General features: G+C 32.7%; 5 protein-coding genes and 1 pseudogene across 7 annotated transcripts; 3 read left to right on the forward strand and 3 right to left on the reverse strand.

Annotated features, from left to right (window-relative positions):
* Window positions 1–3,667: 3,667 nt before the first annotated feature.
* Window positions 3,668–8,785, reverse strand: LOC110422528 (E3 ubiquitin-protein ligase ORTHRUS 2). The gene is made up of 9 exons (XM_021436482.2): window positions 8,186–8,785; window positions 7,066–7,598; window positions 6,356–6,481; window positions 6,006–6,105; window positions 5,855–5,916; window positions 5,669–5,771; window positions 5,216–5,360; window positions 4,561–4,775; window positions 3,668–4,303 (listed from the first exon to the last, which is right to left on the reverse strand). The coding sequence occupies exons 1-9, from the start codon at window positions 8,642–8,644 to the stop codon at window positions 3,989–3,991; spliced, it is 2,058 nt and encodes a 685-aa protein (XP_021292157.1). The 5' UTR covers window positions 8,645–8,785; the 3' UTR covers window positions 3,668–3,988.
* An 11,902-nt stretch (window positions 8,786–20,687) lies between these two features.
* On the forward strand, window positions 20,688–22,827 carry LOC110422495 (small ribosomal subunit protein RACK1). Its single transcript, XM_021436440.2, has 2 exons — window positions 20,688–21,651; window positions 22,503–22,827. The coding sequence occupies exons 1-2, from the start codon at window positions 20,770–20,772 to the stop codon at window positions 22,602–22,604; spliced, it is 984 nt and encodes a 327-aa protein (XP_021292115.1). The 5' UTR covers window positions 20,688–20,769; the 3' UTR covers window positions 22,605–22,827.
* Window positions 22,828–29,611: 6,784 nt separating this feature from the next.
* LOC110422812 (uncharacterized) lies at window positions 29,612–30,203 on the forward strand (annotated as a pseudogene).
* A 2,009-nt stretch (window positions 30,204–32,212) lies between these two features.
* Window positions 32,213–44,094, reverse strand: MYB4R1 (myb domain protein 4r1). Of its 3 annotated transcripts, none has more exons than XM_021436674.2 (10): window positions 43,131–44,091; window positions 41,488–41,978; window positions 39,859–40,055; window positions 39,141–39,311; window positions 37,610–37,924; window positions 35,214–35,372; window positions 34,987–35,136; window positions 34,179–34,388; window positions 34,044–34,082; window positions 32,213–33,863 (listed from the first exon to the last, which is right to left on the reverse strand). In XM_021436674.2, the coding sequence occupies exons 1-10, from the start codon at window positions 43,573–43,575 to the stop codon at window positions 32,513–32,515; spliced, it is 3,528 nt and encodes a 1,175-aa protein (XP_021292349.1). In that variant the 5' UTR covers window positions 43,576–44,091; the 3' UTR covers window positions 32,213–32,512. The 3 variants fall into 3 exon arrangements, with proteins under 3 accessions (XP_021292349.1, XP_021292351.1, XP_089640747.1); XM_021436676.2 differs by having other exon boundaries at window positions 34,044–34,079; window positions 43,131–44,089; XM_089784621.1 differs by having other exon boundaries at window positions 34,044–34,388; window positions 43,131–44,094.
* Window positions 44,095–51,741: 7,647 nt separating this feature from the next.
* On the forward strand, window positions 51,742–57,142 carry LOC110422608 (5'-3' exonuclease family protein). The gene is made up of 12 exons (XM_021436598.2): window positions 51,742–51,872; window positions 51,963–51,999; window positions 52,082–52,256; window positions 52,405–52,483; window positions 53,192–53,236; window positions 53,361–53,510; window positions 53,639–53,753; window positions 54,118–54,218; window positions 55,129–55,226; window positions 55,313–55,405; window positions 56,099–56,319; window positions 56,607–57,142. Exons 1-12 carry the CDS (start codon window positions 51,795–51,797, stop codon window positions 57,140–57,142), a joined length of 1,728 nt encoding a protein of 575 aa, XP_021292273.1. The 5' UTR covers window positions 51,742–51,794.
* Window positions 57,143–57,213: 71 nt separating this feature from the next.
* Window positions 57,214–60,518, reverse strand: LOC110422609 (beta-glucosidase 44-like). The gene is made up of 11 exons (XM_021436599.2): window positions 60,190–60,518; window positions 60,045–60,103; window positions 59,838–59,913; window positions 59,670–59,741; window positions 59,482–59,569; window positions 59,083–59,335; window positions 58,866–58,981; window positions 58,258–58,475; window positions 58,136–58,167; window positions 57,924–58,026; window positions 57,214–57,791 (listed from the first exon to the last, which is right to left on the reverse strand). The coding sequence occupies exons 1-11, from the start codon at window positions 60,434–60,436 to the stop codon at window positions 57,514–57,516; spliced, it is 1,542 nt and encodes a 513-aa protein (XP_021292274.1). The 5' UTR covers window positions 60,437–60,518; the 3' UTR covers window positions 57,214–57,513.
* Between the last annotated feature and the right edge of the window lie 6,308 nt (window positions 60,519–66,826).

The raw sequence follows: 66,826 nt of genomic DNA on the forward strand, positions 1-66,826 counted from the left end.
GAAAATATTGACAAATTGTTTAAAAGAAAATATGCAACACCCAAATAATTTTCCTACACTTGAGCCATCAAGCCTTCATGCTTTAAATCGTGAACAAGAATAATATGAATCAAAACATCCTAAGCTCAATCTTGAAGAAATGAATGCTTTTAAGGAAAAACTGAATCTTATAAAACTATTGTAAGTCTATCTTTTTTTATTTCTTTTGATTTACATATTATATAAAATTATTATCTATTATAAATCTTTTGATTAGTCCTTAAGTTCAAGGTCTTAATTTTAAAAATTTTTAACCCTTATGCCTTTTTCATCTTTACCCTCTCCTAACAAAAGTTAGTTAACTTCACCCTTAATGGACAAAGTTAGAAAAAGATAATTTAACATAACCTAACTTAATGCGTAAGTAACCTAAATTACATACTTTTTTATCATTCCCCTAGATTAGAGAAAAAAAACACCTGCACAAGTTCTTTTGTTTGGATCAACCCTCTTTCACATCTAAAATTTCTTCAATAACTCCAACCTTAGCAATTAAAAGATACTGAACTTGAGTATCTATAATAGACGTAGTCCGATCAAACCTATCAAATGGTTACAAGTCCGCATTGAAAATAGGATTGATTTGTAACTCAAGTGGCAGCTCAATTAAGTAGGCATTTGAATTGGTTTTCTTTAACACCTTACAAGGTCCAAACTTTCTAAACTTGAGCTTGTGATAAGTATCCTTAAGAAATCTTTCTTGCCTTAAATGCACAAGTACTTAATTACTTTCCTTAAATTCCTACTTATGACGATGTTAATTGGTAGCAAAAAAGTATGTTTCATTGCTGGCTTTCAAGGTAGCTTTTACCATCTCCATTTCTCATTCTAATTTGACAATATTCACTCTTCAAATCGACATTTGAAAATACCCTAGAACTAACTTGTTGATCAAGCATCTCATCCAATCGAGAAATAGGAAAACGATAATTAACTGTAATCTTATTTATGGTATGGCTATCCACACACTTCCACCACGAACCATCTTTCTATAACAAAGTTAGGTAAGCACAAAAACTCTTACTTTCATGTACCAGACCTTTCCCCAACAACTCTTCAACTTGTCTTTGTACCACCAAAGACTCACCTTGTGCATGAACATCAATTTCCTTTATCTCATTATATTCATCATAAACTGGTCTTAATTCTTCCCAATCCAACTAATCCTCTACATGTAACTTCCCATGAAAATCAACTACTTCAATCTTGACTTCTCCATCATTTAAATCAAAGGCATGTAATAACTAGTTCTCCAATCCAACTCTTACCGCTTGATTTGCAAGTTCATCTTCATCACTAGAACTATTATTGTTGATTTGAACAATATCACGTCTCGCGAGTTATTTTTGCAATTTTTCTACTTAATGACATAATTCCTCAACCTCAATCTCATGAACATCCTTTTCACAATTTTGGCATTTTGGTAGCATTTTATTGTATGGTGGTGATGATGTGGTGATACAAATAAAAATAATGACAAAACTATAAAATAATAAAAGAAACAAAATTACCTGAACAAAAAAAGTTGAAACCTTGACAACAAACCTAAACTATGCAACGAATAATGATCTTCCCATTTTGATACCAAATTGACGTTGGGGCATTGTAAAGACACTAATCGTGACAATGTTAGAAACTCCACTAAGCTAAACACTAATATCGACAAGGTTAAAAAATTCCGCTAAGGTAAACAATGATCAAAATCTCACTTTAGTTGGCCAAACCAAAAATATTAAAATCTCTTATTCTTTTGAAAAAAGCATAGAGAAAATAAACACTCTTACTTACTAAAAAAAATATTCTTTATTAATTCTCAACTTCAATGTGGTTAACAATTAATCCCAAAAGGCTTTATATAACAGTTCCTAAAAAAGACAACCTTTTTACTTTTTCTACATGAAATTATTATAATTCTTAAATAAAAAAAATAGCCTAAAACTTTTTTAGAATACAAATAAAAGATAAATTAACTTAACCTAACATAATGCGCAAATAACCTAAATAATATATCCTTGTATCGAAAACCCTAAAAAGACCCAAAGCTCATCTTTTCTTTCTAACCTTCATTTTAGTCTTCCTTCAAGCTCAAAAAATTTGAATATTTACTTCATTCAAGTTGATATTTCTTCTCTTATTACACACAAGCATAAAGTCTTAACACCCAACTTTTGTAAATGCATTTTCTTATTAAAATTTGTACTTCATTGTAAAGGTATGAGCCAAAACTTGAAAAACTATTTGTTAAAAATCTTTTGTTACACACTTGTTTTTCATTCTTTTTTTTGTAAAAATGTTTGAACTTAATTATATTCATCTTAGATCAGGAAAAATGATCATATGTACTTTTCTTTTCTTCTTTGTTCTTAGTTAATTAAAGTGTGAGAAGCATTCTAATATTTATTATAAGGGATTTAAACTTGAGTTAAAAAATTACTTTATAAAAATTTAATGGAAGTTGTTAATTTTACTAGTTTAATAAAATTAATTTATAAATTCTTGATTAGAAGATCGATGTAGTAAATATAAATTAAGAAGACTGAACCACTCTAATTATATATATATATATATATTTATCCATTTCTCTTTACTACTTCCTTATTTGGTGTGTTTTTAGTTTTAATATGTTTTGAACCTTACAAATCGTTTCTCAAACACAAAACAATCTTCAAAGTAATTTTTAAAATACTATTCACCCCTCTGGCACTCAATTATATATAACATTACAAAAATTTTAAATTGTGAGATTTAAAACTTGCCCTTTTCACCTTAACACAAATTTTACCACCTCAACCAACTTACATTTTTATAAACAAATAAATGTAATATTAATTTATAGTTTTTGTAAAAGTGCAATATTAATTTATATTAATTAAACTACAGCGCAAACTATGTAAAATTTTATCATTAGTAGAGATTAAACTCATAAAAAGATAAGCAATCTAAAACTGTCAATTTTACCAACTTGAACAAGTATCTAACAAATTAAAAGAATTTACAAATAATTCTTTTACTATTAAAATTCGATTTTAAATTGTATTTATAATTTCATGCTTGTTTTAATAGAATTTAAATATCTTAATTATTTAGCAATTTCAAATTGAATATCAAAAAAGTAACAAGTATCCTACACATTTACATCTCTAAATCTTATCTTATACTTATCACTTATAATATTTATTTATATTTTAATATTTTGATCTATGGTATATCTCATATATATATATATATATATATATATATATGTATGTATGTATTCCTTCCAACAACCTATCTTTTCATTGTCAGATTCTTTCAGGCAATGAGCATTCCTCAAAATCAAGCATTCCTTAAATTTGATTTCCTAAGTCAGGGCAATATGGGATAGCAGCGCGGCTGTGGTGGCCCATTCAAGTGGGCACCGCCCAGCTTAAAGCAGCAAACTATAACTCCAAAGCCCTCCTATGGACCATTTTGAACTATGAATGCATTCTTCTCCTTTGTAACAAAAGTTGACATTCAGTGTTAATGGGGATAACTGATAAGGAAACATGGAATAAAATCTGACCCACATCATTCATGCCCCACAAAATGCATATGATTGATTCTTTTATATCCAGGAAACAGGCTGTTATAACTTGTAAAGAGTTGATAACATGAAGCATTCTGCAATGATTCATTAGGCTCAATTCAAGCACGTTAAAAAGGGGAAAATAAACCCATAGAAATAGAATGCTTCAATGATCTATACATTGAATTGTTCTACATCCGAAAGAAACTGTTTGTACACATCCTTGCTACACAAATTAATCCTAACCCCAGTCCCTCTCTTTGGAAAGAATAGAGCTGTGGAATTGAACCACTAGAATTAACAAGTGCCAAATCCCCTAAGATTCTGATAAAAGTTTTCAGCACAAAAAGAAGTCATATAGGATATAGTAGATGGTCCAACCAGGAGAAAAAAAAAAATCTGTCATTCAAAATCATCATCAGATGAATGTACCTGGAGAGTGCTTGATGGAGAGTCATTTTCAACACTAGCCGCTACTTGAGCAGCATCCACTTTCCTCCTCTTGCCTTTCGGTTCACAATCAGGCGGAAGAATCTCTGAGTCATCTTTTGGATCAGTTTCTTCAGCTTCCTTCCTTGTTTCACTGTCACCAGAACCTAGGTCTGCATTTTCCTCCAAACCATCTGTCTGTTCTTCACTAGACTCTTCAATAGGGTCCTGATTCTCCTCACTCTTTTGTTTCAGTGACTCAATCACATCCATCAATTCTCGGTTGACCTAACAAATTAATTGCATAAACTTATTTAAACTATGTTTCTATCAGAAAGGACAATCATGCTGAAATGAAGGAAATGCATGTGTCTGTGTGCCACTTTACTACCAGAAGATGCTACAAATGTCCAGCAAGTAAAACTTTATAATCAATTTTTTCAAGCCTTCTAGAGTCCGAAGTTTTTTTGCTCCCTCAAAAGTAAAGCACAACACATTCTGCTTTCTGAAAATAAGGCAAAAGAGAATGCAAATACAGGCCACACCTGAAGATTTTGAAGAAAATCAGAGACATCAGTTGGGCAACAAGGACAGTGCAGGATGTTCTTCTGTGATCTAAGTGTCCGCCCACCTTTGTTCCTCTCTCGTACGGCAGTCTTACCAGCAAATGCACCTTCAAAACAAGACTTGCAGAAGTTGTGGGCACAAGGAGTTGTAACTGGGAGATTCATAACTTGCCGACAGATTAGACAACTGAACTCTGCACATAAAGCATATGAAGTCAATACAGAAAGGTTCTTGGGGGTGAATGATGCTGAATTGCAGCATGAATCAATAAAATTGGATTTTTGTCTCTCTCTGATTTTCTTTTCACCCTGCTATTCTCTGTTTCTCTCTTTTCTGCCTATTGCTCTCTCTATTCCTCTCATCACTTCCTGCCTCCTATTCATGCCACATCAAAAGATAAATCAGAACAAAAACTGCCCTTTGTTTTGGCAAATCACACAAAAGATCTTATGCATTAAAATCTAAAGTCATGACTAGTAAATTGAGTGAACTCAATTGCCTTCAGTTACCCTACCAACTTATCCAAGGCATAAATACACATCAATTCATCATCTTAATTACAAGCAAACTTAAGACATGCAGACTTGGGCCAGAATATCAAAGGCAAATAATTCATGACAGGAGAACAACCACCTTTCAGGAGCCTCTCTCTTACAGTTGTGTTACGTGCTTGCCTAATAGCTTTCCTTGCCCTTTTCCTTTCTTCAAGATCAGCTGCATTAACTGGCTTTTTGCTAGGAGGTGGAGGTTTTTTCCACTTCCAGCAACCGTCTTCTTCCTAATTGAATTAAGAACTACATAAGCATAGCAGAAACATATAAAGCTTATGGGAAGAGAAACCAGCTCGTAGGTAATAACAAAGATAAACCTTGAAAAAAATGAGAAAGGAAGGGTTTTAACTTTTTAACTTCACTAATAACTTTGGCTTATGAATATATTTTTCTAGTCGTAAATGACATAATGAATTCTCCAACTCAAGGTACATTCCTAACAATGTTTGTTATCAGATTGACTTCTATCTAGCGGATAAAACCTTATTAAAAACAGAAGAATGAAAATAAATGAAGTAGAAAAAGCATCTCTTACATTAAAGTCCCATGATGGACTTTCCTTTCTCTCTGATATGTCAATTGCCTTCTTCAGCTCAGGGATAGCTGGTAGGGGCCTAGGTCGATCCCCATGCTCATCACTGCATTACAGTTCAAGAAATCTTAGTATAGCTAAATAAGAGAGAAGTGCAGGAGGCCATTTAAGTGTATGGAAGGCTCAAACCTTGTCCATGGGGCAGGCTCATTGTCACATCTCACAAACAAATATCGGCAAACTTTAAAACCCTGACAGAGATAAATTCTATCAGCAAATTAATTTACAAAAACTCAACGTAGCAGGCAACTTTGATTTGTCAGATAGAAATATGTTTTACCTGTATTCCAACCTTTCGCCAACATTTTTCAATTCTATAGACCCCATCATATCTCACGCCTTTCTCTGGGGCATATGAAGACCGCTTTTCCTTGTGCGACCTACACATTAAGAGAAACAAAAGCTTTTACCACGTAAAATTTGCATCATCAGAGTAGGCCCCTATGACAAGGCTTGACTCAACACACAAACAGCTAACATGAAGGAACTTCCTGCAATCAGAAACAAATCATAGCTTCCTGAACCAAAAAAACTAAAATGCCCACTGATTAATGAAGCTCTAGTTGCCCTTGCACATGCATGGACAAGCACTTATAGAAACAGAGTTAAGCTTCAAGCAATGAGATTTACCTTACAACTCGAACGGGATAACCCTTTTTGCAACTTACTCGCAAAGCTTCATTCATCTTCTCAAATTTTTGATCAAATGACTGTTCCTTGTTTGTTCGCTTATTTCCACTAAGATCTCTACCCCCACTGCCATCCACACCATAAGAACAAACAATTGTCAAACAAGTACATAAATTAATGTCCATAGAAACATCTTCAGCTTTCCAAGAAAAAGATCATAATAATTATTGACAAAAATTCTTGCAATCTCAGCATGCTATATTTACAGCACAAGCAGGTCCTCAAGTTCTTCTTAGCCCCAAAAAACTAGCAACTACAAATATATAGCAAATTCACTGAAGCTACATGAACCATGCTTACTGCTACACTTTCTATCCTTCTACTCATTAATTGTACTATGAATTGCAACATTAATTATGACCATCAAACTTGGAAGGTTGGGAATGGAAAATGAAATTTACATGCAAGCCTCCTAGCAACAGCCCCAATAATAGTTAAAATTTGAAAATTCATCTTCCATTTCAAAGAACTGAGTTGCCGTTTAAAGTTGAGACAACAATGTTAGAATTATATTGACACCCTATATCTAACCATTCATGAATAAAGTATTAAATGGTAACAGAGCATCAACATCAACTAGACCAAATGGTCATCAAATCCACCCTCATTTTATACATATTACTAATTCATTCAGCCTTCTAAAAACAAACCTTCCTGTGTAGAGAAACCATTCTCCATGATCCTCATCATCCTCATAGCCTCCTGATAGTGCCACAGATTGAGCACCATAGTTTGACTGGCCAGCAATGCCTGCAACATGTGGAAGGTGAGCACCCCATTGCCGGCATTCCAATCTGTCTTCCCAACATTCACCAACAAGCACACCCTGGTTTCTAGCTGGGTCATTTTCAGCTGTGATTGGTCCAAAATGATCAGGTGGTACAGTCACAAATATCTTCCCACTAGCAGCATTTGCTTTCCCAGCTCTTTGTGCCCTCTCTGTAGTGAAAGCCTTGTCAGGTCGATCTTGGTTGTGCATAAAATGAAAAACTTTCTGCGACTCAGCAGTAACATTTGATTTTGATAGCTTTGCCATTCTGATAACAGATACAAGAGTTGAATTAATACGAGGCTGGCTTGCCATTTTGGGAGGAATGGTTGACCGGCATTTGGCACAAGTACGCTTTCCTTGGCCAATCCATTTCTGGAAGCATTTAAGGCAGAAATTGTGGCCACATGGTGTCTGAAAAACATGAATAAGACATATATCAATATTCAACATGCAGAAACAGGCAACCATTTCACCTTTAAGAGAATGATTTAATTGCCTAGCCCCATCAAAACTAAATTAAACCCCTCGCCATTTAGATTATTTCACCCCTTAAAAGGATGTAATAATCTCTACCCAAATTGCATAGCCACCATCTTCAATTGTACACACCAACAGACTAGTTAAAGCTAAATAATTAAAACATAATACCACTATGAAATATAACTTGAAACAGTAGCATTACTTATTATTCAAACTAGATTGCCTTTTAGCGATGAAAGATAAGATTAAGTCCAGAAATAATTCAGTTCCGTCAAGTGAACATTTCAACAGAACAATAAATTTAATGTACCTAAAATCTAAGACTCCATTTAGTTGTTAGTCTTGCTATTTACGTTTTGTTATTTACTAGCTCCTTTCCCTTCCTCAAAAAAGTTACTTAAATGTAACATTAGACTAATTTGATCAAATATAAACAAATAGCTGTAAAGTCGAAAAATCATTTCATTCAATTAGCAAAACACTAACATTTAAACTAGAAACGAACAGAAAAAACGAACCGTAACAGGCCTGTCAGGTAACTGCATGCAAAAGGAGCAGTTTAAGCTGCTATCAAGAACATCCAAAACAGAGCTGTCCTCCTCTTTTCCTTTCCCTTTCCCTTTCTTCTCCGTATCTCCATCTTCTTCAACTCTCCCACTCACCAACTCCTGCCTCTTCCTCGCCTTCTCCTTCTCCGTCAACGACTCATCCGCCTCTATTGCCTTTATCGACGCCAAGAGCTCGCTAGAGCTACCATCTACGGCAGCCGCGGCTGAGGGAAGAGGTTCGCCGGAGCAGTCAGGACAGTGCCATTGCAATGTAGAAACTACCGTTTCAGGAGGAGAAGCCAAGCAGGCGACGTGCCAAGGAGTCGCGCACATGCTGCAAGTGAGGGTTTCCTCCGTCGGAGGGGTCGCCTTGCAGCGCATGCACGCGCCGTCGGCATCGCAGGGGAGCTGGATGCTATCGTGCGCCATTGACAACAATCCGCAATTGATGCGCAGGATAGGAGACGTCGGATTTAGTAATAATGGGATGATTTTGGGAGGAATATATAGAGACGGCGATTGTGAGGGCGGACAGTGCGAGTGAGAGGGAATTCGAAGGCGGGGTTCTGAAAAGAGTTCGAGAGGCTTTTGAAATTTAAAAGAGGAGGGGAACAGTGACTACGTCATTGACGTTATTGTCCTACTCGACTCACTTTTTCTACGTTTCTGCCATTGTTCTTACTCGTTTACTTTTGCACGGGATTAGAGGCGGGGGTTGCTTTGTAAATTAAGACCGTCCGATTTGACTTCCTGTTCTGTCTATTCAATTGATTGACCATTTTTCAACTTCCCTAAGACGGCTCAATGACTAAATCTATATATTGTTTGGATTGCTTTCACATGTTTGTAAAAATCAAAAATAAAAGAAGAATTCTGCTTATTTATTAATATAAAATGAAGTATTTTTTATCTTAAAAGTTGACGAAAAAATAAATTTTAAAATAACTAAAAAAACACAGCATGCATTAGTTCGTAATGTCAAAAGCATTTTAAAGATTACAAAATGAAATATATCAAATTGTATTTTTAATATTTAATTTTATTTTACCTTATAAAAAGAAATGTCGAAATTATACTACATTATATTATAATAACTAAAAAATAAATGACATAAAAAGATGAATGATTATTAAATTTTTCATTACGCTAATACGCAATGTTGAATTTTATTTTAAGCAAAAATTAATGGTTAAAAATATTCTTGTATTTTTTCATTTCTATTTTTAAATGGTTCTCTTTCATTCATTACTATTTTAATTTGATTTTCTTTATTTTATTTTTTATTTTTATATTTTACAATTTTGATTTTTCCAATGTGGGCTCGTCAGCCCAAGGTGCAAATGGCCCATTAAACCCAATTAGGATTAGAAGTTCTTAAACCTAATTAATAAGTTGGACTTTCAGCTCAATTAACAAGTTGAACTCTAAACCCATTGAACAAATTAAGTTTGAGCTCCAAAATAAAAACTAGCTCAAATAAAACAAGGTTAGAAGATTTAAAAAACATTAAATTTATTATTTCGAAATTTTCATTAAGAAGTAGGAACAAAATGAGAGACAAGTAAATACACAATTAACAAATCATCTTCAAAAAACAATTTGTTAAATTTTAGAGTTTCCATATTGTATCAAGTTAATACAAAATTGATGAAAATATTTACAAAAAAAATAGTTATTAAAAAGCTTGATGTATTTTGGATGTTGTGTTTCTAGGAGCATGATCCATTTGACATAATAAACGGGGCCGATCAGCTCTTTTGTTGTTTACCGGCTGATTAGTGATTTAATGATCAAAAGACTGACCAATCATCAAATTCAAATGTTCAATACTTAGTGAGCGTTATAGTAGGGTTGACATTACAGTAGGTCAAATAATATAATTTTAAAAAAATAATAATAACCTGTTAATAGGTAAACAGCCTGGGTAATTTTTTAATCTTATCCATTTTAAGTTCAATGTTATCTAATTTTTATCTTTATTCAAAATTTTGACCTTAAAATATAAGAATATTATTCTTTTTAACACTAACATTATATCTAACTAATTTAATTAAGTTAAACTCATCATTATAAAATTTTTTAAAAAAATTAAGAAAAAAAGATTTATATTCTAATCATATCATGGGAAACTCAATACATCATATTAAAGCAAGTATGCAGACCCCAAAGGTGGATTATTATAAATTAGACAAGACCCGTTTAGAGAATATTAACATTTAAAGGAAAAAAATATAATAACATTTAAAATTAATATTATAATTATATAATTGTAAGGAGCATTAACGTTTCAAGTTAATATAGAAAAAATGATTATTAGCATCAAGATTTTAGTGGTTAATTTTCACTAAGTATTTTTACTCTTATTATAATACATTAAATTTTGTAAATGATTAATTTTCACTAAAAGTATGTTTATTTTGTTTAAAATGACTTGTTATAATAACTCTAACACATTTACATTAACATTTTAACAATATTTATTTCAACTTTATGGTTTTTATATTCATTCATATAAATTTACATCAAAATTTTTAAATAGCTAATTTTCATCACAAGTGTTTTTATTGTTATTCTTATGCATTTATAAATTAAATTTTATAATTGGTTAAAAAATTTTAGCTCTAAATTATAAATGTAAATGATTAAGTTTCACTAAAAGTATGTTTATATTGTCTAAATTAACTTGTTATGGTAACTTTTATACAATTAAGTTAATATTTTAACAATATTTATTTCAACTTTATTATTCTTTACATTCATTCTCATAAATTTACATCAAGATTATTAAATGGTTAATTTTCATCACAATTGGGATGGTGACGCAATTGGCTAGCTTGTAGGACTCATAGCTTAAAGAGTGATCTTGAGCTTGAGAATTTGAGCCTCTCTCATCCCACGTCTAATACAAATAAAAAAATCATTAATTACAAATGTATAATCATTAATTACAAGTATATAAATTTAGATCATTTATTTTCACTAAAATTATGTTTATATAATACTTTTCATAAAAATTCGTTAATTACAAGTATATAAATGTAGATGATATGTTTTCACTAAAATTATGTTTATATTGTTTAAATTGATTTATTAAGATAACTCTTACACATTTACATCAATATTTTAACTATATTTATTTCAACTTTATGAATTTTTATGTTTATTCTTATAATTTTTTGTCAATATTTTTAAATGGCTAATCTTCATTATAAGTTTTTTCATTTTTATTTTTATTTTTATACATTTATAAATTAACATGTGGAAATGGTTAAATTGTTTTTCTTGAGAATATAAATGTAAATGATTAATTTTCACTAAAAGTATGTTTACTTTATTTATATTGAATTATTACAGTAACTCTTACACATGTACGTCAATATTTTAACAATGTTTATTTCAACTTTATGATTTTTTTATGTTTATTGTTATAAATTTACGTCAACATTTTCAAAAAGCTAATTTTCATTACAAGTGTTTTTATTTTTATTTTATACATTTATAAATTAAAATTTGAAAATGGCTAAATTTTTTTGCTTGAGAATATAAATATAAATGATTAATTTTTGCTAAAAGTATATTTATTTTGACTAAATTGACTTGTTACAGTAACTCTTACATATTGACGTCAATATTTTAACAATATTTATGTCAAATTTATGTTTTTTATGCTCATTCTTATAACTTTATAGCAAAATTTTTAAATGGCTAATTTTCATGACAAGTGTTTTTATTTTTATTCTTATACATTTATATATTAAATTTTATAAATGGTAAAATTTTTTTAGCTCGAAATTATAAATGCAAATAATTAATTTTCACTAAAAGTATGTTTATATTATTTAAATTGTCTTGCTACAGTAACTCTTATACACTTAGGCCAATATTTTAACAATATTTATTGCAACTTTATTAGTCTGCACATTCATTCCCATATATTTTGATCAAGATTATGAAATGGTTTAATTATACCACAGTTGGGGTGGTGGCGCAGTTGGCTAGCGCGAAGGTCTCATAGCTTAAAGAGTGATTCTGAGGTCGAGAGTTCGAGCCTCTCTCAACCCATGCCTAATACTTTTCAAAAACAAATATTGTCCAAATTATTTATTAAAATAACTTTTATACATTTACATTAATATTTTAACGATACTTATTTTAACTTTATAAATTTTTATATTTATTCTTATAAATTTACGTCAACATTTTTAAATGGTTAATCTTCATTATAAGTTTTTTTATTTTTATACATTTATAAATTAACATTTGTAAATGATTAATTTTCACTAAAAGTATGTTTATTTAAATTGAATTACTACGGTAACTATTACACATATACGTTAATATTTTAATAATATTTATTTCAACTTTATGATTTTTTTACGTTTATTATTATAAATTTACGTCAATATTTTTGAAATACTAATTTTCATTACAGGTGTTTTTATTGTACTTTTATACATTTATAAATTAAAATTTGAAAATGGTTAAATATTTTTTGCTCGAGCATATAATATAAATGAATAATTTTCAGTAAAAGTATGTTTATTTTGTCTAAATTGATTTGTTACTGTAACTCTTACACATTTACGTCAATATTTTAATAATGTTTATTTCAAATTTTTGATTTTTACATTTACTCTTATAAATTATGTCTAGATTTTTAATTGGCTAATTTTTATTACCAGTGTTTTTATTTTTATACATTTATAAATTAATATTTGTAAATAGTTAAATTTTTTTGCTAATACTTTTCAAAATATATTTCGTTACAAGTATATAAATGTAGATGATTTATTTCACTTAAATTATGTTCATATTGTCCAAATTGACTTATTAAGGTAACTTTTACACATTTACATTAATGTTTCAACAATAGTTATTTGAATTTTATGATTTTTTATGTTTATTCTTATAAATTTACGTCAATATTTTTAAATGGCTAATTTTCATTACAAGTGTTATCATTTTTATTTTTATTTTTTTACACTTATACATTAACATTTGTAAATAATTAATATTTTTTGGTCAAGAATATAAATGTAAATGATTAATTTTCACTAAAAACTCCAATTCATGAAATGGAGAGAAATTTTCAAGATGTTACATCACTAACTACCTAAGTTGCTAGAGTTATTTCATGAATAAATCTCTATCACTATCCCACAAGACCTACAACAAAAACAAGTGAAGATCATATAAATCACAATTCATAAAAACCTTATCCGTAATAATATGAGATCAATGAAGATATTAATGAAGAACACAAATATCCATAATAATATTCAAGAACACAAATTTTCATAATAATATTCAAGAACACAAACATCCATAATAATATTGTTGTCCTAGAAGAACAAACAAACTAACAACAAGTTTTTAAGTTCTCAACAATTAACAATACCGTATGCTTGCCGCTAAAGAAAAGACAAAAAAATAATAAAGTCTTTAAAAACCAAACTATTCTAACATCAAAGCCTTGAGATAATCTTTTTCACTCATCTAAGCCTGTTGCTAGAGGGAAGAGTAAAAAAGTAAATTACTTGGGATAGATTATTAGTAAGTTTGTAAGATGCCTTATCAGCTTCATCCTCTATCAAACTCAGAACCTCAGGTAATGCACTATTCAAATTTTAAAGATTTTTTTGATGCACAAGTACTTCAATCCTCATAGCATAGTTCAATGAAGTTCCAATATTTTTCTAGTTTCTCACTCAATAAAATAGCAACATCCATAAATTTTTCAAACCCATCCATTTCCCTCGTGTCATTCGTCTTTCATTTCTTACTTGTTGTAGAATTTTTAATTCTTCTACAAACTGATGGTTGAGGTTTGGCAGCAGAGACATCCACATCATGCAAACTAATTACATATTCACATGCAAAAGCTTCATCTATCCCATGAGTAACATTTTTTTCAATTTCATCTAGGACATCTGCAGGAGTTTAAATATCTTGTCCTATGACTCTATCTTTAGCGTAAATATTAGACAATTCATTAAAAAATGGAAAACTTCTTTTTTTGAACTTAACAACATCTTTGTGACTCTAATCAAAGTAAATAAATAATATTGTTAGGTATAATAATTGATAACAAGATAAATACAAATATGGAAACAAATTTAAACAACATCCTTACACTTATATAAAAATCCCATATCAGATCTTCAGCAATAACCATGTTCCTTGCATGGTCCCAATCAAATCCACTTGTACCTTTCCCTTGTACCATATCATATAGAATTATCTATTCTTTCTTCAAGGTCTTAATCCTTAATTCTATGTGATGTTTGGCCTTCAAGTTTGCATTTGGTAAACTTTTTTGCAATCATTCTTTTGAGCTCTAATAAATAACCACATCTAAAATCGACGTCTACATTATATGTTCCCTTATTATGCAGATCAACCAAACACGATATTAGTACAAAATTTTCATTATGGGTCCACTTCTTTTTGTTCCTTTTTTTGAAGTTTGATTTAAGGATGTTTTAGATTGCTAAAAATTTGATGGGGTATCTTTAGAAGTCTATTCGAATGTAAACATCTTTTAATTATATTGCGAGCAGCTACATGTATCATATTAAGAAATCCTTCAAAAATCGTTAGTTGATGACCTTGATATTCATTCAAATAATACCTTTGACTCTTAAAAGGTGCAAGAAAGCCTTCATAATTTGTATATTCCACATTAACTAGATAATAGCAAACTATTTAAAAAAAACTAATTATTAACTTATTTATTTAGTTGAAATAATATTATAGTGAAGACCTTGATATTCTTCTTATTTTCTTAGAAAAACTTATCATAAGACACTTTAAGTCCATGTCTCCCAATAATTGTATCTCAAAGAACTCTACCTTCAGCTATCGATCTTTCCTAGCCAAAAAGAACATAGGTAAATTGCATGTTAAGTGTAGATACACCTAGCATATTTGTTGTGATATCACCCTTACGAGTTCGATATCTAGGCTGATCTGCACTTGGCACCTTAACCTTTATATATGTCCCATCTAAAGCACCTAAACAATTCTACAATTAAAATGAAATTAACTTTTATTAGAAAAACCTATTGCTATCTTGTACATATAGTTACAAAATCAATAAGATGATTACTCTACCTTAAACCACTTCCATCGATTGTTTGTAGAGCTTGTTGGAATGGGCTCAAGTTTTCTAAACGAATGATCTTGCAACTTTATCACTGCATTTAGTACCTTATTAAAGTACTAATTAATTGTCTCGCCTAACCTTTTAAAATTTTGCCTATTAACTTGACTTTTAAGATGATGAGCAATAATGTATAAGAACATTGCTACTTGTTCATCTACAAGCATATTCACAAAAAGAAACATACTAGAGCCTTTCATATTATAATCACAACAATACCCCTAACATGAAAGAAAAGCCTTATTAAAAAATCTCTTTATGGAAAATCCCAGTGGAACAAAAACCATGAAGAGGAAAAACAATACCTTCCTAACATGCTCTTCATTACATAGCAACAGATTCCTTCCTTTTAGCTTGATAGCAAATATTTACTAAGATTGTGCAGCGATCAATTACAACCAAGCAATTGACCGTAATCACCGGTTATTGTAACCGACGATTGTTATTGTAACCGTCGGTTGTTTTGATCGACCTTGTTAGCCGATCGGCTCGACCGTCGGGGGGGGGGGGGGGGGACCTCCTTCCCCCCTGAACCGACCGAATAACCGACGGTTAGGTTTTTGTTTTAGGGGCGAAAAGATAAAAGTGCCCTTATTAACCCCCTAAAGCAGCCCTTCTGCTATATATGGCTGCAATTGTTTCCTTTCCCCTACCTAATCTCCCATTTTCTGCCTCTCCAGACTCCTTCTCATCTAACCCTAAACCAGCAGCCACCAACCAAGTGGGTTCTCTTCCATTCTTCAATTGGTCATTATCAGTCCAAAACTGACCAAACTGAAGCTCCTAAAAATTAACCGAAATCGATTTTATATCTTATGTGATTCGGTTGGTTAGAACTTTAAAATTTTTTATCGGTTTTGCCAAAAACAGAATCGAAAATTGATCGAACTGACATTTGCTCACTCCTAACATTTACAGTTAATTTTCATATGGCAAAATGAATTTTTTAACTTTGCTTGGCATATTATCAAACAGTCTCCATATCAATTGTTTTTCCTTTAATAGTTTTGCCTCATAAACCAACATATCGGCTGCCATGTTCACCGTTTGTCTACAATGATTAATTAAATTATAGTTCAAATTTTTCATAATCATTCGACAATCTTCCCTCACATGCCCCAACCCACCATTATAGTTTTTCAACTTAACCCAACTCACCACTTGTGCACAATCAATCTTGACTTCATTTACGTCAACATTTTCCTGCACACATCTCTTCAACGCCCACACTAATGCCCATAGCTCTGCATTAGGAATAATAGTTTAAATCTCAAATTGTCTTGCACTAGCTAAGATTGCCTCCCCATTCAATCCCCCAACAATGAATCTTGCTCCCACGACCTTTGTATTATTGTATTCAAAGATAGCTACATTTAAATTTAGTTTATACCCATGTAGCTTACTCCATTGATCTTTGTTTGTTACCTCTACATTTTTATTTTGTCTAATTAAGATGATTTTCTTTTTAAGATCTATGAAAATGAGGATTTTTTTTAAAAAAAATCTATCCCAATTAAGGGCAAGATCACAAAAAAGGAGGTTTGTATTTTTTTTTTTTTGGAATTTTCGATCAAAGCAAACTAGTGATCAAAATTTGAATTTAGAAGGGTTAATCTTGGGGATAGAAGGGCAAGGTAGAAAGAGGAGGAAAAATAAGGGAAAAAATAACTAAAAATGCTTTAAATAGCCTTATTAAAATGATGTAGTTTTGGGCCAAGGGGAGAAGAAAAAAAAGGAAGAAAGAAAAAGAAAAGCCAAGCAGTCAATTTTTTTACCTAATTTTTTATTTTTGACATATCAGCGTCATGTCAATAACATTGGACACATTAAGGCCATGCCAGTGTCTCTAATGGTCTATTTAGATAGAGTTACTCATAAGGATCAAATTGTACCCAATGTTAGAGTAAAAGGACTAAATTAAAGAAATTTTCACTAGATGGATTAAATTGAACAAAATGTTATAGTATCAAGACTTTATGTGTACTTTAACCATTTCTTTGTCACATATCTCTTTCTCATTTGCATTTTTTCTCCCAAATCCTCTTACTAAGGCTTAACAATTCGTGTTGATAAGGTATAAATCTTATTGTGTTTAAATAAAGGGATTAAATGGTAAATGGTTTAGTACGATTAATTAATGGTGTCAAAATCTGTAACATAAATATGGTACACTTATTACATGAGTTATATGACATGACGTGACAAGATTAATATATTTAATTAATAAATTTTGCACATGACACAAGACAATTAACCTTATTTGAATATGATTAATCTGTTTAAACATGACAAAATTGACAAATTTTATTAATGAGTCTTGTATACAATGCAAGACAATTAACCTACTTAGACATAACACAATTACAATATATAAACATGAATAATAAAGTCATTATATATGTTTTAAATATTCATAATAAAATAAGTATGTTTAAATGGGTTAGATATGTTGAGTTATATTACTTAAATTATTAATATGATTAATTAAATGTGTTTAAATGAGTTAGATGAGTCAACCTCTATACCTCCATATGATACAAAAATTTTCATGTTTTAAGTTGTTTGATACAATTATGAAATGAACATGATTATGCAAAATTCAAATCCATTTAACTTCGTACTATGTTTGATCTTGTTTGCAAGTGTCCAAAATTATGAAGTCTACTTCCTTCTCATTTTGTTCTTTCTCATTCTTCCTCCATTTTTTTTACATTCATGGGTTTTGTGTTCCTCAAAACCTTTTAAGCAAGCAGATATCCCAAATTTCTCCACGTCAACAATTTCTCTCTAACTACTTTCTCTTTTTTCGTTATCTCTTTATTTCTCCTTCATTTTTGGATGAACAATTCACCTATATTTTTCATGATTTCAAGTTTTTGCAAATGGCACTCTTGTGATTTATTTTTTCCTAATTAGTACTTTATGATTAAGTTATGTTCCTATAAAAGTTACTCTAGGAATTTCACTCACAAAGTTACTAAAATACCCTTAATTCAAAAGCTATCTTTTTTGGGCACACTTTAAAATATTTTAATATTTTTATTGGGTAAATTTAATGGCATAATCTAATATTAAAACAAAATTTATCTAAAGGATGTTAATTTAGAAAAAATATAAAGAAAGTTATATGAAAAATATTAAAACCATTTCTATATTTTTACTTTGAATTTCCTTTTTTGCTGTTTCTAATTTTGAGTAATCATAAAAAATAATTACATATTGTTCATCAAATTTGATCAATTTGCAAGTCACATGATGCCTATAAAAAAGACACAGTAACATTTTTTTTACAATTAAAAAATGTGACATGGCATTTTTATATTCAATTTAAAATAACCACATAAGTGTCAATCATCAAATTTAACACTGAAAGACTAACAAAATTAAGGGACAATTTTTTTTACCCTTCACGATAAAGTATTTTTGAAAATAACTTTTTTTTTAATTTTAACTGTTTTTAGCCGAGAGAAAAGATTTTTGAACAAAGTTACCTTTAATGAAAACTCCTTATATTCTAGTGCATGTGTTGCAAAAAATATTATTACATGTTATGTTGAAAAAAAAATTATTACATGTCAAATTTTTTATGATTACAAGAAATGTAACAAATAAAATAATCTAAAAGCTAATTACCTAAATCAAAAGATTTTGGATAATATTTTTTTGTCCAAATCCATTTCATCTCAGTAGTAACAATGACATTGAATAATTTTTTTAAATATCTTCATTTTCATGTCAAATTTCATTTTGGTTTAAAGTTTATCTCTATCTTTAAGGTGTTTAACTTCAAAAATTTATATTTTAGTGAAATATAAAGATAGAAAATAAGTTGCACACTATGTTTAAAAAATGTTATTATTACATACCATGTTCAAAAAAAATTGTTGCATTGAAAGAAAAAAAGTGTTACACTTTTAACTCAAAGAGTTTATGTTGTAGTGAAATATAAAGAAGCAAGTTATATACTATGTTTAATAAATGTCGTTGTTACACGTCATGTTCAAATTTTTTTTATTATTTTATAGATTTTATTTCACTTATAATTTCAATCTATCAACTTTTAGGTTTTGTGAATGTAAACCAATTATTGATTTTTGAAGAAAATTTTATAAAAAAATAAGAACTTTGAAAACTTTTAGAAAAAGAAGAAGATTAATAGAGTAAGGGATTAGCAACTTTGGAGGAAAAACTTTTCCTCACCTTCATTCAGGGTTTTTTAGATATATTTATACATATATATATACACACACACACACACACACATACACACAACTTTATAAATGTATCTACAACAGTTAAAAATAACAGAAAAGAAAAACAAAATGACATTACAAGCCTAAATTGATGTTACACACTTTAGCAGAAGATATTGCACATTAAAACTTCAGTAGTAGATGTCGCACGCTAAGGTCAAAGTTTCAATACTAGATATTACACGCCAAGGTCAAAGCTTTAGTACCAAATGTTATAAGCTTAGGTCAAAGTGTTAACACCAGATATTACACGCCAAATCTTCCTTCTTACTGATGTTACACATTAAGGCATGAATCACTTTGTTACATGTCAAAACATGTTCAATCAAATCTGAATCACTGAAAAACTCAATACCAATAAATCCAAAAACCTATTGTTACTCATTATGTCATGCTTTTTAATTTGTAGATCAATGATGATATAACGATATGACAAAAGATAAACAGAAGAGGATTTTGTGAATGTAAACCAATAAACTTAAAAATATGTTACTACTTTCTATGTCGTACTCTTTGATCTGTAGATTGATAACGATATGATTAAAAATAAATAGAGAAATGGTGATGGCGGTAAAATTAGAGAAAATTGGATGGCGAAAGAGAAAAATGGGAGCATAGCAGACTCATGGGAGGAGAAAAAAATTAAAAACATATAATTTGTCTAAAATAGTTTTAAGAGTTTTTTTTTGTTATCTTATAATTAAAATTGGATAAAAGCAATTAATTTTATATTGAACATTATTTTTGAAATGGGCTTTTGAGGATGATCATCACTTACAATTTTCTCTAAAATTAAAATCAATTAATTTTGTAAAATGGAAAAAACTCAATTTATCTAAATAATAAAATAGAAACTAAATTTAATAGTTTGGGATAATATAGGATTCAACCCAAATTTTGACGAGCAAACATGGAAGGCCCAAATGAAATGCCAAATAGTCAGAAAATTAGTGAAAAAAAACAAAACAAAAACAAAAGAGGGGAGTATTGTTTGTCTCCAAAACCCTAATGCCATATACCGGTCGGTACTATATATACTTCTTATACTCAGTCAGTTTCGTTTCTCAAACTCTTCCTTGGCCTCTGATTTTCCCTTGAAAAACCCTAGAAGCCGCCCCGCTCCCTAACGCCAAAAGAAAATGGCCGTCTCCGAAGCATTGGTACTCCGCGGCACCATGCGAGCCCACACCGACATGGTGACAGCCATCGCCAGCCCCATCGACAACTCCGACATGATCGTCACTTCCTCTCGCGACAAATCCATCATCCTTTGGCAGTTAACCAAAGACGAAAAGACCTACGGTGTCCCACGCCGTCGTCTTACCGGCCACTCTCATTTCGTCCAAGATGTTGTCCTCTCATCCGATTCCCAGTTCGCTCTCTCCGGTTCCTGGGACGGTGAGCTTCGTCTTTGGGACTTAAACGCCGGAACCTCCGCTCGTCGATTCGTCGGCCACACCAAAGATGTGCTCTCCGTTGCCTTTTCCATTGACAACCGTCAGATCGTCTCGGCTTCTCGTGATCGAACTATCAAGCTTTGGAATACCCTTGGAGAATGCAAATACACAATCCAAGACGGCGATGCTCATACCGATTGGGTGAGCTGTGTTCGTTTCAGCCCGAATACTCTCCAACCCACCATCGTTTCGGCTTCATGGGATAAGACCGTGAAAGTTTGGAACCTGACCAACTGTAAGATTCGTAACACATTGACCGGACACTCCGGTTATGTGAACACGGTGGCGGTTTCGCCTGATGGGTCTTTGTGTGCCAGTGGAGGAAAAGATGGAGTGATTCTGTTGTGGGATTTGGCCGAAGGAAAGAAGCTTTACAGTCTTGATGCGGGTGCGGTCATTCACTCGCTTTGCTTTAGTCCCAACAGGTACTGGCTTTGCGCTGCCACGGAGCAGAGTATCAAGATCTGGGATCTGGAGAGCAAGAGCATTGTGGAGGACTTGAAGGTTGATCTCAAGGCTGAGGCTGAGAAGTCTGATGTCACCGACACAGCAAACAAGAAGAAGGTAATAATAATTTTTTATCATTATTATTCCAAATATTTTGATTGAATGTTGAAATGTAGCTCTGGTTTGATTTGGTTTGTCTGACAATTGGCATGTCATATTTTTGGTAGAAATTTTGGATGCAATGCTGCTTTACTGTGACTAATTGTTGGGAAGAAGTGTTTTAGCTATTCCATCATCCTGCATTTGTATTTTGACCTGTGATGATGTTGATTACTTTTAATTATGTTTGTTCTGAATACATTAATGGGAATGGGGCTGCTCTGTTAGAATTTAATGCAGTTTATATTATAATCTCAATATGAATTATGTACCATGAATTCAGTAAGACAAGGATGGTAGTTGCGTTTGCAATCTGTTATAATTGTTTATTTCACTTTTGCTAAAAATTTGTGATTTTTTACAATTTTATTGAATGTTTTTTGAGCATATATGAACTTAGCTTTTATCTTCTTGCTTGTGAATCTGGAGTTATTTGCTCATTAAGCATGTTCTGCATTGCTGCAAAATTTATTATTATGCTTTCAATGAAGTTCATTGTTTCAAAACTTGCTATTGTAATGCTCAAAGTAGGAAACTTGTTATTAAATCTCATGGTAGAATTGGTACATGGAATCTTGTTTGTTTTTCAAGTTGTAAAGCAAAGGGTTTTTTGTTTTGTGTTAATTTATATCTTGGATTGGTTCATTGGTTATAGCATGTAGAAGTTGGTTTAATGATTCTACTGACTTCTGATTCATGACCTTGGTTTTATTGGCTATGATTCAGCAATTGGCTTAGTCAGGATAGTGATAGAATTATGTTCATTGTGTTGCAAACAATTAAAATTTACATTTATCTGGATTTTGCAGATCATATACTGCACAAGCTTGAACTGGAGTGCTGATGGAAGCACCTTGTTTAGCGGGTATACAGATGGTGTAATCAGAGTTTGGGGAATTGGTCGTTTCTAGATGCTTTGAGTAATCAGAATATCAACTTATCGCCACAGATTAGTTGCTCTCTTGTAGGAGTTCCAAGCCTTTTTAAGATTTTGTTTAAAATGTTGAAGGATCTTTGGGTTGTTCTTCCTTTTTTTTTTTTTAATGTTTGGATACTGCTAGGCTTTGAGGCCTAGACTATTTTGGTTTGGTTATTAAGTTAGATATTAAATTATTGACATTAGTTGTTTTACAATGTGGTTTGTGGCTAAATATTCGAGTTTGAATTAACTCAAAAGGTTATTGAGAAAGGATATTCATCCCAGTTTTGGTTCCATTGCCCCTAAAAGGAAAAAGAAGAAAATGGAAATGGTGGTCCTCTCTACAGTTACTTCTGCTTTGGTAATGTTGTTGAAGCTGTATGAACAAGGTATTAAGGTTTATTCACCAAATATCAACCAGAGTTCAGGTGGATAGGTATACATGTGGTGGAACTCATGCTTATCACTAAATTAATGGTTAATTATAACCAAACCGAGGGTAATTGTTGGTCATATTATAGAGTTATTTGGGCGAACAAAGGCATTCTGTTTTCTGTGATAGTCCTCTCTAGTATCTACCCACAAGGGGGGAGGATATTTTTCGAAAAATATTTTCAGCACTTAGTTTCTATTGAAAGATTGAAAATGAAATTTAAATTAAAAAGATTTTATGGTCTGTTTTGTAACAATAAAATAATTTATTGGAGAAAAACATAGTGTGTAAAATATTTTACATGTATTCTTCGATGAACTGTGGAATAAATTGTCAAAAATAATTTTTATTGTTTAAATCAATTTTGGGCGAAATATTTTTCCACGTCACTTAAACTTTAAAAATTTTATCAATTGTGCAAGACATTTAAAACTTAATCTTTAATATTAAAAATATACATATAAATCAAAATTAACAATCCTGCATAATAAAAATATTCCAAATTAATAAATTAGTCATCTTACAAAAGTCTCATATTAAGTTCTAAGGAACAATTTTATTTTGTTTTTAAAAGCAGTAACCGTATCATTACTAGTGATTTACCCTTGGCAGGGGTCAGAAGGATATTGGTTCATACGCTCCCATTATGAGTATATTTTCCCAAAATCTTTTGACTTACGATAAAGCCTTCAATATCATGCCAAGATCCTGATCACATGAACAAAAATCTCACCCTACAAACCCCTTTACCAACCAAAAACAACACATGGAATCAACACCCCAGCCTCATCATTCATTTACAACCATTTCCGTCCAGTAAGCCCTTTACGACCATTGCTCGACCAATACCCCAAAAACACAATAAAATTCCCTAATCTGTCAGATACAACCATTCCCCATAAACCCTTCCACCTACATACACAATTCAGAAAAATGGTTGCCCCCCAAGTTTCAATTGGATTAACCTATGTACATTTACAGAAAGTTAGCAAAATAGTTTGAGCAGAAGTCACTGAATGGTTGTCTCCTCAACTCCAAATTCCAAACTCAAACCTCACCCTCCCATCTACCATACTCCTTAATGCACCTTTTTTTGTTGCTTGGAAGGGTGAATATTTCGGGGAAAATTTGCTTGAGGGTACCCCTCTTCCACCCACCTATAAAACCAGAAAAGAATTTTGCTGTCATCAGCCAAAACCATTTACATGTTGAAATTCACCTAGATGAAAAAAAGTTGCAAGAGATGGGGGTTTTAGGATATTTTTCTATATTGTAGAGTACCTTTTGTTTGTGTTTGCCTCTAGCAGAAGATTGATGGGGTTCTCTCTTACTTTCTCTGCTATGGCCTTTCTCCACATATACTCCCTCACTCTTTTACCTCAAAAGCCACTGGTTTAATAGAGATCTATTTTTTAACTCTAAATCAATGATACCCAATTTCTATTTTCCTTATAGTTGCACACTTCGGCCCACTCTGTGCAATGAATTTTACATCTCTCTTTATTCCCGCTCCATAAAAATCTCCTCTCAATTTTCTTTAACTCCCTTATCACTCTTTTTAGCATTTGAAAGATGGACGTGAAAAATATAAGTAGGCTAGCAAAGACTAATCGTAAAAGTGTAACTGCCTCACAAATGTATACAACCTTGGCTTTCCATCCCATGAATCGAGTCTTAAATTTTTCAATGATTGGTTTTGCTCATTTGCATCGAATTTTGATTATCCCTTAGTGGCAATTTAATGTACACCATGAGGATTTCACACATTTTGCAATCAATGCTTTCTATTCCTTCCCTAACGAACAACTCATCAACCCCCACACCCATTAAACAACTTTTATGAAAATTGATCTTAGACCCTAAGATAGCCTAGAAGTAGCTTAAGATCTATTTAATATTTAAGAGGCTCTCTGATTCCTATTCGTAAAAAATCATGGTATCATTAGTGAACAATAAATTATAGATGCTTAGTCTGTTAGTGCCAATGGGAATCTATGACATAATACCATAGCCTCCTTTTTGTCCATCATCTAGCTAAAAGCCTCAATCATAATATTAAAAAGAAGCGGTGACAATTGACACCCCTTTCTAAGCCCATAAATCATCTTAAAAGGTTCTGTTGACACACAATCCTTCAAGAAAGGAACAAAGAGAAACAATATGAAGCTTTATTTTCCATATACAATGCAAATAAGAAAATCTTGCTTTTTTGACAATTATCATTTGTAGTGAAATTATAATCGAAGATAGCATAGCGGCATTCATTAGCATGAAAGGTATTTTTTGAACAACATAACTTAGTTGTTTTTTTCTTTCTTTTTTTTTCATTTTAAAGTTTAAGTGTGTATTAATAAGTTCGCTATTAAGATATATTGTTTTGTAGAAACTATTAATTCCATGATCTATTTTAGTTAAAACTATTATTATTTTTGGACATGGGATTGAATTGTTTGTCTCAAACCCAATAAAAAATCGTCAGTCTTCATCCTTGTACATTTCTTTAACTAGATTCTTTGAATTTGATTAGTCCTAGTACTTTAATCTGTAAATAGATCAATAGAATAATACCAAACGATAAATTAAAATGAATAATTTAAGAAAAGTATCTAAGTTAAAAACTTCAAAAATCTCTCTCGAGCTGAAATTGTGTATGTAATTCCAAATATAGTTTAGCTAACATCTCATCCTCCTAAATTTTGATAGCATATTTATGGTATATGAGTGCAACTACAAATGCATTTCGTGCATCTTACCTCATATAGATTAAGGATTAAAATTAAACATAGAAAGCAATTGGCTTAAAGGAAGCACACATACTACACATGGTTTGATTTCCATATTATCTTCAAATCCATATCCTACATTCTTTATTTTGCCCCATGTTTTTTCTATATATCGCAACCCAAACATTGGCTATTGAATCAAAGTTGTGAATCTTAGCACCACTAGGAGTAATCTCAAATCTTTAAAGGTTTTGCCTCTGAGTGTATCATTTGCTTATTTCCATGGCAAACAATGTTAATGGCTTTTGGCGTCATGGTAATCAATTCTGTGGTTGCTTCCAAGGTTGGTCTTGGACGGGTCAAGAGACTGGTTTTCACAACTACTTGCATATCCTTCTTCTTCTTCCTCTTTACTACTACCTTGGTTCATTTGATGTATGTGGTAAGTTTTCCCTGAATTCTGCTTCCTCTACCATTATTTTCCATATATATCCATCAACTCATGCTAGTACTTTTCTATTAGGTAAAATTTGGGAAAAATGAAATTTGTAACTATATCTAAGAGTGAATAAACAAAAATTGCATGTATTTACTATTAACAAAAATGATCAAATATAATTAATAACGTTATTTTTTTAACATCATAAATTAATACCGTTATTTAAATGCAACTAATACCAATAATACTGATAGCTAGATATCATTAAAATACTTTTAGAATATAAAAACATGTTGAAAAAATAACAAAACTGAAAAAACAATTTAAACAAGTCTGAGATGTGATATCACTGTCCTTAAAGATAATTTCTGTCCCTTCAGAGTACAAAACTCAATGCAAAAAGACTGTAGCGATTATCCTTCAGGATTCAACAGACTTTTTTTTTTTTTAATTTGTGCAAAATAATAAGAGATAGTGGGCACAACAGAAAGACTTGTCTAGAAAAAAAAAGAACCTGGTGGAAAAGCAAGGAAAAAGGGAAACATGGAGAGAAGCTTTACAGGATATGAGAGAACTGGTGGTGTGTTGAGAATGAACGTGGAGGCTGTATTTATAGAGAGAAGCGGCTAAGAGAATTAAGAGAAAATCAAGATAAAATATTTTATAACGTTATAAATATCCTAAAAGAATCAAAGACTATATCAAGATAAAATTATTTTTCTAATGTTACAAAATATTATAACGGCAAAATGTGAATCAAAGACTAATTCTTTCTTTACATTAAAACGACTAAGTCAAGGTAAGGTAAAATAATTATGAAGAGATACGGTTGAAAGAATCGTGAGAAAATCAATATAAAATATTTTGTAACGTTATAAATATCTTAAAAGAATTAAAAACCAAATCAAGATAAAATATTTTGTCTAACGTTACAACATATATATAACGGTAGAATATGAATCAAAAACTAATTCTTTCTTCACAGAAAAAGACTAAGTCTAGGTAAGGTAAAAAATAAAATTGACCACCAAGGTACAAAATATCACTTAGGCTTAGCTCACGTGTATACTCACGCATAAGGAAGGAGAATCTACATTTTTCCAAGGCTTGGCCCTATCTCATGTGTGAACAAGCTCACTTTTTTTTCTTTCTTGCAATAAGTCCATTATGGGTTTTCATATATAAAGCACTCACCTCTCTTGTACTTGGGCAATGTGGGATGTTGAAACCTTATGAAATATACTATTTTTCTAACAAAAGAAAATTTAAATTTCTTAATTGTTACTTTGATATGAATCCCTTTCATTAGCATGTGCATTGAATGCACCTTAGGTGCACAGATTTTTTCTCATTAAATTTGCAAGGGCAAATGCTAGTATTTCTGGCAAACAAGAAGGGGAAAACATGGATGCCCCTAGACATTCTTCATATAAAGCATCTAGAGACTAACTCAATTGATAGTATATGTCGACACTATTAACTTATTGTTTAGACAATAAACCCAAGAAGAATGAAATTGGTATTGGATTATATACATCAAAGGCATTAGATTCCCATAAATCAAGTTCTGTTGCTTGAAGATTATTGCAACAACTTAACTTTTTTTTTTGCCTATTTTTTTCTCAGTCTATTATACAACGCAATCCATTTACTCGGATGATTTCTTTTTCACGAAGTAGTGCCATAATGCACTTGCCAAGAATTGAAAATCCTTTAAACTACTTTCACCCAAGATTACAATAAAAATACCTTGAAAATTATCCATCAATATTTGAACCTAATGAATTGTCAACCAAAACATGTCCTGACTACTTTCGGTGGATCCACAATGATTTGCAACACTAGAAGAGTTCATAAATTACTAAAAACATGATTGAAATAGGAAAAACAAATGCGGAGCTTAGATTAGTGATTGTCAACAACGACGTCAATATAGACAAGTCTGGCGAGCCTTATTAAACTAGAGATTTGTTTACATAATGGGGCATTTTGCAGCTTCTAAGATTTTACCCTGGAATGCTACTAGATTTGGATCTTTTGTTCTTTAGTAGAGATGAGAGAGTGATCAAGAAAAGGGACTACCAAGGAGTTAATTCTACATCACCACCTCCGTTGTTCCATTACTATGGAAAGGAGGAAGCACTCGACATTGTGTTCCTTAACTGGACCTTTTAGGGATGGTAAGTATTAATTGTAAAGGTTCTATCTTAGCTTTGAAAAGCTAGTGTTGTTGAGTGGTTATACCTTACCAAGTGAAAAGGTAGAGGGGTTAAATCTAAGTCTTTGAAAATATTGATTGTGAGGGTTATGCTTTGTCCTAAAAAAACATTTTGAGATAATGGATTCTAAACTCCTTAGTGATCCAAGGCCAACTAAAGATTTGTTCAAAATCACTCTTAAAATCAAAATGTTCTTTCATTGAGCTACTTGAGCCTTAAGCTTTCTTATTCTTTCAAGACCCTTTATGCTCTTCTTGTATTCATTGTATTATTCAACCTTCTAAAGTTTGTTAAGCCTTTGTTTTCATCCCCATTGTATTGATTGTAAAGGTTTTATCGTAACCTTGAAAAGATATTGTTGTTGAGTAGTTATACCTTACCAAGTGAAAAAATAGAGGGGTTAAGTCTAGGCTTTTGAAAAAACTGATTATGAGAGTTATGCTTTATCCTAGAGAAGCATTTTTAAGATAATAGATTATAAACTCCTTAGTGATCTAAGGCCAACTCATGTTTTCTCCAAGATCACTCTCAAAATGAAAGTGCTCTTTCATTAAGCTACTTAAGCCTTAAGCTTCCTTATTCTTTCAAGAGCCTTAATGTTTTGTTTTTCTTGTATTCATTGCATTATTCAACCTTCTAAAGGCATTTACGCTTTCTTTTTCATCCTCATTGTATTGATTGTAAAGGTTCTATCTTAACCTTGAAAAAATAGTGTTGTTGAGTGGTTATATCTTATTAAGTGAAAAGGTAGAGGGGTTAAGTCTAAGCCTTTGAAAAGACTGATTGTGAGGATTATGCTTTTTCCTAGAAAAGTATTTTTGAGATAATAGATTCTAAACTCCTTAGTGATCTAAAGGGGAAAGCGTAGGCAAAGACGTCAAATCTCTGTAAAATTATTGTATTTTTTCTTTGGCTCTCTAAAATTGCTTTTATTGTTATTTGTTCTCCAAATTGTTTTTGAAATACTTGAAAAAGAATTTCTACAACTTAGTTCATTATTTTTAAAGAAACTTTTCATTCTTAATTGGTTTAGAAAAAAAATACTCTACTCTTCAAGTTTGCAAGAATTTTTGAAAACCTTTAACTCACCCATCTTTTGAAGTTATTCCTTTTGAGCTACATTCTAATAGAAAAAGTCAGGAAGTGGATGGTTTGAGACTTTGCTAAATAGTCATATTAATGTAAACTTTGGAGAAAGTTTATAATTTAGACTAGTTTACTAGTGCTTCCAAGAATGAATGTTCTGATGCAGTTAGCTTTAAATGGATGTTGAATCAAGGATTGATAGAGCACCATAAAGAAAAAGTAGAATACTTCAAATGTTGGGCATGATTCTCTTCCAAAGAAATTTGCTTCGAAGGATGGTTTTAGTGCTTGGGAATTCATATGATATTTATGCTAAGCTATTAAATAGAACCCACAAGTCTCATGTTCATTCGTAGGAAGATGCTACTCCTCTTTCAAGTTACAAGCCAATAATCAATTCTACATCATTAACAAGTGATCTTAAAGAAGTGGAGGTGGTTGCTGTCAAGGCTTTAGAATAGTTCAATATCACCCATCACATGGTTTTGTACTATGAGGATCTCGTCATAAATCATACAAACCTATAAGATGTTTAGGAGTTTCTAAGCCTTCTGTAGATGGAATTAACTAGTCGCCAAGTTTAAATACACAAAGGTTCATTATTTAATTTGTGAAGAACTGGGATGATGTGAACAAGCCACTAAATGGAGCAAAATATGAGAGTTTCTTCTATGCTAAATATTTAAAATGACTGCATTGTTAACAAAAATGGTGTGGGTACCATCTTTAGCTAATTTTTATTGTTGAAGTTGACTTAACATTCAACTTGTTTCAAAATTTTCGCTACCATGAAGGCATGATGCTCTTCATGTTGGCAACACTCAAGGTGATTAACACACCATTGATGTAGGTGATCAGTGCTGCATTGAGCCATGTACCATTTTTTCTCTTGATTTATTTATATTGATCATATAAACAACTTGTATATCGTCAACTAATGAAAATTTAGGTATATCAATTGTGTGTGTGAGAGAGAGAAAGAGAGATAGAGAGAGACAAAGAGAGGGAGGGAGGGAGGGAGGGTTGTACTTAGGTTATTGTGATGAATCCAACAATAGTCTTTGATTGTTTATTCTTTAAGTTACTCTTGAAAATCCCCAAGTATTACACAAAAGTATGCTTGTGAAATTCTCTTATTAGCTTTGGATTTTTTTCACTAAAAGAAGTGGCTACTACGTTTAGATGATGTATTTATATTAATCCTAATTACATTCCAATAAATTTTAAGCATATGTAAATGGTTTAGGCACAATCATATTAAAAACCTATTTGTTTCACTTGGGATATGTCAGTACCTTAGCCCAAATAATTATTTGGGTTGGGGTATAATGGTATCAAAACGTGCGCTACTCTTGTTGGGAAAATGCAAAAAAATTTCAATATTGTCATTAGCATTGATGCCAAGAAGTATGCACTATCTTAACAAAAAGATAACCATATCTTTACGTAGGAAACTTGGAATCCACTTGTGTTTGGTTCATTAGAAATTAAACTCATGTAGCTTTCCAATCATATATAACTAAAATAGCAAAACTTCCATAAATCAATATAAAATCAAACTTAAAGTGACAGTACAATATACAAAACTCAATTCTTTTAGCACATTTCCCTTTTCAATTCATAAAATCTAATACCTCCTCATCCAACTACTAAGTAAGCATATAATCATATTTAATTATTGAATAATTGATAATCAATAAAATCAATAAGCCCAACCTAAGCTAAATCACGGAGACATGTGAAAACTACAAAACTTCTAGGTTTTTCTCGTCAACCTTAATTCAAATCCTTCTAAATCAATCAAAGATTATTCTTCAATTAAAGAGAGGGTTTTTACTCACTTTGTAGTGATAAATTCAACAATAGTCTTTTGATTGTTTATTCTTTGAGTTGTTCTTGAAAATCAAATCCTACACAAAAGTATGCTTGTGAAATTCTCTTCTTAGCTCTAGGTTTTCTTCACTAAAGGAAGTGGCTGGTATGTTTAGATGATGTATTTATACTAACCCTAATTATATTTCAATAAATGTCAGCATATGTAAACGGTTTAGACCCAATTATCTTAAAGACCTTTTTGCTTAACTTGGGATAATTCAATACCTAAACCCAAATAATTGTTTGAGTTTGGATATAATGATATCAGAGCATGTGCAAGTCCAATGTGGACTTTCACATTGTACTGGTTCTTAGTCTCATGGAGTGAACTTTAATTGTGATTGTGATGTGTGCATTTTCTAAAGACATTAAGGATAATAACTACTAGTAATTTCAGATAAGTTTTTAAAATTTATATGATTTAAAATTGAAAAGTTATTCGATCAATGTTACTAGAACTTAAATAGTTATAACTTTAATTTAGGCCCAAAATAATAATTGAAGTTAAGATCTGGTTATGAATTGGACTAGAAGTCCAATGCATTGATTGAGATTTAAACCTAAATTGCTAATTGGGTTTAATGGACTATTTGGGCCTTGGATTGACAAGTCCAAATTGCGAATTAAGAAAAAAAAAAAAAAAGCTGGAGCAGCAATGCAGTCAGACTTCCCCTTAGGTCACATATTCTCCTCCAGCTTTCTCTTTTTTAACCAAACACAGAAAATTAACAATTTTCCATCCTCTCTTTCATTTTTTTTTTTTACTTTCTTTCCTCACTTTCTTCCTTACTACCAGATGGTGTTAAAGTAATTTAACCATTGATGTAAACAGGAATAAGATGACACTGCATCATATCATTTGGTAGGATAACAAAATGTTGAGTATACATTTGGCTGTATAATTTTACTTCTTTACTTTCTCTTTTTCTTCATATCGGGGATCGGCTGGCCTAAGCCCAAGGATCAAAAATAATCTAATTACAAAACTGGGGGACCAGTGCGACATCCTATAATGCAAAATTCCCATCTCATTTCCTCTCTGCACAATGTACTATGTAATGTACCTACATGCAAAATTTTCACAGCCTAGTGGAGGGCAACAGCAACTAATCATTGTGCCTTTGTTCATCCATTGGAAGGCAGCTCAGATTCCCTTCTCATACAAGAGGAAGCTGGCCCCCTCTTCTTTAATCTCTTGCGCAACTGCACAAGAGTGATGCCATCAGCCTCACAATTACCATCCTGATCAATCCTTTCTGGTTCTCTCACAACTTCATGGCAAGCAACAGTGTCATTTACAATGCCATCTCCCACAATGTTCATGTCACTAGACATTATAGTTTGCTTCAAACTGCTGCGGAACATAGAATTTTCAGGAATTACTCCATCACAGTTAGTTTTAGCTTCACAATGTTGCAAACCAAATTGTATTTGATTTGTCTTGTCACGTTGCTCCGCTCCTTTCATAATAGATAAATGCGCATTTTCAGAAATTTGATGCCTTCTGTTCTTCGATTTATTGCGAAGAAAGCCAGCAAGCTTCACCTCATCTCCATCTGCAAATGATGGAATGCTTTTCTTCAATTTATCTTGCAGAAAAGAGGCAAGCGTAATGTCATCTTTAGCTCCAGACAGCTCACTGCTCTTTCTGCTCCTGCTGTGCTGCCTTAGAGAACTATTTCCCCTCTTCTCCACCTTTTTACTTGATGGAAGGTTCTCAAAATCTTCAGCACTAATAATCCTTGAACTTTGAGAGGTTGATAAATTCATGCACGTTTTCCTCTTTGATCCCGGTTTAGCAATACTCTTCTTTCCAGAAGCATCATCCACACCAAGAATATCAACTTCTACACCATTATTGTGCATCATTTCAGCACCACCAGTAGCTCCTGAAAACTCAGAATCCTCAGAACAGACAGAACTCTGTTCTTCGCCAAATTCAGTATGTACCCTCTTCTTGGAACACTGTTTTGGTGATGGTTTGGGATGTTTTTCCCTCTTTATAGTAAGACTATGACCAAATGATTCAGCCTCATTATTGGTGGTCACACACAATGTTGAAAGTGAATGAGATGACGAATTATCCTGCATTGGTTCAATGCATTTATTACTTTCTGACTGTTGTTTTCTTTTCTCTGTCTGAACAGCATCATCCTGCACTGAGTCACTGCAATTATTATTTCCTGAAGGTGGTTTTCTTCTCCTTTTCCTTTGAATGACAACATCTTGTACTGATTCAGTACAATTATTACTCCCTGATGGTGGTTTTCTCTTTCTTTTCTTTGGATAGGCCACACCTTGTGCTGGTTCAATACAATTATTATTCCCTGAATGTGGGTTTCTTCGTTTCTTCCTATCAGCATCATGGCCATTAGCAGCCTCAGCCTCATTCTCGTGCATCATCCCTGGAACTTCAGAAGAACACGCTTGAGCTCCTTTTCTACAACTTTTGCGTGTCCTCTGTTCGGAGAATTGCCTACAGCACGAGAAAAAGATTAACATATGACTAGCAATTGGAGTAAGAACAGACCTAAACCAAGGAAAATGGAGCATTTTGATAAATATGCAAGAGTTGCAGTAGCAATAATAAAAAGAAAATGAAAATAGAGAAACTCTCTCACTCTGTTGAATAATGAAATTGGGGGCAAAAACTCACCTTAATGTTGCATCGTTTTCCTTCTCAGATTCTGACCTGCTGCATACAAGAAGATAAATCAAACTAGAATTAGGACAAGATGTTAAAGGAAAAAGAGAGAGACAAACAGAATGAAAATAGCTTTGAACATTGTACCTTTCTTTCCTTTTTCCTTTACTTGGAAGATTTGTATTTTCAGGTTCAGCAGTTGAATTTGTCAAAAGTAATGGCATATAAAAGTCATTAGGGCCAAGGGCAGGACGCTCAGATTCCCGATCTACAAAGTTAGATATAAGAGTAGCTTTACGTATTCTTCTAGCCTCTTGAAGCAAAGGCACTGCTTTTGGATGCAATGTCTTCCACCTCCTAGTTATAAAGACAGAAGTTGAGATTGAAAAGTTGCTCAGAAAGATTAAGCAAACATAGTATTAAAAAATACACAAGAACAAGAAGGAAAAATAACACATGATAGAGGCTTAACCAAGTAGAGGTGTAACAAAGTCAACCCTACTCACATGCTATTCAGGTTTCGACTCAAAATATTTACACTTAACTCGTTTACTGTCAAGTTGAGCTCGACTAGCTGAATGAGCCAAGTTTGAGCATTCAATACTCGCTTAAGAGAGCTCAGAAACTTATTGAAGTTTTTATTTTTAATGTATTCATATAGTCTTTTATATATAATATGCAAATATTAATATAAACATGCAACCAAACTCGAGCTCATAGTCAAGCTCAATCTGCAACTTAATTTTTGTTTGAAGGCAATCAAGCCTAATCGAGTCAAACTCAAGTAGCTAGATATTATTTTGAGTCAAGCCCAAGTATAAAACATAAAGTCCAAGCAAGCTTAAGCCAAGCTCCAAGCTTGAGTTTGGTAATCAACTCAACCTTCAAATTTACTGTGTCAATTCGGCTCATTGACAACACCCTAAACCAACAGTTAAAATCAACATTTTCATACCTCCAACACTGATTATCAGTTCGTGAAGGCATACATGCGGCAACCTTTGACCAGCAACATCCATGTTCTTCAATAGCTGCTTCCAGCCTCAAGTCCTCTTCTTTAGTCCATCTGCCCAAATTCAAAGCCGGATCTAAAGAGTTGACCCACCTGCCACCATAGTGAAAGATTAACAATTCTATTTAATTAACACCATCTTGCTAGACCTACAGATTGCTAGACCATACCTTTCTCTACATTGCACTTGAGTTCGACCAGGAATAACTTCAGCTATTTTTCTCCAATTTTTTGGCCCAAAAAGCATCACAGCCACTTTCAAGCGCTTATCTTCATCATGCGTCCATCTACCCACTCTTTGCCTGGTTGGGTGAAGCGATTTTATCCATCTGTATACTATAAAAATCTCATTAGTATAAATTAAATGATGTTACACAATCCTAAAAAGAAGCTAGTTCTACCATATCCCTCCTATATGAAAACAATATAAATCATGCATTACTAACATAAAGTAGATAGGGTCCTAAATGACCCCTCCATGGAATTAGGTGATGCAGGGAATTATTTTAGTGGAGGTTTCAGCTCAGAAACGCCGATGGCAACATGCGATCAAATAGTGCAGGTCATTAAACATAAAATATTTAGAATACATGGGAGTGCTATTGAAAATGTAAAATGCCCTTGTCACAAAAAGATGATGTAAAAAAGAAAACATACATCTGACAAACCAAAAATTCCATGGAATTAAATGAACACCTAGATTGAAAAAGCAGCACAGACATTTTAACAACATTGAGACCAAATTTATCGATAACAGTATAATAAGATATATAGCTATAAACAAGCAAAGTTTTACATATTAGCATTGATTATTGAAACTCCTAAAATGTGGATATATTGTTAGTTATATCTATGGATATAAAAATATAAACAAGATTTTAAAAAAACTAAATTTCTGAATAGAACTTTAGAGGACACTAATCTACACATTTACATACATTTTAATGTCATGATTTTATAATTTTGATAAATGAAATGCAGCATAGTTATTTCAACAACATTTAGACTAAATTTATTGATATCAGCACAATAAGAGACATAGCTGAATGGAAGCAAGGTTTTAGACATTAGCATTGATTATTGAGACTCCTAAAATGTGGATATACTTGTATCTATGGATATAAAAATATAAACAAGATTTTAAAAATGTAAAATCCCAAATAAAACTTTGAAGTACACTAATCTACGCATTCACATACATTTCAATGTCATGATTTTACAATTTTGATATACAAACTGAAATGACTTAGGTGCAAAGGGAGACAATTCCAGGTGCTAAGGACCATTTTCAGCCAGAACCTATGCTTTCATCGGGAGGATATATTCATAAGAAAAGTTGGGTAACTTTAACCACTTGTCCTACATCATTCGACTTTTAACTTAACACCCACATAAGCAATCTCTAGTCATTTACTTCTTGAGAAACTTTTAATACATAGTTTGACAAAAAAGAATGCTTACGTTGGCTAACCAAGATATTTTGAAAATATACTTGTAAATTTACCCTTTGAATTAATCCTGTTAAAGTTTATGCGTACCTAAATAATTATATTGTAATATCTATGGATTTTTTATCAATATATTGCCTGAAGTCAAAATTGGCTAAAAACAAGAAATTGATTCATTGTTCAACCCAAAACCCGCTTGAAGCTCAAAATTACCAAATCAATAAATAGCTCAAACCCAAATGACCAAAAACAGACTCACATGCACCGGATTTCCACCTTCAAAAACAATTTAAGAGAAAATTCTAAGAGAAACAGAAACCATTTTGTATATTCCTAGCTATCACATGATGATGTACACTGCCATAGAATGAAAACACTGCATCCTGGTTTTGTAATAGTTGTGTGAAAATGCAATTTCTGATTTATTCTACATTTTAGATCAAGGTGTGATCTTAAAAATTGTAATCGTAGTAATGTCTATGTTGCTGTATTAATTGTTCTTTCCCCTAGTTATTTACTTATCTAAAAATCTACTGATCCTAACTTTAGCAATCTAACCTTCCCTTTCCAACAACAAATAGCCAATGAAGCAGCCTCTTGCCAGCCCCCAACAAAAAATTAAATCCTTAAAACCTAAATTTTCAAATTTTCTCTAGTTAGACTTGGAACTTTAGATCCTGCTTTAGGGAGCCATTATGTATCAGTCATACATTCATTATGTCATGTAACTCCTATTTCAAGGAAAGGCTTCCCCTCTCAAATTTTTCTACTGCCTGAAGCACATGATTTATGAACCGTTTCCTATATCATTACAATTTTGAATTGTTCAAATAAGATATCTATAACCTTTCGTCGTTTAAATCATAAAGGATGAGATCTGTAACATAAGAAAGGCTATGATAAAATTAATTGAGAGAAGCTAGTCTATATTAAAATAATTCACGTTTCATAAATTAAAAAAAAAATTAAAGCACAATGCAAACTTTTTTACTTACAGATTCCTTGCCAATTCATTCACTAGCAAAGAGTCTAATATGAACAAATTTTGTGTCATTAGCTGGAAAGGTATCACTAAAATTAAACACAAGCCAAAATAATCTTTGAAATGGCTAACTGACCTATTAGAGCATTGAGTGCCAGTCCGTCCTTTCAAAGTAGAAGCAACAGACTGCCAATCACATTCACCAAAAACTTCAACAGCAATACGAAGTTGATCATCCTCCTCCTCAGTCCAGTCCCCTTTTAGTATGCACGCATTCAAACTCCTCTGATAACGTGCCAGGCATTGAAAAGGGGTCCTGTTCGATCTTAACGATACCGCAATGTCAAACCAGTTACTAATCCCCTTTTCTTGAACAATAAACAAAAGATTCTTATCTTCTTCAGCAGTCCATGGATTGCAATTGATGAGGGGATCTTCATGGTTCAACCAGCTGCAAAAATCAATAAAGAAATCAAGATAAAATAAAAGCATAATAAAGCAATCAATGCTTGTACAATGATTCTCATTCAAGTGCATGAGAAATGTGAGCATCACAAAAAATCTGTGACAACAATCAACACAGATGCATTCAGCAACACTGTTTTGAGTAAAGCATGCATGAAGGAGTCCCACCTTTATGCCCTGCAAAAACCTTGCACTTCTATTCAAACCCAACAGTTGTAAACACGTCTGTGATGGTCATCATTATAGACATCTGATAAGTTAGCCTTATTGAAGGACACATGCTTCAGAGAAAATCAATGAACATGAAAAACTAGTTAAGAACTGCACAGATTGAGGCCAGAAACAAAATAAACATGAACCTAGGATGCATTACTTGCGCAAGTAAGTATAAATTTCGCTAGGCTTGCTAACACATGATTCATAGAAATCATGACCTTTGTGCAACTAAAAGTCCAAGGATGATATGATGTAAGAAATTCTTCCAATGGGGGAAACAGAGAGGGTTTTAGGGCTCACAATCAACACAAGCATGCTTTATGTATTTTCTCACCCCAAAAATGAAAAAGAATGAGAGGGAGGGGGGGGGGGGGGGGGGGGGGGGGGGGGGGGGGCGGTAAACAAAATTTTTGGAACGACAAGCATGAAACAGAAGTTAAAACAAACGAGAAGCATTTAAGATAAGGTAAATGTCAAAATGTTCTCTGCAAAGTAAAAACATACGAAAATCAATGACAGAACAGCAAAAGCACAATAAAAAAAAAAGGTAAAATGCAATATATCACTAGATAATTAGAAATATAGAAACTCCAGAAGTAGCACTATAATCTTTAAAGCAGAAAGGAAGCAAAGTTTTCCAGCATTCAAAGGCAACTGAACAACATTAGGTATGTAAAATTGTTTCAGACAACAAAGAAAGAAAGAAGTGGATGCTTGTTATCAGGTCTTAACATGTTGCATCCCAACAAATTGGGCCAACATTTAGAGGCATGGTAAAATTTCCCAAATGTGACATTTACCAACCAAAATCTTCCAGACTTCAAAATTATATAGCTAATACATTTTTTTATATATTATGTTAGTCAAGAAAGTCAAAAGATGCAACTATTCAAAAGAAACAAAATGCTTTAAGAATGCATGAAATGCTTTTCAAACATCAATTTTATTTTATTTTTTAAAAAAATTACTGTTCAGGAGATACTTACCGCGTTTCACATTCTGCACCAGAACGACCCTTGACATACATGGAAGCTAACTGATCCCAATTCACTTTAGGAAGAAATTCCCTAATCCTCTCAGGGGTGATTTCAAGATCTTTGACTGTTGCTATAATGTCATCCAAATTACTCCCATCTCCAGATGACCCATCTGCACCACTGGCAACACAAAGTGCATAAGAATAATGCATAAATATAACAAAGAAAGTCAAAAGAGTGGAAATGTATCATTCTAAATACAGTGGTATCCAAAAGTTAGATGAATATTGAACAACACAAATTTTCCCTGTAGTCAGAAGTCTTTAAAGTTTCGAAGAATATAAGAGTAATAAATCTTCCATTTTCACATTGTTTTGTTAATTTCTGCCTTTAATTGAATATTTAGATGTTCAAGAATAAGCATACAATCTTATAAATGCAATGAATATGCTCCAAAAACTTGTTATCAGACATGCTACATCACATACTCCGGAACACACTTGACCAGTGCATATATTTAATATCTCCAGCATGGGGCTCAAACTCTAGTGATATATCAGAAGAGTTTTGCAAGGAACATGCAATGGAAAATAGAAAGAATGCATTCCATCTATGGTATTCCGTCTAACATGATCATAACCTTTAGCCTTGGGAATTCTAAGCCATCATCCATTTAAGATAAGACTTCAGACATAAAAATAATGATATAGATATTGAAAAGACAGACCTGAACCAATCCACTGAAACTTGAAGCGCACTCTCTTGAAATTGTTGCCGTATTCCCTTTACAAGATTTTCTCTTTCTCCCCTGGACCATTTTTTCCTCTGAAGTGCAAGAGGAAATTTTGTTAAAGCCATTCTGTAATTAGTGACACTAGAGTTCTCTGGTGGACCATAATCAGCAGAGACATTTTTATCATTAACCTGCAGCAACAGAGCAAGTCATACTCGTCAGCAGATGGCACCACTAAAAATCAATCTATAATAACCTAAGAACAAGTTAGAATCATACTTAAAATCAAAGACATTAATTAGACTTGTAGTGATTAAAGCTACAAGACACAGGTGCAGCAGCAAAACTAACATTAATATGAAGAAAGCATACATATCTTGAATGTATAACCATGCCTCAAATAATACTGTCCTCCACCTAGAGTATCCTCCCTTTATCCTATATATCAGTCCCCTTTGAGAGCACAAAGTTGAAGGAGTGATTGAACTTTCATATATAATATTACTTTTTCAGAACAAACCACCCCCCCCCCCCCCCAATTCACTGATTTTCCTTTGCTTTTATATGGTAATTAATACAGTGGAACAGAGAAAATTAAATCAATAATCAACACTTATCCACTTCTAGCAATAGACATACATTTCGAAAAACCGAAAATGAAAAGATGGACTAACAATATGAGATGGCTGGTGGGAAAGAGAAGAAAAAATAGTGTTTCACCCAATGAATTTCCATTAATCTGTACCTAAATATAGAACCAACCTTAAAGTTTTACCACATCAAAATTTGTAATGAAGCTCAAAAATATCATTAAAAAGAATCATTGGCATATTTCTTATATGATCAAATAAATTATAGGGAAAGCTAACTCTATGTGCAAAGCCCCCCAATCTCCAACTCCAAGAAAAACGAATAAAATCACATCATTATACTATGAGTTGCAAGGAATAGAGAAAAAAGATCGATGTACCAAATCCTAGTTAGTTCACATAGAAACTTAAGATTTAATGTAATTTGCAGTAAACATTTTAATGTGCAAAATGCCCTGTATTAAAATTTCAAAACTATAACAGGCTCACAAGCCACTTTTTGAAGAATATAGCAACAAACATAAGCTAGCATAAGAAAGATATAAAAGGCAATGGTAAGAGTATAAGACTAGAAATGCTATATGACACTGAATGTTGGCAATGAAATATCAAAACGTGCAAAAAATGAGCAGGGTTGTGATGACTGCAATGGATATATGGGAATACAATGAAAGATACTGCACTCAATAGAGCAAATGGAAAAATATGATCCATGTAGCCAACCCCACTCAATAGAAAAAGTCTTAAGTCACTGTTGTTGCATAAAAAGCATTGAAATCACACCATGATTTGCTAAGCAAAATCTACTCTGACATCACTAGGTAACTGACACCATAACTATTGGTCAAGTTTGGTTTGACTCTCTATTTAGTAGCATGCTTTGTTAATGGTTAAGATTACAATCTTGCAAAGCTTGTTCACAGGACATGCATTTTGGACAAATTAGCTGCAAAAAGCATTTGAAACTCTTTAGTTTGCATTCCCAGAAGAGAAGAAATAAGAGACATAAAATGGCAAAGAGGTAAATGATAACCTCAGGATCCTTAGAAGTCCGTGATTTTCTTGCTGAAATTAATTGTATACGAGGATCCTTGTTTATCGATAATGATCGTCCTGTTATTTTTTTGCAAGAAACCTGAAAGTCTTTAAGAATTTTAACGCGTTCCTTCAATTTCTTGTTCTCCTCAATTTTTGATTCAATCTGAGTCAACTTACTTCGAAGAAACTTCTGATAAGACCTGTTCTTTTTAATAGCATCAATGAGCTGCTGTGCAGACTTTGGAAACCTCGACGAGTTGTCCGCCAGTGTAGACAATTCGTTGGCATGTGAGTGGTCCCACTGAACTAAACCAACAGGCTGCATCTCCACATTGTCACTTGAAAAATGGGAGATGTTGCCAGCCTTCTCATAATCTTGAAATCTTTCACAAATATCATTGCTTGTTGCATCCTGTAAGGGCATGCTAGTCGTATAAATGGGCTCTGTTTTCTCTATGTGATCCTCTGTGCTGATTCCCCGAGTGTCTGATCAACATTATTTAAAAAAAATTAATGTAAACAAGATGCATAAATGAGCAGTCATTGGGTAATTTGCATGCTTTAACACAAATGTATGGACTGCAGACATAGAGTGAGAAAGAGCTCAGGAGATTGATATCAATATAAACAAGATCTATAGGAACTGCTAACAACACCTTAAGCCCTAAAATAAGAGTTAGATATTAAAAAAATAAGTACCAAAAAGGATTACTCATCACTAGTAAAAATAATGAATTTCAACCATCTCCCTAAAGAACCTCACAGAAAACCTTTAAAATACAATATGCTTCTGAAACTACAAAGAACCATTGTTTTTACCACATCTGGATGGCATTCAACACAGAAAGTAATAAAGATTGTGAGAGTTTGTTAACTTACATAAGGAAAAAAAAATCAATAGGAACACCTAACAATAACATAAGCACATGTTAACCTGAATATCAATAAGATTAAGGCCCCCCAAGATCCACTATTATGAATTACGAATTTGATGATTACCCTAAAGAACCTCACAAACACCTTTGAGGAAAATGGCTCCTAGAACTAAAAAAGAAATACTTTTGCTACATTTGGATGACAACCAATGTGAAAGGACTTTCAATCAGTTTGCAATCAAAATGTTTCAGACTTCATTACAGCTCTTAGACTACAAATTTTGAACCAAAAAATGGAAAGAAAATTTTTGGTATAGACATTCTCCTCAGTTCTCTTCCACCAAGCCACAGTTGCATTTTAACTTGCAACTTCATCATCCGATTTAAAGAATTTCAATATAACTTCAATAATTCAACGTTCAAACCATCTTCCCCAACATATCTAGTATCATTCAAGATGCACAAAATTAAGAAAAACCACATTACAAATAACAATAGAAACTATTAACAAACAAGAAACAACACTAAACACAAACAAACCGCAGTAGTTTGAACTGAAAAATGGAAAGGGACGTCCATATATAAAACAATTTCCCAATTCACAACTTAGTTAAGAGGATAACACAATGGAAATAATGCAACAATTAAAAATTCGTATATTTGCATCAGAAACAGCAAAATTGTTATCGAAATAACAATATTTTATCATAAGATCAACCCGCCACTCAGTAAAATCATAATTTCAAAGAGAATTGGGACTTACCATTGCTAGAATAAGCCCGAAACCGCCTCTGGATAATGCGAAGAGTCTCGAAATCATCTTCAGCATCGTCATCAGAAGAAATTGGAGGAAGAAAGCAGGGAGGCTGAATAGACAGAGGCTCACAAACGTCCACCGAAAGCGCAAAACGACTCCGTATACTCCGGAAAATTTCCATATCATCCTCGCTGCCGGAATACGCCAAAGCAGCCGAGGAGACGGCGGCGTCCGAAGTGGAGGGTCGGTCATTGTCGGAAGCGGCGATTTGGAGATCGTTAAGGTCGGCGCCGGTGCGGAGGCAGGCTTGTTTTAGGGCTTCCATGTCCTCGTCAAAACTGTCGTCGTTTTCGCTGACGGAGAGCTCTTCTTCTTCTTCTTCTTCTTCATCTACCTCCTCTTCTTCTTTTTCTTTTTCTTTTCCGGTGTCGTATTGGTCGTGTAGAGACATTGTTCTGACTTGTTTGTAGAAAAGCCAAGCGAATTCTACTTGGTGAGGGGATTCTTGAAGAGACTGTGACTACGGAGCTCCCTAAGACGCAGGGGAGGCCGAAAAGCTGGAGCAGAAGGAGAAAGCAAGGCTGGAAAGAAAAGCTGGCACAACAGCTTCCAATTCCAAACGGTTGATGCGTCTGGGTAGGGTGAGATCCACTAATATTTTGGGTTCCAAAGAACATGGGCTTTCAAATTGGGCCTATAGACCTAGAGATGAATACTCAGTGTAGGACCCATCCAATCAAACATACTTCTTATTCAAAATAAAAGTATTAAGAGTATAAACAAGAGGAAATTGTGAGAAATAAACCTTATGTAACTAATTTTAGAAATAATCACCTATATAAAGTTATCTGTTTTTAGTCAAAAAGAAACATGAGTCAACGAAAATGCCCTTAAAAATATAGTGGCAAATTAAGCTTATGATATCTCCCTCCCGTCAAAGAAAAAATAGAAATGAAAACTCAGCTATTTGAGCTCGCTCATCTTTCTCTCTCAGCTTTCTGAACTATATCAACTTTGTCAACTCTTTATTAAGCACCATAGTCATTAGCTCTCTCAACTCTCTGAACTGTATGAGCTCAATCAACTCTTTGTTGAGCACCATCGTCATCGTGCTGTAATCTATCTCTCGGTATCTAGCCATATTGTCATCGATAAACAAACCCTATAGCAGAGATGACATCAAAGTATGTTATTGGGTTTATTATTGTAACACATAAATTTTTGAAACTTTTTGTGTAAATTAGAACATGGATTAGAAACATTACCCAGAGTTGTTACACACCATGCATTTATAAAGCAGACGGCATGTAACATGTTGTGAACATGGCATGTAACAATTTTAGAACTTGTAAGTAACATTTTTGAGCATGGTGTGTAACATTTTTTAAAAATAGTATATAACAACATGACTGATAAATTTTAGATCACGGCATGTAATGTGTTAAATGATTGACAAATTTTATGTTTTCAAAATTATAGTGGGGTTTCAATTGTGCAACTTGTGATTAGATAGAGTGGTCAGTGGGTGGATGGCATTTACAAGGGTGGTGAGTCATGAATGTGGGGGGTTAGGAGTGATTTGTCGTTTACAGGCTTGATAAACTAGTTGAAGATATTATTGGGGTTAACCTAGAAATTAACGCGATTAAGTTACCTGTATTGATCAGTACACTCAGAAAGTTATCACGCCCAATTATCAAGGATGATAAAGATCTTGCATTAATTTTGCTAGAACAGAGGAATGTTCTAGCTGTGTACGTCAGCATTAAGGGGCGCCAAACAAATGTTATGTCAAATGAAAAAAGTGAATAACATGGTAATCAGCTCAATCAAAATGATATTTACAATGCTTCACATATACCCCAGCATTAGGTCCATAACCCACAAAATGGCAATTGACGTATGCACAAGAGTTTGTGCAGCCCGGTAAACACACAACATTCATAAAACAATTGACTGCACAATTCCAATCAAGGTGTACATTAAACCAATTACTTGCTTTTTTCCAACAAATTCAATGATCGGGTGAAACTATAGAAGGTGTAATGGCATTTTCAAATGAGAATACGACACTTGAGGACAACACTACGACATTGGAGGGTGACACTACGACGCTCGAGGATAATACTACATTGGATGAGGAAATGAGGATTTGATGAATTTGATGACAATTCAAATGATAGGCTTGATGAATGGCATGATGACAGCTCAAACGATGACTGGCTTTATGATAGTGACATTCCAATTTGTAATAATGTTAAAGGCGAAATGGAACCTATTGGAGGTGTTGATGTAGGAGAAGTTCAAAGTGATAACCCCATATACAATAACCCCATTGCTGGTAAGAATGGGATTCGTTCCTTTGATACATTGTTGATGACAACTATCACGAAAGGAAAAATGCAGGGATATCTCATACGTAGGTAATTCTAGGTGCAGAAAGGTTCTCCCTCCAAACAATTACCACTAAGGAGTTGACATGTGCTAATCATCGCTTATACAAAGGAAGAATGTTTTCGTCGAAGGCTAAGTTGAAACGAGCTTTGAACATATTGGCTCTAAAAGAGCAGTTTGGGATAAGAGTAAAAGAGTCATGTAAAGGTCGTTATGAGGTTGTTTACAAGAACAAGGCATGCAAGTTCGTTGTGCATGTAACGAAGTTAGTTGAAGGAGAATATTGGTAAGTTCGGACATTCCACAAAGTACACACATGTACTGTCAATGGTTTGCAAGGGCGATTTCTAACTACGAGTATGAAGATAATTGGTGAACTTATGTCACACAAGCTTTAGGCTAATGAAGTAGCATTGAGACCTAAGGACATAATCAGCGAGATGAGGGTTCAGTGGGGATTGGAATGCTTGTATGGTAAGACCTAGCAAGCGAAGGAGTATGCGAAAAGGCTTGTTGTCGGTCTCCTGAAGGAGCCATTTCAACTATTACCCACGTATTTTTATATGCGGAAACTAGAAAATCCTGACACAATCACTACAGTGGCTATTGATGAAGCCAAAAGATTCAAATATTATTACTTGTCATATGGGGTATGTATTCGGGGTTTAGGGATGTAATGCATCATACAATTGCAATTGATGCGACACGTCTGAAAAACAGGTTCAAGGGTGTTTTGTTTGTCTTTGTATGCAAAGATGCGAATGAGTGCGTGTATCTAGTTGCGTTTGGCATCGGCCATGTTGAGGACGAAGACTCGTGGACGTGGTTTCTTAGCAAGTTGCGTGATGAGGTTGGTTGTCCTAAAAACACTATGTTCATTTCTTATCAGCATCTCGGCATTAAGAAAGCAATCCAAAATGCATACCCAAAAGCCCACTACGGTTTATGCAGTTACCACTTGAAGAAAAACTTTGAAAACAAGTTTAAGCACAACGATGTTTTTATGATTTTCACCCTTGCTCGAGATTGCTATAAGGTTTTCGATTTCAATAGACATATGAACCAACTCAAGCAAATTCATGCGGGATGTTTGCAATTCAAGAGGTACGAGCATATTAGAAAAAATTGCCCATCCCCATTTGTAGTTCCATCCACAAATCAGGCACCATCTACAACTCAATAAATGTCTCCACGAGTGTGATGACAAAAGCAGTCCAAGTTACAGACAAACCGGTTAGACACGTAACAACTATCCAATACGAAGTGCATTGTCCGAAAACGTAGGGTGTCTTATGGATGAAGACAGCTTGTATGCCTAAATAAATGTGTGAGCCATGTGCAATACCTTTTTCACAATTTTCTCTTGCAGTTTCTTATAGTAATTCATATTTTGTGTTTGTTAGTTTCCTCTTGTAGATGAGTCTTTATTTTTTACATTAATTTTGTAGATATATTATTTGATTATTCATTTCATTTTGTCTGTAGTTTTGAGCAATGAATAGACTTGAGAAGTCCCTATACTGCTTGAGTAGATTATTATTGATATGTTTATTAATAAACCAAATATTGAAGTGTAAAAGATTTAGCGGGTTGAAAAATATATATAAATATTTTTTTACTTGATTGTAGAACATGTAAATTAATTTATCATTTTGGCAAAAATTTAGTTTGAATTCTCCTTTTCTAAAAACTAAATTAGTAAAAATTTCATATCTAAATTCAAATTTAGATGAATAACTTGTATTACGTTAAAATAAAATAATATAAAATGTCTAAATAATTTCTTTCTTCTTCTATTTATAATAGTAAAGAAATTTGAAATTGGTTACTAACTTATTTTTTTACTTTAGCTAAGGCAAAAATATGTTGATTTAGTGTTTTCTGATTAAAATATTGAAAAACAGAGATATGAAGTTACCGATGATTATAAAAAATTAATTCATCATTCTGACTTGCTTACTTTGGACATGACAAACCTCTTATTACAACTATAAAAGCTGAGTTCCACCTTTGCAATTATTTATTCATTTTCATTTTTTATGTTTTTATTTTGTTTAATATTTTAAGTTATATTTGTTAAGTTGAAATTTCTTAGATTAAAGACTATATTCATGGAAATGGTTCTTTCCATTAACAAAAAGGTTATAGCAATCTCTAGCAACAGTCCATCGTGATCACATAATAAATCTAGGACATGAAGTTGATGCAAATTCCTTAAATCCTTTCCCTTCTACAAATCTGAAGGTAACTCATCTCTAATGATCATTTTAGCTAGAGACTTTTTAATGGCTTCTTGACTAAATTTCCAAGTTCTTATTGACCGATCGCCCATTTGAAAAGTTAACTCAGTTTAAGTAGAATCATTAGTGGAATTACGAAACTTTTTGCAAGAATTCATGTGATTTTTTAATGAAATTGTACCATTATATTTAATATTAGCAGAAAATACCCTATCATAATAATTGCATCTAGCTTTTGTTCACCTTGATCATTGACAAATCTGGTAAAGTTTTTCCAAACTTCAAACCTCGATGGAAGTGCCTTCTATTTCTTAAAATTGACAGCTTCAATTTTATTAGTGGAGATTATAGTTTGTTGTATAGTTGGTGTTGGTGACGATGACGGCATGCCAATAGGTGTAGGTTGCGTAGCAGCATCACTAGGAGTAGGAGCTGGATTCTCGCTTTCACTTGCCATTGAAATCTTCAATCTATCACTCAAAAAGAATTAATTAATCAGCAAATATGTTATTCAAGAATGAAGAATTTATTAAAGAATCTATCACTAGTAGCACATATTAAAAAAACATGAGCAAAGATAATCAATAACATCTTTTCCTCTATTCTCCCACTTCCTATTTATCCATCTACTACTCATTATCTCTTTTGAAATATCAAAGAACGGGTTAGGAAAAGAAAAAGCCATTTCGTGTAATAAGGGTCAATAGTACATCAAGCTACTACTTCCATGGCTTCTTGGAAATAGATTATGTATTTGGTTATTCTCTTTTTGTTTACTGAAAATCAATATGGTCTTAAAATTGAAAGGACTTAATCATTTCAATTATGAAAATGAAGCAAACTTACGAGTGCATTTGACTTTATGAAGGGGATGGTAAATGGAATAATCTGTTTACTTTAATGTATGAAACATTTTATCTTTTTATTTAGAAAGCAAAAGGGAAGGTTAAGAAAGTTAATAATATAAGTATTATCTTTTATTTTATTCATGTGTCCATGAATTGCTATACAAAGACTTTTGCCTGCTCTTCATGCTGTCAAAAAGATAAACCAATGACCCTTTGCAGAATTGCAACAAAAAGGAAATCACCACCCTATGAAATGAGGTTTATTCTCCCACACAAAAGAAATAAATATTTGGACTGCAGGCACAAAAGCTCTTAATTTTTCTATCTCTTTTGTTCTTTTTCTTTAAGATGGTTTCTTGGCCTTTTTGGTGTTAGTTGTCAATTTAAATATATTTAGACACATTGGGATGTTTAAGGATCAAAGCAAAGGAACGGAACATGCTTAAATAGTGCAAAATTCATGATGCAGCGAGAATCATCATTCATCATGATTTTTTACCCAACAAACCACCCTTGAACAAGCAACAACAAACCAAAAAAAGACCCAAATTTACACAAAAATAAAAGCAACCAGCGACAAATCACCACCTAAAAAAAAATTAAGCAGCAAAAAGTCAACAACCAACATAAAAAAACTCATCGACCAAACCCACAAAATTTCAAGCTAAGAGAACATAGAACAAAAGGAAAAGAAGAGAAAAGAGAAACTAAAAACCCATAAAAACTTACTTGATGTAGGAAGGGTGAAGGATGGAAGCAACTTACTAAAGATGAGAAAAGGGGAAGAAAAAAGGGTGGAGATCGGAAAGTATGGAGAGTGGAGACGGGACGGATGAGAGAAAGGGAAAACAAGAGGGTGGAGTCTAAAGAGTCTGGAGAATGGAGACGAGATAGCAGAAAGAGGAACCAAAGAGATGAGGCTTTTAGGTTTAAGATTTTTTTCATGTAAAATCTCCATTATACCCTTATATAGGTTCAATTAGTTTGGTTAGAAATTTTCCTAACCAAAACCAAGCCAAAATAATTTTAGTAACAGTACTATCCTAACTGAAATAACTGAAAAACCAAACTAACTAAACCAAAAAAATTGAACTCATTTTGGTTCGGTTCAGCTCAATTTATATTTGCTCACCCTTACAAATGTGTAACATTTCTATGTGCGTAACACTCTAAGAGGACATTTCTAACCACAAGCAAATTTTGTAACAAAACAATAATAATAATAATAATAAATACATAAATTTGCAAGCATTGCGTGTTTTCAAGTTTTCGAAGAATGTATGTGAGATTTAAAGCCTAATTCAAAAGCAGTAAAGGTTTTAATTAAAGAAAATATCGATTTGAAGAGGAATAGGTGCAAAAATGTGTTCTAACATAGCTTCATTAGCTATTCTTTCTTTTTAAGAAAAATAACATATAAAAGCGTTGCCTTGCATGACTTATTCTATGTGCCTAACTCAAATTACATCCTTGTTTTTTATCCATAAAAATTTTTTATAAGAATTTTTATGCAGGGGTAAAATATAGATGTCCAATTTTGGCTAACTATTATTTTTTTAAGTATTGTGTTATAGAATAAGAACAAGTGTAGAATAGCCATATTACATGAGAAAATGTAAGTAATTCAAAACGAGTGATAAGGTTCACTAGTTATTTTCACATTTGGGATGCTCTAGAGAGTTTGGCCTGATGGATTAGATATGAAGATAATTAAGAGGACTTTCTCTTAACCTTTCCGTAAAGGACATGTGCTTTACCCTTTCTTTCTTTCTTAAGAGCTCATGTGGTGCATTATTAAGTGTCATTACTCCACTATCCAAAACTTACATGCACTATCAAATTACATACTCATTCTCTTAACATGCAATAAGCTATTCTTTAACGTGCTCATTCAAGACAAGCACATTCTTTCATGCAAAACGTGATTTGCTAAATGTACTCCCATTTTACCAACTACTCTTATAAAAGTAATCTTATTTAGTATAAATATAGGAGTTTGAAAAATTGGGAGGTATCAGAAAATCATCAAAGATTACTTTCAAAACTCTCTCAAAGCTCTTTCGAATATTCTCTCTTCTTAGTTCTTTCCATCCGTCGTGCTCTGCCACTTTCTCAACTTATTGCTTTCTGCCTACCACAAAAATACTTACGCTTCAAGGATTGCTTCAATCTTTTTCTGTGCCACCCTCTAATGCATTCTATTTTACTTTTTGCAACACATTCTTTCTTTTTACTAGAAGTACCCTTTATAGTAACAAATAATGTGGTAGAATACATGATACTTGATATGCCAAATAAGCTGTTGTGGTAGAAGAAGCCAATACATAGACAATCAATGCGTGAGATAAGAGCTAACAACACGATGTGCATGTGAAATAGGGATTGTCCTTGCTTATGGTGACTTTGATACAACGTTATGAAAAGAGAAATTTTATATTTTGAATTTTATATATAATTATAGAGAGATGATATATATAATACTATTTATAATTTTTTAAGCTAATACTAATTCATAATCTAACTAACTAATTAACTAACAATTATAGTCTAGCTAGCTAATTAGTCAAGAATTTTAATGTAACTAATTAACTAGTCAATAATAGTATATTCAAGCCATCACTGAATTAATACAATTATCTTAACAAATATACGTAAACACACTTTATGCGTATAAGTATCAATTTTAATTGATCAAAATTTTATTTTTAACAATTTTTAATAAAAATTGCTAGAATTTCACTTAAGAAATTTTATCCTATAAGTTTGCTCCTAGCTTGTTTTCTTTTTTTTTTTTAATTTTGTGATTCAAAGTAAAGTACCATTAATGTATTTAGAGACAAAAGTAAATGGATTCTTAAATAAGATAATTAAAAATTTTCAATTTTCTTGTTTAAAAAGATGTAAGAGCTTACTATTGTCATATCATACAAAATCTATAATTAAATTTGTTAATTATAAAAATTTCAGTTTTCTTGACAATCACTTGCCTGTGAGATACATTCTATGACAGCTCCGTTACCATGCGCAGCCCCATAATTGCCTCCAAATTTTTGACATTTTGCTCATCTTCCCGCCATTTTCTCCCTCAGCACCATGTCAGATATACATAGGCAAAACAAGCTCTCCATTCATCCCAAATGCAAAAAGAAAACCTCAAAACGGATTAAACCCAAAAATAATTGGCAAGAATGGGAATCAAAGATCTGCTCAGATTCATGAAACCCTTCATCGTACCCGTTCACATCAAGAAATACGCCGGCAAGCGGGTATAACATTTCTTCCTCCCTCTCTTTCTCTCTCTCTCGTTAGAGCTAGCTCCTTGTCTTTTCGTAATATTTTTGCAATAATTTTTACAGGTGGGTATTGATGCTTATTCATGGTTACATAAAGGAGGTATTTATGGTTCACGTCTTTTTTTTTTTTTTTTTTTAGAATTTGTGAAATGGGCTGCATTGATTTATGTCAAAAATTGCAGCATATTCATGTAGCATGGAGATTTGTTTGAATTCAAACAGCGAGAAGAAATCGCGATACATAGATTACTTTATGCACAGAATCAATCTTCTTCGTTACCATAAGATAACTCCAGTTGTTGTTTTTGATGGTGCCAATATCCCCTGTAAGGCTGCCACTGAAAATGAAAGATACAGGTTTTTAACTTTTCTACTTCAAATGATGAACTTTTAAAGCTTACATAACAGTATACAGCTATTTCAAGTTCTTGGAGATGATACTAACTTGGTTTTGACAAGTGTTCTCTTCTGCTCGTTTCCTTTTTTTTTTTTTTATCTATTTCAGGAGACGGAAAGATAATCGAGAACTGGCAATGGTGAAGCTTAAGGAGGGGGATGTTAGAGGTGCTAGTGAGCTTTTCCAGGTTTCAACTGGCTACCTTGTTCATTTAATTCAATATTTGAACTGTTCCTTAGCGTTTTGCCCATATGCATTGTTAATGTATCCCTTATTTAATTTGATGTGGAATAGATTTGGAGATGTCTCCTTTCTTAAGGTTTATAGGGGGCGAGACCTAGAAAATTAGATTTTGGGGTGGTAATTGTATGTAGGATTAGGCTGAATGTATTGAAAATTTCATGTCAAGATAAAGCTTCCATTGAAGGAAAGTTTGCTGGAATTCTCGCATCAAGAAGATTAAGATTTAACTTAGTTGGTGAAAGGGGGTTTGCCATGTAGTGTTGTGATTTAGACCATAATTCAAAAACCTCTTAGTTGTAATGGAAGACAATCAATTTTACTTCACTTATTTAGACCTTTCTCAAGATTGTCCATGAGCATGAGCTAAGTTTTGATTAGTGATTTCAGTCTGTTCAAGTTTTATCCAGATTGGAACTGTATAATTAGTTAATTTTAAACAGCTTGCCTATCAGTTCACCTAAGTAATCTAAAGTTCTTTAGCATCATTTTTCACAACACCACAGACAATAGATATTTTTACTTTTTTTGGTCTGCTTAAATTTTGCATGGCTTATCATCTTCCATATTTGTTCATTCTATTATCTGTACAGATTTATTAGCTGTTCTTATATAAATTGGCATTCACTTTTCTCTTTCTTTTTCCATCGTGTAGAGAGCAGTGAGTATCACTCCAGCCATGGCACATCAATTGATTCATGTATGATATTTTTAATTAAATTCAGCAATGCCTCTGCATTTCCATATCATTTTCTATGATTTTGGCTCACCACGTAAATTTAGAACGGTTCTCATTCCTGTTGCAATGTGCTGTAACTTTTCAGATTTTGAGATCAGAGAACATTGAATTTGTGGTAGCACCATATGAGGCTGATGCACAGCTAGCATACTTGGCTACCCTTGAGGCTGAAAAAGGTGGAGTTGTGGCAGTGATTACAGAAGACAGTGATCTAATAGCATACGGTTGCCCAGCTGTAAGAACTCCAAAACTATGATATCGTGTGCTGATGGAGGTCTTCCGCTCTCCTGATGACTTCTGTTTTCTTTATTGATTATCAGAGTTATTGGTTTTTTCTTGTTTTGATGCATTTTCTGTTAACAGATCACCTTTAAAATGGACCGATATGGCAATGGAGAAGAACTAGTTCTGGCTAAAGTTTTTGATTCTATAACAAGTAAACCTTCCTTCAGAGGTTTTGATAAAGAACTGTTCATAGGTAAGTTTCATTTTGACACCCAAAAGCTATGTTCTTGAAGTTTACCTATTATTTAAAAGCCTAGGTTGTCCAGAACACAGCTGTCCCAAGAATCCAACTTGAAAATTTTATGTACACAATCAAGGTCCTTAGAGACCTACCTTGATAAAGGTGAACTCTGTATCCTTGTGATAATTACAAGCCTGATTCTTTTAATCTGTTGAACTAAATAACTTCTCTATTAGTCGTGAAGTTTTCCATAAATATTGTAAAACTAGAAAGATCTATTTTACCTTCTTTTCTGAGATGAACATGTTTCCTCTTTGTTTGTCTCTAATATATGCATTTGGACTAAAATTTTAGCATATGTAATGACATTCTACAGGTATGTGTGTCTTAGCTGGATGTGATTTCCTTCCTTCTGTTCCTGGAATTGGGATTGCAAAGGCGCATTCCTTGGTTTCCAAGTATCGGAACTTAGACCGTGTAAGTTTTTTCTGTTTGCTTTTTTCATATGGAATATAGAATTGACTATTTTCCCCATATTTTAAAGCCTTCCTCCAAGAATATATGCAGAGCAAAAACATACTTTTAACCAACAAATGCTGTTCTAACGAATGTTTCAATGGGGTTTTCATTTTACATGATCTTTTGAAGATAAACTGCTTGGTCATAGAATTTAAATCATGCTAGTGAGGCAAAATTGAGAATTCTCTACTTAAATGAATGGCTCTAAAAGTATGCTACTGACTTTAACCATATTGACTTGACTCCAGGTTAATAAAAAATTGAGAGTTGCGTTTGCATAGAATTAGCTGGTTTGATGAGGTCATTTTCTTAAACTGAGCATTCAAAGATCTCCAAGCTTTTGGTGAAAGTTGCATCTTCTTTGTTACGTATGAGGGGCACAGAATTTGAAACAGCTGATTATATATGAAATTTCACTTAGTGTAACCAATCATTTATCATAGTATTATTTTTTGAGTTAATGCTCCATATACAATATATATATTTGTCTACCATGACCTGCATCCAGATAAGAAACAGAATGGGAACCTTTCATTTTCAGATGTCCATGCAGGTGCTTCTGTTTGGAAGCATAAGCAGGAGAAATTAGCTAATAAGAAAAAAGGTAATTGACTACTCAATCTAATGGCCTTTCATGCGGCAAAAGTTAGTCAGCCCAAATTAAATGGAAAAAAACAATCTTTTTGTCTCTAGTACATTTTTTGCATCTTGTTGAAATTGTTGTTTCCATTATGACAGCATCTGAATTGCTGTTCCCATTTATAACAGCTATAGCATCTTAAGGGTTTAAAATTCTCTATGATGGATATGATCCATTTGATCATGGCAATATTATTTAAACTTCCATTATTGGTTGATATGTTTACAGGTTTTATCAGTTTTGAAGATTGAAAAGGGCAGTCAAAAGCCTGAAGATTACTCCAAATCTTTCAAAGAAGCAGTTGCAGTTTTTCAGCATGCCAGAATGTTTGTATGCTGGAAATGGAATTATTCAATGCCCCATTGCTTGATTTTCATAAGCTTATAGTGTTGCTTTGAACATGCTTTTCCAGATATGATGGTGAAATCAAGGGGCTGAAACACATGAAACCGCTTACACAACAGCTTCTGCAAATTCTAGATGAAGGGCTTGATTTTCTGGGACCGTATCCTTTTTTATTCTTTTCATTTTTACTCTGATTCTGAAGTTACAGTGTCAACTTCACAGTGCAGAAAAGGGAGGGAAAAGATGAAGAAAAAAGAGATCAGAGAGAAAACACAGGGCAAGAGGAAGAATCGGAAGAAACATTTAAAGAAACAGAAGAAATTAAGAAAGAAAGGGATTGAACCAAGAGGTGAAATTATTATTATTTAATACTCAAATTTCAATAATCCATAAGTAATACTGTTAGAATCTGAAAGAAGATAGCTACTTATAGACATTTCCATAAACCTTAGTATGTAGTAGGAAAAGGTTCTAATTAAAATAATTGCATTTAAATGCCTAAAATACCAGTAATACTACAATAGAGCCCATAAAAACTAAATAAAATAATAATATCAATAATTTTATATGATTTAATCCTTCAACCAGTTTTCTATTTTAGTCATGCATCAGTTTAATGTTCAGACAGATCTCATAGTGTAAATTGTTGAAATATTAGGCTTTGTATGTTATGGTGCTTAGATGCATATTTTGGACCAGGGTTATCAGATATCTTAAAGTTACAATTTTAAAACCTTTTATCGATTTCCAATGGCATCCAGTTCTGCTTGCAGGCTAAATTTAGCACTATGTAATAAATATGTTTGAGTGTCACTTATGCAATTTTCCCTTGACCAAGTACAAATGGTATCAGAGAAATCTCTCCATCAGTAGCTATTGCGATTGCTGAAGGAAACTTAGACCCCACTACTATGGAGGCCTTTGACAGTATGCCAACTCCTGGAAATCATCCAGTGCCTACTGAATTTCAAGCTTCTGGTAAACTCCAGTTGCTGGAAACTGCTGATATATCCAGACAAGAGAGCTGCTTCTTGGTATTTTCTTCACATAAAACCAGAGAAAGAAATAAGACAGGCAAGTTCTTTAGAAACCACGCATGACATCAAATGTTAAAGATTTATAGTTTAGTCTCAAATTTATTAATTTATTGGTCATCTTCAATGTATTCTAGAATCTCTGATATATCTGTTTTTGGGAATGTTTTAATACATTCATTGCTGCTGATAGTATTTAAAATCTTGCTTGTGCCTGTAAAATGTTGAATCTGCTGCATAAACTTAGATGCTGAAGCATGTAGGTGCTCATGCATATATTTTGCATTTATCTATGTATTTTACAATGGTGTGATTTTCTGTTAGCAGGTACAATGAGGCAAGGTGCAGTTTCAATTGAAAAGAAGTATATCCAAGATGCTGGACTAGAGAGGTTAGCTTTTCCATTAAAAAGTCAGGCGACAAAGGAGAATGTGGTTGCAGAGGACATTCCACTGATTCCGAATAACAATCCTTTCAAGAAAAGAAAACTTGATGAAATGCACATAGCCGAGGCAAAGGACACCACTGACCTAGTTTCCTCAAATGGCCAGGATGAGATTGAGAGGTCGGAAATCTTGTGTGTGTTTCCTGATAACACCCAATTGGCATTTCCTGGAAGAAAAGTTGAAATGTCCTCTAACCAGATAGAGAGCACTGCTGAACAAATATCCATGGTGAGTAAGGTGGAAAGTTGTGAGACCCTGCACATGACCGTGGGATCTCAAGAAAGCGTGAGCTGTGATCCCAAAAGACTGTTTAGTGGAAGAGGAAGAGGTAAGAATGACAAGTTGAAGTTGAAGGGAAGTAATTGCAAGAATTCAGAGACTAAGAACAGTATTCTTAACTTTTTTGCTCGTGTGTAATCTTTCATCTTTTTAATTTATAACTTCTTTTGTAAACTCCAGCAAGTGCATCATTCTTTCAGAAAGTAAGCTTTCTAAAACAGGGTAGAAATGAGGTTCTTCCATGAAAGTGCATCATTCTTCCTTTGGATAACATTAAGATGTTATATGATCAGTGACTACACGAATCACAAATGGTGCATCACACGAGGGCCTAAATTTTAGATGTCGTTGTTGGGCACAATTTATGCTTTTATTACGTAAGCCAGGTGGTTACAAAGTACAGTAGGAGGAACCGAAACTAAAGCATAGGAGCTAGCCTCCCCATGGTTGGTTTCTTGCATGAACACTTTCTCTACTAACTAAAACATGATCAAACAAAGTCTGGCTGCTTAATGCTTTTTCCGAGTAAGAAGCTGCTTGAACCAGTAGGCTGACATCTTAGGGTACCTCTTTAGGTTCGAGAAATCAACGTAGACAATGCCAAACCTCGAAGTGTAGCCTAATTTCCATTCAAAATTGTCCAGCAATGACCATGCAAAGTAGCCAACTACGTTTGCCCCACTGTCAGCAGCCTTTTTCAGCTGAGTTAAGTAAGCCTTGTAGTAGTTGATCCTTGTAGTGTCGTGCAATCCCTGGGAAAGGGTCACATTTCCTGGGTCATCCATCCCTGCAGAAACAAGCTAAAGTATGAGATTCAAAGCAATCCAATTGTTTTTCTTAACATTAACTGAGTAGAGAAACCAGGCAAAACATCATGCAATTTAATTCAATTCAAGACAGATATTTACTAAATTCATACCATTTTCAGACAAAATCACAGTAGGATTCCCATAACGCTCTTTTATGTACATCAGAGCCTTATACAACCCCCAAGGTACATTGTAGAGCCAATCAGAATTCGCCTGCAAGCAGTAAGATAATCGTGTAAGGCAAGCCAATTCAACGTTTGCTCAAAACAACATATTTTTCAGGGGGGATTCGTGTTGGGAGAGGTGATTCGCATAGACTTACTCTTGGACCAATTGGCACTCCCTTTTTCGCATCTGTGCAGGCGACAAAAAACAATAGTTCAGACTTTAAGAGTATATATGAATAAAAGAACTAATATCATTTTGAAAGAAGAAGTGTCTTACAAGCAAATCCAGCATTCCAATCTTGCTGATAACCTAAAACTTTTGGTTTAGGCTGATGTGGATCATACATATAGTAAGCGGTGTACTGGTTAATGCCCACAAAATCCATTGATCCCTTCACCATCTTAACCTCTTCTTTTGTGAACTTGGGTAGCCTATTCCCAACAATCTCCTGCATTGTCCTTGGGTACTCTCCATACACGATGGGGTGGATAAACCTAAAAAATTTCAGGAAGCACTGTTATAAATCTCTTCAAATATATTGCAAAGCCCTGAAGCCTATAATTTCTTTTATGCTCTTTAATGCTTGTGATTTTCTTCTGATATTGTGCTTGAACTAGTTTTAGAAGCACCTTGATAAAAGTTCATCATTGCTCTTGTTACATATCATTCTCAAAACTCTTGATTTTAATCATATGATATGTAGCTGAGATTACTGCCAATTCACAGATCTGGCTTCCTATCTATATGAGATAATAGTTTCGGTTCTTCCATGTCAAGAAATGTTGAGAAACTAAGGTCAAAATTATTAATCAAATAACTCACCCCAAAGCTACATTGGAGGGAAGAATTAAGATGAATGTATCTCTTGCTATTTAAACTCTTACCATCCTACATGAAAGTCTCTTGCTCTTTGAGCCGCATAATTGTCAGCCTTCGACCTGGTAAGAGGTTCATACCATACAAAATCCAGGAGAATTCCAATCCTTCCCTTCTGTTTTGGCTGAAAATATGTGCATATATCAATTAGGTTAATCTTTCAATGCGCTCCAATAGTTTAAGATACTATCCCATTCATATCAAATGAACAACGATTGATCTTACTTGGTACTTTTCACGGTATCTCTGCACTGCAGCTCCATGGGCTAAAATCAAATGATGGGCAACAATGTAAGGCTCGGTTCCAGAATTGCCTGCTGTACAATTCCCATATGCTTTGGAGCACCTTCCAGGAGCAAAGAACCCATTATCATACCCAAGAGCAGCAACTACTCTCGGCTCATTGAATGTCATCCAGTTCTTCACCCTGTCTCCAAAGGTCTTGAAACAGAAGTCCGCAAAATCAGCATAATCTTTTCTGAAGATTCAAAATATTTATCAAAATTTCAGTCATAGATCCTGTTAGGTGTGGATCATAGCTTCAAACTACAAATCCAAAATCAAATATGTAGTAAATGTAATGCATTATGTGAACCCAATGTTGCTTCTTGGTATGGTACGTACACTACTTTGTAACTCAACAATCCATTATATTTCTTCTCAAGTGCCTCAGGAAGATCATAGTGATATAGATTAGCATAAGGAGTAATGCCTGCAAATAATTTTAGATTGATATCAGGTCCCCTGTTTCAACACAACCTGGCAATACTGGTTTGGGAATTCTTACATTCTTAATCTTTATAAAGAATTACCTTTTTGTAGCAAGGAGTCGATCAACCTGTTGTAGTATGCAACTCCCTTCCAATTTACCTTCCCAGTCCCATCTAAATAAAACCAATTGAAAGAAATGATAAGCAACACGATACCAACAACAATTTCTGATGATCAAAGTATATGTACTATGTTGATGATGGAAGTACCAGGGAAAATCCTGGACCATGAGATTGAAAACCTGTACGCATCAAAATTCAGGTTTGCCATAAGATCCACATCTTCCTGTAACAAAAGAGAAACATTTTAAACTTGACATTCCCCTGTAGATGTTGCTCAGGCCAGCAATGACAACTAAGTTTGAAACACTTTGGTCGTTATAGAACTAGAGGGCTAAATGCCTGTCAAATGCCTACCTTGTAGCGATGATATTGGTCCACTGACACTTCACCCGTGGCATTCTTGGCAACAATCCCTGTTCATCACGTCACAGAAATTAACTCTTTTAAATTGGTTTTTCTTCTTTTTCACATTTGACCACTTTAGCATCAGTTACATTACCGGGAATTTTAACGAAGACGTCCCAAATGCTGGGGCCACGACCGTCACCATTGGCCATGCCTTCGACTTGATAAGCGGACGTGGCTGTTCCGAACACGAAACCCTTTGGAAAAGTCTGCCTGCTTAGACCTCCGGTGTCTAGCTTCACCGTCTCCGGCTGCACTTGCGACGCTTCATTGCCAGCAACGTACGGGGCAAGAAGGACTAGGCCGACCCAGAAAACCAACAAACTCATTTGGAGTCTCATCTTCAAGAGCTGTAGAGAAACGAGAGTGAAGAGTGGATAGTGAGGAGTGTAGGGAGGGAGCAATGTGTATTTATAGAAGAAAAATGGAGTATAAAAGTGATCGACAATCCCTGTAGGGTAAGGCTGGCTTTACATCATTGGTGGTGGGGACATTTGGACTTATCGGATATGCCTCATCTTTCCCTGTCGTTTCTCTATCCATCTCATCTCTGGGAACACATTCAACGTTTTTGTGCCGAAACCCAGACCTTGCATTGCCATATCTCTTTCTGTCCCTCGCCTAAAATCAGCTGTACACTACTTGCCTGTTCTTATGACTTGAGCTTTAACATAGTCCTACACTAGAGAGACTTCAAAATTGTTTAACCAAAATCCAGTTTAGCTCACCTCCTCAGTTGTCTTGGTAGAATTAGATTGGCTCAGTTTTCGAGAAAAGAAGAATCCTGTGACTAAGGCAAAAAACCAGTTAATCACATGAGAGTAAATCCAGTGTAACGACAATTTCGGGATTACGATCCATGTTGCTGACAACAAGGCACAGTTCAGTGTCATTTAGTTCAAAAAACAAGGGCTACATCCGACAAGTCGCATTTTCCTCTGCCTCTGCCACTGCATTTGCATTTTACTCATTTTCTTTTATCCTATCCACTCTCTATCTATCAGATGAATCACTCCACAGTAACATATCAGAAGAGATCAACATGATACTCTTAACATATCAGATGATCAACATATGTATTGATAGGATGAACAAATGATATTCTAATCAAATCATAAACACGTTTAGATTAGAAAAATCTTATTCTCGACTTAATCTTATTTAAGATAATATATTAATATGTTAAGCCAATATCATATCATAAAAAATAATAAAATCATATTCAAAATCTTTAATCATAAAGATATGTTTGATTTATAATATAAATATAAAATTTTAATTCAAAGTAATATAAAAAATAATTACTTTAAATTATTTTATTAAATGTGGTAAATATATGACATGGACAATCTTTAAAAGTTTATTCCAAAAATCCAAATGAACCTTGAGATATGAATTATCATAATGGATCAAACGTTACCGAACGCTAGTCTCAATCTTGGTTTGATTGAAAAATTATATGAATAAATATCATATTTTAGTTATATATGTATAAAGTATTAAAAGAATTAAGATCCGCAAACTGCTCGAGTCGAGTTGCACAAAGCTTGAACTCGGACTAATTTACATGATTAAGTTTTGTGATCCCAACAAATTAAAATGAGGAATGGGAGCAAAGTTTGTTTTGTGGACCACATTTCCATCTAAATATTACATAGCTAATAATCAGTGCTTAGTTTAAGCCTTCTTCAAGTTTATAATAAGGGAATAATTAGAAAGGCATGTTCAATTTGACATTAATAGAGTTATATTTATTATATGAAATAATAAATTAAATAATTTAGATTAAAGTCATCCTAAGTTAAAATGAAATGTCCTTGACCCAAAAATGGACCCATCTAAAGCTGTGAATCCCAGCCCTACATGATGACCGTTTGCTTCCTATAAAAATATATCTTCAACTTCAAGCCTCGTTTCTTCTTCTTTTGTTTTTTTTTCCCTTATTCAGAGGCACGTGAATTCGACTGTCTCCCATTTTGCATCACGTCGTTTTCTGCTGTCTAATTAATAAATTCACTTATTTTTAATTGAAAAAAAAATCTAAATCATAATTTTTAAATAAAAAATTATACATTACTCAATGAACTAATATCCTAATATAAAAAATTATTCAATTACTTGCCTACTAAAGTTACTTAGTTATGTTTTTCTTTGTTAATACTATATAATTAAAATTATCGTATTATATTATAATCTTATAAAATAAAAAAAAATTTATGTGAAATTTTTTATTTTAAAATATAAAATTTATATAATATTTTGATAAACATTATATAATTTATAATTGTAATTGGACAGTTATTATAATATAATAATTATAGGATATGATCTCATGTAAAGGAAAGAGAGATGTTATTATTATATATCATCATTTATATTTTATGTACTAAAGTAAAATTAAAATATATATATTTGTATACAAGGAAGTAATACAATTGATTCTACGTAAAGTAAAAAATAAATAAATTTTTTTTATAATAAAATATACTCTTTTCATCTCAAATTAGATTTGTCTGTATTTCGTTTTGGGATTTAAAACTGAGTTTACCTTCATCTTTTGAAAACTTATGACTTCTTTTTCGGTGTTTATTATTGATTGGTAATATATTGTTAACTTTTTATAACAAAATTTTAAAGCAATAATATCACATACGCTACAGTCAATTTTTTTTATAAAATTTTTATATAATAAAATAATTGTATTTAATTTTTTTAAAGCAAAAACCAACTTTTATTATTGTTTGTAGACATTGATAACAAAGTCTCTCACTAAGACTACGCTTCTCACAAATCATTAAACTGCTTTTACATGTAGCAACGGCCCAACTTTTTGACAAGACGGTTCTCTTCTTCATTAGCACAGTATACTTGGAGTCCAGCAGTCATGGAGAGCTTGTTGCTTGCCGCAGAGCACAGAGATGTCTTGTCCAAGTCCTTGTGTGACGAGGAAAGGTCCACTCCTCCCACATCGGGCAGGAACGGGTAGATCCTGGGCTATAAGAAGCGGGGTGCTGCACACCTGTGACAATCGGTTTTCATGGGAGAGGGTAATGACCCCGTGACAAAGTGGTATCAGAGCGGACTTGTTGCCTCGTCCCGACTCACACACACAAGCGCCCGAGTCCGGAAAAGCCGGAGAGGGATAGGCAGGGTGCCGGCGGCAGCGGTGCGCCCGACAACGGGGACGTTGTCGAATCGGGTGGGTGAGGGTGTGACGAGGAAAGGTCCACTCCTCCCACATCGGGCAGGAACGGGTAGATCCTGGGCTATAAGAAGCGGGGTGCTGCACACCTGTGACAACCGGTTTTCATGGAGAGGGTAATGACCCCGTGACACTTGCACATCGATGAGTTTGGAAGGAAACTGCCTTTCTTGCTGCACAGCCAACGTGCCATGATCAGCTCCTAGAGAGGCGAATGGGGTCTTTGGACTTTATAAATATCACACCCAAAAATGGATGCAATTGAGCTGATCAGAATGCTTTGAATTGATGATGCTCCACCAGTACCAAATGATTCCTTTTGGAGGAGAAGGCATTCCAAATCTCTGTGCATCGACAGAAATTGGTCCTCAATCAAGATGGAGCCTCCAATTCTAGCTCTTCTTGTTCATTCAAGCCATCCACGGTTTCACCACTGAAATTTTCGAGAAGGTAATGATGGAATCTTTATGTCCAAATTATTTGTTTAGTGTTAAATCATATACATACTATTTACATTTAGTTCATAATAATTATTGTAAAAGGAAAATATAATAAAAAAAAAGAGATAATATAATCAGGAAGAGCAATCAAGTAAAGCCTAAGAGTAATAATTGATGTATATGCAATGCTGGAATAATATTTTTATATATCCGTCTCCTTGTCTTTTGCTTTCATTTTATTTTAGTGCAGATATCATCATTGTTCGTACAATAAACATGGATTATTAGACTCAAGAAAAATTTTAAAAAATAAATAATAAAAGTAATAAATAAATAAAATATTTTAATCTTGTATCGAATAAGTAAAAAATCTTAAAAATTTTATAAACATTATATATGCTATCAAATTAACATTTCGAAGGGAGAGTGACCCAATCTATCATATACTGTGCTTTGGGTAAGAGGACCGTTCATGCATAAAATAGAGCAGTGATGACAGATACTGCTGACAGTGGTAGATAAGGCTGGAATTGCCTGTCGCTGGCATCGAGTTAACCACTTGGTGCTTGGCCGTTGACTGGAGAAGATAGAGATGGTCCTCCTGCATGCCTGTCGATCCATTCCATCAAAGGTGTTTTCTAAGTCATCGATTGTGATTTTCTACCACTCCTTCCAAGCTGGTAGGGGACCTCAATGGCAAAGCGGGCATACAGAATGGGAATCAAGCATTATTTAACTAACAACCGACAACCAGGAAAAGATATTTCTTTCGGATACTTGCTGAACAAACATCGAGCAAAGGACAATAAAATTCATACATATATAATTATTTTTAAATAAACTAATTAATTAATTTTTATATAATTTAATTATTTGACACATGATGATTTGATTTGAATTGAATTGAATTCAAGTGGACGAAGAATTTTAAGCTAATTTTGAATTTTTTAAATTTATGTTTTTTAGACTTTGAACTTTCACTGTTCATTTATGTGTTTTTTTTTTTGACATTCAATATTTCCCTAGGTTCGGCTTCTAAAAAAATGTGATTGATAAGTTATTTTGGGTTTGGGTTTGGCTTTGGACTTCAATGAAACAGGTGGACTTGATATTTGTAGGCCTTTTTCTAAGCTTGGCTTTGGACTTGAGTTTAACAAGCGGGTATACATTTATTAGATATCTCATTTTGAATTATAAGTATTAGATGGGTGGTTTTCGGTTTTAAGGTATATATGGGTTGAGTTTTGTGATTGTGCATGATAAGATGGATTTGAAATAGATTTTAATGTTCTTTTTGGACATTCACATCATTTTTCTTTCATTGAGAATTGTTCATAAACGCTCCTTGTACGGTCTACTTAAAAAATTACTGTTGTCATATTACTTTATATTTTTTACTACTACCTATAATGTTTTGTATATGTAATTTTTAATATATGGACTTGCTTTACTCCTCACCCACAAAAATTTATAAAATCAAAAATATAATAAACACAATTATTACAACATGCATTGTATCCGTGTGCAGCGCATGAGTATATTTCTAATATGTATTTTTATATATGTATATATATGAATGTTAAAAAAATTTTGATTGAGGAAAATGGTCGTATTTATTTATTTTTAATTTTAAATATTTTTTATCCTTAATATTAAAAAATTTATGTCATTAGAAAAATATATAACAAAACAAAACCAACATTTTATCACTGTTGCAAGTAATTTTTAATTTTTTTATATTTTTTATAAAAATCTGTATCTAAACATTTAATTTAATAATTGATACATATGATTTCAAAAAGTTAAATTCAAATTCTTTTTCAAAATTAAAAAGAAATCTAAAAAAAAACCATACAATCAAAATTGATTAAATTGTAAACTGTTATAAATATATGTGAAAATTCATTGTATTTCATAATATCTAATGTATCTCTCATATCCAATGTACATATTTATGTCGGTATATCCCTATCTTCCCAATTTCATTCAATATATGTACATTTCTATTTACTAAGTTCATCCCCTTTATTTATGTAAATTCATTTCCCCTCCATCTATATGTGTTTATAAATAAATGCATTATAATTGATGGTTGAAATACTAAGACAAGAAATGAAATAAAAAATCTTCTTACATTTCTACTACTTCTCTCTAATACTCTCTTTCAAAGTTATATTTGTCAACATGAACTGTTTTTGAATTATGTCAAAACTGCATCTGTAAATTTATATTCCTTAGCATGAACTATTTTTGAATTATATAATGCATGTGTAAAATGAGAATTAGCAAGGGCGGTTCAATACTTTTAAAAGCCTAAAGTGATTAAATATTTAAATGAGGTTTTTTTTATTTAAATTAAAAAAATTACCATTAATTAAATATCATTAAAAATATATTACATTCATTAAAAATAAAAAAATAATCGAGAATTATTAACATTATGGGAATTAAGATTGATAAAAAATAGAAATTTATTAGACATATAATTGAAAAAGTGAGAGAATATATCATTTTATTAATTATTTTAACTTTTACATAATTGGAAAAGTGAGATAAATAATTAAGAATTAATAAGAAATAGAAAGTGAGAAAAAATAAATATTTAATAGATACTTAAATTAAGAAATATTTTATTAATTACTTTAATGTTTATATATTTTTAATATAATTAATTATATTATATAAAATTATGAAGCATATAAAAATATAGGACCTAAAGTAAGAGCTTTCGTGGCAAGAGAGACTCAATATGTTTAAAGGCTTAAAGCGTTTAAATATTTAAATGAGGTCTTTTTTATTGAAATTAAAAAAAAATTATCATTAGTTCAAAATTATTAAAAATATATTATAAAATTAAAAAAATAATTAAGAATTTTAATATTATGAGAATTAAAAGTGATAAAAAATAGAAGTTTATTAGGCACATGATTAAAAAAGTAAAAAAAAATATAATTTTATTAATTATTTTAATTTTTACAAAAATGAAAAAGTAAGATAAATAATTAAAAATTAATAAGAGATAAGAAGGGAGAGAAAATAAATATTTAATAGATATTTAATTTAAGAAATATTTTATTAATTATTTTAAT

Source organism: Theobroma umbraticum, unplaced genomic scaffold (assembly GCF_002168275.2).
Source record: "Theobroma umbraticum cultivar Fairchild unplaced genomic scaffold, ASM216827v3 scaffold_146.0, whole genome shotgun sequence".
NCBI classification, from domain to species: Eukaryota; Viridiplantae; Streptophyta; class Magnoliopsida; order Malvales; family Malvaceae; genus Theobroma; species Theobroma umbraticum.

What these genes read in the sequence shown, in the direction of transcription:
- LOC110422528 (XM_021436482.2), bottom strand. Translation starts at nt 8,644, where the DNA reads ATGGCGCACGATAGCATCCAGCTCCCCTGCGATGCCGACGGCGCGTGC. An exon ending in TACCTGACAGGCCTGTTACG is followed by an intron (nt 7,599 to 8,185) that starts GTTCGTTTTTTC and finishes CATGTTTTTCAG; the next exon opens with ACACCATGTGGCCACAATTT. An exon ending in ATTTTCTTCAAAATCTTCAG is followed by an intron (nt 4,304 to 4,560) that starts GTGTGGCCTGTA and finishes TTAATTTGTTAG; the next exon opens with GTCAACCGAGAATTGATGGA.
- LOC110422495 (XM_021436440.2), top strand. Translation starts at nt 20,770, where the DNA reads ATGGCCGTCTCCGAAGCATTGGTACTCCGCGGCACCATGCGAGCCCAC. An exon ending in ACACAGCAAACAAGAAGAAG is followed by an intron (nt 21,652 to 22,502) that starts GTAATAATAATT and finishes TGGATTTTGCAG; the next exon opens with ATCATATACTGCACAAGCTT.
- MYB4R1 (XM_089784621.1), bottom strand. Translation starts at nt 43,575, where the DNA reads ATGTCTCTACACGACCAATACGACACCGGAAAAGAAAAAGAAAAAGAA. An exon ending in GTTTCAGTGGATTGGTTCAG is followed by an intron (nt 39,312 to 39,858) that starts GTCTGTCTTTTC and finishes TTGTGTTGCCAG; the next exon opens with TGGTGCAGATGGGTCATCTG. An exon ending in GGTGCAGAATGTGAAACGCG is followed by an intron (nt 37,925 to 39,140) that starts GTAAGTATCTCC and finishes TGATTTTTGCAG; the next exon opens with CTGGTTGAACCATGAAGATC.
- LOC110422608 (XM_021436598.2), top strand. Translation starts at nt 51,795, where the DNA reads ATGGGAATCAAAGATCTGCTCAGATTCATGAAACCCTTCATCGTACCC. An exon ending in ACTGAAAATGAAAGATACAG is followed by an intron (nt 52,257 to 52,404) that starts GTTTTTAACTTT and finishes TATCTATTTCAG; the next exon opens with GAGACGGAAAGATAATCGAG. An exon ending in GGGCTTGATTTTCTGGGACC is followed by an intron (nt 55,406 to 56,098) that starts GTATCCTTTTTT and finishes AAATGGTATCAG; the next exon opens with AGAAATCTCTCCATCAGTAG.
- LOC110422609 (XM_021436599.2), bottom strand. Translation starts at nt 60,436, where the DNA reads ATGAGACTCCAAATGAGTTTGTTGGTTTTCTGGGTCGGCCTAGTCCTT. An exon ending in ACCAATATCATCGCTACAAG is followed by an intron (nt 59,914 to 60,044) that starts GTAGGCATTTGA and finishes CTTTTGTTACAG; the next exon opens with GAAGATGTGGATCTTATGGC. An exon ending in GAGTGCCAATTGGTCCAAGA is followed by an intron (nt 58,027 to 58,135) that starts GTAAGTCTATGC and finishes TACTGCTTGCAG; the next exon opens with GCGAATTCTGATTGGCTCTA.